General features: G+C 37.9%; 2 protein-coding genes and 1 pseudogene across 25 annotated transcripts; 2 read left to right on the top strand and 1 right to left on the bottom strand.

The window, feature by feature from the left end:
* Window positions 1–35,516: 35,516 nt before the first annotated feature.
* Window positions 35,517–53,674, bottom strand: RMI1 (RecQ mediated genome instability 1). 3 transcript variants are annotated; one of them, XM_080819707.1, is made up of 5 exons: window positions 53,505–53,674; window positions 50,011–50,178; window positions 47,179–47,239; window positions 38,621–38,709; window positions 35,517–37,618 (listed from the first exon to the last, which is right to left on the bottom strand). In XM_080819707.1, the coding sequence occupies exon 5, from the start codon at window positions 37,609–37,611 to the stop codon at window positions 35,701–35,703; it is 1,911 nt and encodes a 636-aa protein (XP_080675833.1). In that variant the 5' UTR covers window positions 37,612–37,618; window positions 38,621–38,709; window positions 47,179–47,239; window positions 50,011–50,178; window positions 53,505–53,674; the 3' UTR covers window positions 35,517–35,700. The 3 variants fall into 3 exon arrangements, with proteins under 3 accessions (XP_080675833.1, XP_080675834.1, XP_080675835.1); XM_080819709.1 differs by lacking the exon at window positions 53,505–53,674 and having other exon boundaries at window positions 35,523–37,317; window positions 50,011–50,147; XM_080819708.1 differs by lacking the exons at window positions 47,179–47,239; window positions 50,011–50,178; window positions 53,505–53,674 and having other exon boundaries at window positions 35,517–36,881; window positions 37,092–37,618; window positions 38,621–38,702.
* LOC308353336 (UDP-N-acetylglucosamine transferase subunit ALG14-like) lies at window positions 42,722–43,821 on the top strand (annotated as a pseudogene). The gene is made up of 2 exons: window positions 42,722–42,753; window positions 43,172–43,821. The product of its transcript is annotated as a UDP-N-acetylglucosamine transferase subunit ALG14-like (transcript).
* Window positions 53,675–53,769: 95 nt separating the features above from the next.
* On the top strand, window positions 53,770–66,178 carry HNRNPK (heterogeneous nuclear ribonucleoprotein K). Of its 21 annotated transcripts, none has more exons than XM_080819715.1 (17): window positions 53,776–53,906; window positions 55,883–55,957; window positions 56,071–56,155; window positions 56,567–56,664; window positions 57,337–57,393; window positions 58,840–58,883; window positions 59,752–59,824; window positions 60,405–60,476; window positions 60,979–61,092; window positions 61,416–61,544; window positions 62,156–62,463; window positions 62,593–62,647; window positions 62,958–63,041; window positions 63,309–63,324; window positions 63,400–63,482; window positions 63,924–64,093; window positions 64,873–66,178. In XM_080819715.1, exons 3-17 carry the CDS (start codon window positions 56,098–56,100, stop codon window positions 64,901–64,903), a joined length of 1,392 nt encoding a protein of 463 aa, XP_080675841.1. In that variant the 5' UTR covers window positions 53,776–53,906; window positions 55,883–55,957; window positions 56,071–56,097; the 3' UTR covers window positions 64,904–66,178. The 21 variants fall into 21 exon arrangements, 8 of the variants coding, with proteins under 8 accessions (XP_080675839.1, XP_080675841.1, XP_080675836.1 ...); XM_080819710.1 differs by having other exon boundaries at window positions 64,813–66,178; XM_080819711.1 differs by lacking the exon at window positions 53,776–53,906 and adding an exon at window positions 54,161–54,264 and having other exon boundaries at window positions 64,813–66,178.
* The last annotated feature ends 5,911 nt before the right edge of the window (window positions 66,179–72,089 follow it).

Genomic DNA, 72,089 nt, shown 5'->3' with positions numbered 1-72,089 from the left:
AACACTTCGCTTACAAAGGAGTAAAAATCAGATTGAAGTAAGACTTCTCATTAGCCATCTGGATGCTAGAAGACAGACTTCTCAAGGAAAATTTTTTTTAAATATTTATTCATTTATTTGACAAAGATCACAAGTAGGCAGAGAGGCAGGCAGAGAGAGAGGAGGAAGCAGGCTCCCCGCAGAGCAGAGGGCCCGATGCGGGGATCGATCCCAGGACCCTGGGATCATGACCTGAGCTGAAGGCAGAGGCTTCAACCCACTGAGCCACCCAGGCACCCCAAGGAAATTTTTAATCTAGAATTATATACCCAACGAAATTAGCATTCAGTATGAGTGTGTGTGTGTGTGGGGGGGGGGGGTGATGAGAACCATTTTCACATATTCAGGAACTTAGAAAAGCTAACAACATCAGATTATTACAGAATGAATTACTTGGAGGCCAAGTCTAACAAAATGAAGAATACAAACATGGATATATGAAACAATGGTGAGCAAAAAACCAGTAAAGTATTAAAAAGTATAAACTTAATGATTTAATAATTGTTTCTTAAATGACAATCTGGAAATAAAAATCTTAAGTGAATTCAATATCAGAGATAGCAGAAAAGGATGGAAAAATTAAGACAGGGCTTGCTAGAACCATTATCTTGTTAAGGGGGAAATGTAGATAATTATTAATCCTGGGTTCCAAGAAAAAAATAAAAATTTAAGTATATATGTTAAAGAATTAAGGGTAACCATTATAAGAATAGAAAAAGAATACTCAATCCCCAAATAACTAAAAAAAAAAATTGAACAAAGAAAACATATTAACTCAGAAGAGACAGAAAAGAGAAACAAAGAAGGAAAGAAACAATAAGATAACATTAAATAAGCAGAAAATATAAACGATGTCAGGGAAAGTACAAATCAATTAGTAACAGCAATGATGTGAATGGGTTGCATTATCATAATAAAATTCAAAGATTTTAGGGTGAGTTAAAAAAATAAATCCAGCTCTACTCTACTCACAGGAGACACATTTAAAACAAAATCATGTAAAAAGACAAAAATTAGGGGTGCCTGGGTGGCTCAGTCTTTAAGCGGCTGCCTTAGACTCAGGATTCCAGGGTCCTGGGATGGAGGCCTGCATCAGGCTCCCTGCTGTGCAGGAAGCCTGCTTCTACCTCTGCCCACTCCCCCTGCTTGTATTCCCTCTCTCACTGACTCTCTCTCTGTCAAATAAATAAATAAAATCTTTTAAAAAAAAGAAAAAAGAAAAAGAAAAAAAGTAATGGAAATGACAGCTAACTACAGCAGGTGAACTTGGACCAGATCCTTTACCAGAGAAAAGGTTATTTTCTTTGCTAAATAATATTAATGAAAACACTGGTGAAACATCAATAAAATCTACAGATTAGAGAATAATTTTTATACCAATATTAATTTCCTAATTTTGATAATTGTACTTTTTGTCCTTGTTTTTTAAGAAATAAATATAGAATTATTTAGGCATAAAATGGCATCATGTCCACAACATACTCTTCCAAATTTCAGGGGGGAAAAGTATTTGTCTTTATCCCACACATGCAAGGATAAAGCAATGGTAAAATGCTAATTAACATTTGGGGATTCTGGGTAAAGAGTATACAGTTGACCTGTGAACAACTCAAGGGCTGGGGCACTGAACCCTTGTGCACTTGAAAATCTGTGTGTAACTTTTGACTCCCCAAAGACTCAACTACTAATAGCCTATGTTGACCAGAAGCCTTACCAGTAACATAAGTAGTTGATTAACGCATTATGTGTTTTGTACATTGCATGTATTATATACTGTATTCTTACAATAGAGGAGGTGACAGAAAAGAAAATATTATAAGAAAATTATAGGAGAAAATACATTTAGTGTACTGTACTATATATATATATGTATACATATAAAATTTTACATATAAGTGGACCCATGCCATTCAAACCCATATTGCTCAAGGGTCAACTGTGTGGAAATTTTTTAAATTCTTTTACAACTTATCTGCAAGTCCAAAAATATTTCAAAGTAAATGTTTTAAAAGGATTAAAGAATAAAATGCTATCAAAGAGAAAGCAGATATAGCACTATTAAAGTCAGACAAAATAAAATTCAAAGCAAAAAACATTAAACTTAATAAAAAAAGAGCTACTACATAATCATTTGAAAATACTAAGAAGAAATTATGTCACCAATCTTTTTATACTTAGTGATAAAGCTTTTAAAAACTAAAAACGTGGGGCACCTGGGTGGCTCAGTCATTAAGCGGCTGCCTTCGGCTCAGGTCATAATCCCAGGGTCCTGGGATTGAGCCCTGCATCGGGCTCCCTGCTCAGTGCGAAGCCTGCTTCTCCCTCTCCCACTCCCCCTGCTGTGTTCCCTCTCTCACTGTATCTCTCTCTGTCAAATAAATAAATAAAATCTTAAAAAAAAAAACCTAATCAACAAAAATATAAGGGAATAGACAAATCCCAATCATAGCTGAGGACTTTTAATTGATCTATCTCAGAAATTATTATTTAAAATATGTAACTTTAGAAGTATGAATATGAATATGGGTGCCTGGGTGGCTCAGTAGGTTAAGTGTCTGACTCTTGATTTCAGCTCAGGTCATGATCTCAGGGTCCTGAGATCAAGCCCCATATCAGGCTCTACACTCGGCATGGAATCTACTTAAGATTCTCTCTCCCTCTCCCTCTGCTCCTCTCCCACTCTTGTTCTTGCTGTCTCTCAAATAAATAAATAAATCTTTTTTTTTTTCAAGTATGAATATGAGGCACCTGGGTTTGGCTCAAGTCATGATCCCAGGGTCCTGGGATCTGGGATCAAGACCTGCATCAGACTCCCTGCTCAGGGGAGAGACTGTTCTCCATCTCACTCTGCCTCTCCCCGCCTACTTGTGCTCTCTCTCTCTCTCTGTGTCAGATAAATAAATAAATCTTTTTAAAAATTAAAAAAATTAAGGGGCTCCTGGGTGGCTCAGTGGGTTAAAGCCTCTGCCTTCAGCTCAGGTCATGGTCCCAGGATCCTGGGATCGAGCCCCGCATCAGGCTCTCTGCTCAGCGAGGAGCCTGCTTCCCCCTCTCTCTCTGCCTGCCTCTCTACTCTCTCTCTGTCCAAAAAATAATAATAATAAAATTTAAAATTATGAATATAAATAATTTGAATAAAAATAATTTTGAAATGAACAACAATGAGAAAACTATACAGAACATAGAATACAACATCTCATATGGAGTACAGCAAAATAGAACACTCAAGGTACAGTTATAAGAAAATAAAAAAGCCTAAAAATAAGTGAATTTGGTGTATAATTTTAAAAGCTAGAAAAAATAAGACAAATCTAAAATATAAAAGATAAAGAACTAAATAAACATAAATGTTGAACTTATGGAAATGGAAAATAAAAATCTATGATAGAGCAGATCAACAAAATAAAAACAAAAGTTTGTCTTTTAAAGAAAATAGTTAAATAGACAACATTTAATAGGTTTGATTAAGAAAAAGAAAAAACACAAAAACATAAGAAAAGCATAGGGAGAAGTGGGATTAATATTATTATTACTATTATGAGAGAATATTAAATATAAGAAATTTGAAAATCTAGATGAAATGGATTTTTCTGTTCAGAAAATATAAATTATCAGAATTAATTCAAAAAGAGGTTGAAAATCTAAACAAACCAAAGCCTTAGAGAAATTGAATAGGTAATTAAAGAGTTACCACTTTTTAAAAGCTCTAGACTTAGATGATTTTATCAGGTTTCATCATTTGGGTTGTTTCCAGTTTTTGTTTATCACACATAAAGGTGTTATGAAGTTATCTACAATTCTTTGTATTCACACAGACTCATTTCTCTTGAAATGGAAGCTTGGGCCATCTTTTTCAATTTGCATCTTGTTTGTCTTAACAGGTAATATTTATATACAAACTCTTATATCTTAGCTTGCCAGGGATAGAAACCACCATTGAAAGACAATTTCAGAACCACTGCAGAACCCATAGGAACTTCCAAAAAACTTAGTATTGTTTTTGTTTTTTCATTTTTTTTTAAAGTAGGCTCCATTCTTAGAGTGAGCTTGAACTCACAACCCTGAGATCAAGACCTGAGCGGAGATCAAGAGTTGGATTCTTAACCAACTGAGATACCCAGACACCACAGAAATTAGTTTTTAAAGGAGAAAATGGATAACCCAAAAAGATGAGTTGGCTAAGAACAGAGTAAAATTCACTATGAACTTAACAGAACGAGTTTTGATGCATACTAATTTTAAATTACATAAGGGGTGCCTGGGTGGCTCAGTGGGTTAAGTCTCTGCCTTCAGCTCAGGTCATGGTCTCAGGGTCCTGGGATGGAGCCCTGCATTGGGCTCTCTGCTCAGCGGGGAGCCTGCTTCCCCCTCTCTCTCTGCCTGGCTCTCTGGCTGCTTGTGATCTCTCTCTTCTCTCTGTCAAATAAATAAAATCTTTTTTAAAAATAAACAAATAAATAAATAAATTACATAATAGACCAAACCACCTAAAATACTCCAAGTCACTATACAAAATGACATTTAGTATTGTTTTATCATTATTAGTCAAATAAAATTCACAAGAGATACTCCTCATTTATGACAAATCATGTTTTTATATAGGAGGCTTATCCTTTAGTAATAATTTTAATTGATTCTCCTTCAATTTTTAATTTCTCTATTTGAAAAAATGATTAAAATCTGTTAACACAAAATTAAAAGTCAGTGATTCTTCTGATTCTGATAATCAGTACTGTCACTTTGTTCTTTCTGAAGTATTCCTTTTTCTGTCTTCACTAATTCTAGTAAAAATCAAAACAAAATATAACAAAAGCAAAATCTAGAGCTGAAAATTATATATTCAGCAAGTACTTTTTTTCTTAAGTGAAAATGTCTTACTCACAGAGACCCAGGGAGAACACCATGTGAAGATGGAGGCAGAGACTGGAATCAAGGAATGTCTGTGTTTCTTCCAGAAGCTGGAAAAGGCAAGCAGCAAAGAAGCATCCTCCCCTGGAGGTTTTAAAAAGAGCATGGCCCAGCAAACAGCTTGATTTCAGACTTCTAGCCTCTAGAACTGTGAGAGAACAAATTTGTATTGTTTTAAACCAAAATAGTGATAATAGTAACTACCATTATTACTATGACTTGCTCAATGCAAAAACAATATTAGCTCAGTATGAAAAATAAAAGAAAAAGAGCACAAAGAGAATTTTAAAATATCTGTAATCAGTGATGTCAACAAAAATGGCAGAGTAAGGACCTTGAAAATTTTCTCCTCCATGAAGGTAATGAAAACACCAGCAAAAATGATCAGAATCAACTTTTCATTACTCTGGAAATCAATCAAATGCTTGCAGCTATTCACAGAGTGTTTATTCCAGAAACATGGCTTGATCTCAGTAAGAATTAACAAGTTTTGTGGCATTTCCACTTGCCTTGTTTCCATTCCCCTCTCACTATCACCACAGTAAACCTGGAAAATCAACGACCCACAATCTGGCAACCACCTGAAGGAAAGAAAGGTTTAGAAGTCCTACGAAACCCTACTCACAGAAACCTGTCTGGTGGTTCCCCGGAAATCCCTACAAAGAAGGTCCTCTATTTGACCTAACTCAGAGCTCATCCAGGTCTAACAACCTTTTCCTATGGGCATTTATCAAAAGAGTCAAAGGCAATTTTTTATTTTTTTTAAAAGATTTTATTTATTTATTTGACACAGAGAGAGAGAGATCACAAGTAGGCAGAGAAGAAGGCAGAGAAAGAAGGGGAAACAGGCTCCCCGCCGAGCAGAGAGCTAGATGCAGGCCCAATCCCAGGACCCTGGGATCATGACCTGAGCCAAAGGCAGAGGCTTTAACCCACTGAGCCACCCAGGCGCCCCTTTAATTTTTTATTTTTTAGCTGCCTGAGGTGGTAGATAACAATTACGTTAACTGAGAGACCAAACACAAAAGGCCACATATCAGATGACTCCATGTATTTCTTTACCATAATAGGTACATCCATAAGGCTAGAAAGTAGAAAACTCGTTGGCAGTGGCTGGGGAGAAGAGAGAATGAAGAGTGACTGCTTAATGGTTAGAGGATTTCTTCTTTGGGATGACAAAAATGTTTTACAATTAGTGAGGTCATGCAATTCCTGAATCGTAAAAACCCCTGAATCGTACACTTTTGTAGGTAAATTTTATGGTATGTGATTTCTATCTCAATTAAAAATAGCAATTTTTAAATTTATATGTACCCATGATTCCAAATTTTTTTAATTTAAATAAAAGGAAATTCACAAAAATAGTACTCATAATTACACAACCCAACTATAAGCACTATTAATGTTTAGGTCTATTTCTAATCTTTCTCTATTATATCACTGCTATTACTCATGGTTAAGAACACTCATTTGGGGGCACCTGGGTGACTCAGTCAGCTTCTGACTCTTGATCTCAGCTCAGGTCTTGATTTCAGGGTTGTGAGTTCAAACCCCGCACTGGGCTCCACAGTAGGCATGGAGCCTACTAAAAAAAAAAAAAAAACAGGGGGCGCCTGGGTGGCTCAGTGGGTTAAAGCCTCTGCCTTCGGCTCGGGTCATGGTCTCAGGGTCCTGGGATCAAGGCCTGCATCAGGCTCTCTGCTCGGCAGGGAGCCTGCTTCCTCCTCTCTCTCTGCCTGCCTCTCTGTCTACTTGTGATCTCTCTCTCTCTGTCAAATAAATAAATAAAAACTTTTTTTAAAAAAGTAAATAAATAAATAAAAATAAAAATAAAACCCCACACACTGACTCTGAATCTCAGCCTGAGTCAGAATCTTGCCACCTACTAACTGCGCAATCAAGGGCAAGTTGCTTAACCTCACTGGATCTGTTTCCTCATCTATAAAATGGGAATATAACAATATCTACTTCAAATGTTTGTTGTGACAACTGAGTTTAAAAATGTAGAGTGCGGGCACCTGGGTGGCTCAGTGGGTTAGGCCTCTGCCTTCAGCTCAGGTCATGATCTCAGGGTCCTGGGATCGAGTCCCACATCGGGCTCTCTGCTCAGCAGAGAGCCTGCTTCTTCCTCTCTCTCTCTCTGCCTGCCTCTCTGCCTACTTGTGATCTCTCTGTCAAATAAATAAATAAATAAAATCTTTAAAAATGTAGAGTGCAAAAAAAATAAAAATAAAAAATAAAAATGTAGAGCGCATAAACATATGCGCTCTAGAGCTCATGAACATATGCCTGGCACATAAAAAGTGTTCAATATATGCTGGCTATCATTATTACTAAAAATAAAACTGTGTGAATATCCTTAAATATACATATTTTGTCATTTGTCCAATTATATTATTTTATTAATTACACAAAGTAGAAATCAATATACTATCAAGTATTCACAAGTTTAGAAATGTGAGGAAAAAATCAAAATAAAGATGAAAAATTGGCCCTGGGAAACATAAAGACAAGTGATTTCTTTTTCAATCACTTTTTCCTCCTTTTTTCAAGGAGGAAAAAAGCTTTTAGAGTTTTAATCATATTCTTAGGGAGATTTCAGAAAATATTGGGTCCATAAAATAAAAGGATGCTAAGAAAAGAAAAGGAAAAAAGAAAAGGAGGGGCGCCTGGCTGGCTCAGTGGGTTGAGGCCTCTGCCTTCGGCTCAGGTCATGATCCCAGGGTCCTAGGATCGAGTCCCGCATCGGGCTCTCTGCTTGGTGGGGAGCCTGCTTCCTCCTCTCTCTCTGCCTGCTTCTCTGCCTACTTGTGATCTCTGTCTGTCAAATAAATAAATTAAAAAACAAAAAGGAAAGGAAGAAAAGAAAAGGAGTGCTCGCTTCGGCAGCACACATACTAAAAAAAAAAAAAAAAGAAAAGAAAAAGATGCTGTGAGAAGAAAACAATTTGTGAATAAGAAATCACTTTGGAAATTAAACTACACTGAAATTTAATAGCAAGTTAGAAGGTACGTTGAGGAAAATCTCCCAGGATCAAGAACAAAAGACAATATAGAAAAAAATATGAGATGTATAAAAGAGAGAGAGAGAGTCAGTCCGAGAAGCCTCACATTTGATTGATTGATTGATAAGGCTCTGGGAAAAAAAGAGAAAAAACGGAGGAGAGAAGATAATCAACGATCCTATATAAAAAGAGGGACATTGAGGGGCGCCTGGGTGGCTCAGTGGGTTAAAGCCTCTGCCTTCGGCTCAGGTCATGATCCCAGGGTCCTGGGATTGAGCCCCGCATCGGGTTCTCTGCTCAGCAGGGAGCCTGCTTCCTCCTCTCTCTCTGTCTGCCTCTCTGCCTACTTGTGATCTCTGTCTGTCAAATAAACAAATAAAATCTTTAAAAAAAAAAAAAAAAAAAAAAGAGGGACATTGATCTTCACTTTGAAAAGTCCCACCAAGTATCTTACAAAATGAATGAAAAAAGACATAGGCCTACACACATCTCTATGAAATTTCAGAACACCAAGATGAAGAAAAGATCCTAAAATCTTCCAGAGTGCGAGAAAGTATGCACCCACTGCTTAACAGCAGCCCAAGCTTCTAAAAGTCAACAGGGCAAGCCCTTCAAATTTTTGAGGGAAAATTATTTTCAACTGAAACTTTCAATTAAATATAAGAGGAGAAAATAGGGGCGCCTGGGTGGCTCAGTGGGTTAAAGCCTCTGCCTTCGGCTCGGGTCATGGTCCCAGGATCCTGGGATCGAGCCCCACATCAGTCTCTCTGCTCAGCAGTGAGCCTGCTTCCTCCTCTCTCTGTGCCTGCCTCTCTGCCTACTTGTGATGTCTGTCTGTCAAATAAATAAATAACTAAATAATTATATATATATATATATATATATATATATAAAAGGGAAGAAAATAAGGATGTCAGCAAGCATGCAAGGACTCAGAAAATTTACCCACTTTATATATAAAGGTAACTTCTTTGCAAGTTACTTGCAGGTGTTCTCCAGCAAGATGAAGAAGTAATAAAGCAAAGAGGAAAATAAGAGGAATATTAAAAAGGGAAATCCTGAAATGATAACCCTGCAGTAATCCTAGAAATCAACCAGTCCAGACTGGAGCAAGAACATGGAGGCCTCTGGGAAGAGTCAGTGGTTTGTTATGGCCAACTCCTACCAGCTCACAAGAGCTCACTGTAACTTTCAGGAATATTATAAGCCAGTTATTTAACATAACATTATTAAAAATTAATTTATATAGGGGCACCTGGGTGGCTCAGTTTTTTAAGGGACAAACTCTTGGTTTCAACCAAGGTCATGATCTCAGAGTCATGAGATCGATCCCCATGTCAGGCTCCAAGCTCAGCAAGGAGTCTGCTTGAGGTTCTCTCTCCTTCCCTCTGCCCCATTTCCTGCTCATGTGCTCTTTCCCCCTTCTCCCTCTCTCTCTAAAATAAATAATATCTTTTAAAAAGTTAATTTATATAAGTTTACAGTTAAATTATATTTAAAAATAAAGATAATAAAGATCCAAAACTCTTAATTCCTAATTATTTTTACTATTATCTATGCTTTTGGACGTGATTTATATCTATTTTATCTGTTTGATAAAAACAATATGTAATAGCGCACTCTCTTATATCCCTTCCCAATTCCATATTCAGTGCCATCATGTCAGTAGCTTAAATGAACCACAATGGAAATATTTACACCATGGAAACTGGCAAATCAGGTCTGTCTTTATTGTTTTTGTTGTCTGTCTAGAATTTAGAAGTGTTGCATAAAATGTTAACAACACAGACTAAACTTAAAAGTGTGTCATATCTATCTGTAGGTGTTACATTACAAATAGCACAAAAATTGTCAAATCATGGTTGAGTTGCAACCATAGGTTGCTTATGGATGGATGCATGCATTTGACAAAAATTAGCATCTTGTGAGAATCAGTTGGTTATATGGAATTTACAATAAAGAGTATTTTCTGGGGCACCTGGGTGACTCAGTCAGTTAAGCATCTGCCTTTGGCTCAGGTTATGTTCCCAGGGTCCTGGGATGGAGCCTGGTATCAGGATCCCTGCTCAGTGGAGAGTCTGCTCTCCCTCTCCCTCTCCACCGCCCCCAACCTCTCTCTCTCTCTCCAATAAATAAATAAAATCTTTTTTTAATCCTCCCTCTCTTCAATAAATAAAATCTTTTTTAAAGGGTATTTTTATTTTATTAAAATTTATAAACTGTGTGCTATGCACCTCTTTCTTAAGTAAAATTCATAAATAAACACATATATATATGTAATATATATGGGAAAACTGGGGATCAAAGAAATTAGAGAATTGCCAAGGACATATGCTCTAATACTACCACTTCAAAGCCCAAAGTTCTCTCTCCCCTGTGACACTGAATCAGACTTTTCCTCTATCAAAAGAATATTTGCTCCATTATCAGTACTGAGTCACCAGTCAGTAAACAACTTTATTAAAGAGTTGAAAATTGAATGCCTTATTACTGTCATTCACATTAAGATGTAAAGGCATTTTAATAGAACAACTTCTTAAGTCTGCAGAATGGTGGAGGAGAGAGAAGGATTGCTTTTTGGTTTTGTTTTGCTTTGTTTTGTTTTGTTTTGTTTTGCTTTTGTCACATACATGATGGTGGGGGAGGATGAAGATAGCCAGGAGGTTCCTTCTTGGTGCTCCAAGATGGAAATGGTACCCATTTCTATTCCATCACAGGAAGAGAGGAGTCAGGAACTTCTTCTCCCTTCAGAAAGTTTTTGAACTCCAAGAATAAAGCCAAAACAGAAACACTCAATACACTTCTTTCCCATTTTCTTTCCACCTTCTACTCCTACTTCCCCTACCTCCATTCATAGTTAAGTGTTAAAATGTTTAAAAGCTCTTGAGTAAATAGCTTGATTACATTTAGTGATGTTGATAATGTAAAATTACCAGGAGCCATCTGACAATGTGTATTTCCTGGAAATATAACCTAATGAAAACATCTTAGCCCTGTGCGCACGTGTGCGCACACACACACACATACACACACAGATTAAATAAATCTGGCTTCTGCAACTCAGCTTCACTTCATTAGCATCCAGGTTCCATAAAGAGCCAAGCCATTATGGAAAAGTAATAATGGCAAAATACATCTTTAAACTTGATTTGTGTTGAATATTTTAAATACACTGAATCTGATGCCCTGAATTTCAGTTACAATGAATACCAACAGCATGAATTCTCAGACACATAAAGAACGATATACCAAATTTATTGAATTTACTTGTCATAATCACCTGTCTTTCACTCCTAATTGTTAGAGTATGCTCTAAAAACTTGGTGTTCTATCATTAATGCCAGTGTTTGAAAACTATTTAAGACCATAATCATGAAAGACAGTTCAGGAAAAATGTATTTTTTCTTTTGATCAGATTGATCAGCAAAGACTTTCATTAATGGTAATAACTTATGTAAGCATATGAGAGGTTGAGAAGCCACAAACTCTTAAACACTCCAGCTAGGAACATGAACTGGAAAAACTTTTTTTTTTTCAGTAACAATAGCTGTTTTAAAATAATATATTTCACATTATCTCCATCTAATGGATGATGAAACTGATGTTCAAAAAGTTTAAGTAACATGCCCAAGAAACAAAGTTGGTAAAACAAACAAACAAACAAAAAAGAGCTAGAAGGTGATTTGGCAACAAGTATCAAAAGTCTTTAAAACTTACTTTTTTTTAAGAGCCAGCAATTTTCCTTGGAGTTTATCATAAAGAAATAACTAGAGAAATGTATAATTATACTTGGACAATGATGTCCACTGTACTATTAATCATAAAAAGCAAAAGTGGAAATCACCTAAAGCTAAATGGCCAGTTTCAGTGTATTCTGCATTGATGCAACAGAATACTATACAGCTGTCTAAAATGATGATGTAACTCTAAGCTTATTAAAATGAAAAGTCCCATGTTAAGTGGGAAAAGCAAAATATACTACATATAGTATAACTTTTATTAAAAACAGTATAGGTATAAAAAAGGCAAGAAGAATATTCTCCAAAACATTCACAACAAAAATTAATGAAATCTTGATATATGTCTGGATAAAGAACATGGATAAACCTCCAAATCATTATGCTGAGTAAAAGAAGCCAGACACAAAAAAGAGTACACATTACATGATGCCATTTACATAAAATGCAAGAGAATGCACACTACTATATAGTGACGTAAAACAGACCAGTGATTACCTGAAGCCAGGAGCAGGAGGGATAGACCGCACAGAGGCATGAGGAAGTTTAGGGGAAAGGGTGATGATGGAAATGTTCAGTATCTTGATTATGTGGTATTTTCACAGGTATATATAACTATCTAAACTCAACAAATTGTCCTTTAAAAGAATGCAACTTACTGTACATACATTATTCTTCAATAAAATTAAGTTTTTTAAAAGTTTACAAGAGCTTAAGTCATATATTTTATTTATTTGTTTGTTTCAGTAATTTTTCCCTCAAGTTCTGTATATAGGAATTCCAGGTCACCAGATTGGTTTTAAACTTAATAATAGTAACAATGACAGTAATAATTGCAGTTAGCATTTATAATATTCCAGGAACTATTCTATTAAAATCCCAATGGTGTTTTTGTGGAAAGAGAAAAATCCATCCTAAAATTCATTTGGAAATTCAAAAGACCCCAAATAGCCAAAACAATCTTGAAAAAGAATAACAAAATCAGAGGTTTCACACTTCCTGATTTCAAAACTTATTACCAAGCTGCAGTAACCAAAACAGAGTGGTACGGTCATAAAGATAAAACACGTAGAACAATGGCACAGAATAAACAACTCAGAAATAAGCCCTTGCATACATAGTCAAATGATTTTTGACAAGAGTGCCAAAGACCACTCAGCACTGTTCCAACAAATGGTGTTGAGAAAACCAGGTGGGGTGCTGGGTGGCTCAGTTGGTGAAGAGTCCATCTCTTGGCTTCTGCTCAGGTCCTGATCTCAGGGTCCTGGGAGTGAGCCCCGCCTGGTGCTCTGGGCTCAGCACAGAGTTTGTTTGTCTCTCTCCCTCCCCCTACACCTCTCCCTCCCACTCGTGCTCTCTCTCTCTCTAAAATAAATAAATAAAATCTTAAAAGAAAGAAAACCAGATATTCACATGCAAAAGAATAAAGTTGGACCCTCATATACCATACATACCATATGGAAAAATTTAGATCAAAGACCTAAATGTAATATCTTAAAAGAAAACATTATTGGATATGGAGTTCAAGAATGATTTCTTAGATATGACACCAGAAACACAGGCAACAGAAGAAAAAATAAATGGGACTACATCAAAATTAAAAACTTCAGGGCATCAAAGGACACAACCAATAAAGTGAAAAGGCAACCCACAAAATGGGAAGAAAATACTTAGAAATCACATATCTAATAAGAGATTAATATCCAGGCTATATAAAGAACTCCAGCAATTCAACAACAACAACAAAACCCAAATTAAAATCAACAAAGGACTTGAATAGACATTTCTTTGAAGAAGATACACAAATGGCCAACAGGCACAAGAAAAGATGCTCAACATAACTAATCATCACAGGTTAAAAGAAATACCCAACAATTACTGTTTATTATTGTTAGGCTCAGAACTTAATATCATAGTTTGTGTGGAGTCCCCACAGATAAATTGTGTCTATCTTGAAAATGTAAAATATTCTCAACATTAGTTCAACGGAATGCCTGGCATATTTCAGCAAACAATTTGGGAACCATGGATATAGCTAATCATTAAGAATAGGGAAGAAATGTAAAGTGAGGATGAATGTAACAACTCACACTAAATTATATCAAGGTTTCAGACTTATCTAAAAACTGTGAGGCTTTTAGAAGCTATAGTCACAGTTTTAATGTTGCCTCTATAATATGGGATATCTTCTGACTATAATGTTAAATTGTGCTGCTCAGTCTTTGGCTTAGCCTTCCAACTCATGAACTGAAGTATTCTATTTTCTTCTTAGAAATTCAGCAAAACTAAACTTTGTTCACTATTCTACAAGACAGCTTCAGTAAGGAACTATTGGTTGAGCTAGTATTAAATGTACTCATGATTTTAGTTTATAATTTAAATTTAAATTTAGTTGATAATTTAAATTCAAAAGTCCATGGGGTCTAATTGCAGTTGTAAGCAGAAATGATTTGTGTCACTTCTAGGCAAAGGTAGTTAAGAAAGAGGAATGCTTTCACCACTCTTTCTTGCTGTGGTGGCTAGATGCAGAGAACTCTGGTGTCTTAAAGGCTAGCAGAGCCACAATGTGGAAAAAGCCTGGGTCTCTGAATGAGCTCTAGAACAGCCCCCTGCTAATAAGGAATATCCACATTGTACTGTTCTATTAGCAAGAAATAAACTTCTATTTTGTTAAGCCACTGAAATTTTGAGGTTGGTTTCTTATAGCCATGAATGTAATTCAAACTAAGGCCCACCCCTGACATCAATGAGAATGTTTTTCAAGTTTTTACTAGTCAGTGTGATACTTACCAAAGTCCTCTGGTACATCCTTTTCATCACTTTGGGTAAATTCCTTCCATTCCTAGATTGCTAAGAGATTTTATAAACAATCACAGATGCTTCTTGAGTGTCATTTTTGTCAAGATCTGTGAAGGGTCTACTTGCAGCAGAATACTGCTCAGCAATAAAAAGGAATGCTGCTCCAATATCCACTGGAATAGTATCCACTGTTGACACACACATGGATACATCTCAAAATCATTACATTGGTAAAAAGCAGTCATATACCAAAGTGTGTGTGAGTACTTCTTTCCTTTTTATGGACAAAGAGTATTCCATTTTATAGATCTACTATATGTCATCTATCTGTTCATCAGTTAATGGACATTTAAGTTTCTTCTACTTTTTAACTATTATGAATAATGCTGCTATGAACATTCATGTACTTTGATGTGTAAGTCATATATATTGTTTGACTCCATTTCTATTAAGTTCAAGAACAGCCAAAACTAATCTATGGCAGTAGAAGTCAGAAGCATGGTTACCTAGGGACAGACAACTGATGTTTACTGAAAAAAGGTGCAAAAACACTTTCAAGGACAATGAAAATGTCAGATATCTTTATCTGGGTGGAGGTCACAAAGGTATAGATGTGTAAAAAATCACTGAACAACAGCAGGGTGGCACAGTTGGTTGAGTGTCTCACTCTTGGCTTCAGCTCAGGTCATGATCTCAGGGGCGTGAGGCTGAGCCCCGTGTTGAGCTCCCTGCTAGATGCAGAGTCTGCTTGGGATCCTCTCTCCCTTTTCTTTTGCCCCTCCAGCTTGTGCGTGCTCTCTCGCTCTCTCTCAAATACATAAAGAAATCTTTTTAAAAATCATCAAACAATGAGATGCCACTTTACATATAATGGGATAGCTATAACCAAAATACAAAAAAAATGTTAGCAAAGATGTAGAGAAATGGAAACCTTCATACGTTGCTGGTGGAAATGTAAAATGTTAAAACCACTTTGGAAAATAGTTTGGCAATGCCTCAAAATGTTAACCAAATCTACCATATGACCCTGCAATCTTAGGTATCTAATCAAGAAAAATATATGTCCACATAAATGTTCATGGCAGCATGATTCATAACTTAAAAGTGGAATCAGCCTAAATGCCCATCATCTAATGAATGGGTAAAGTAAAAAAGTAATATACACATAAAATGGAACACTATTTGGCAACAAAAAGGAACAATGTAACAGTACTTTCTTTTTTTTTTTTTTTAAGATTTATTTATTTATTTGAGAGAGAAAGAGAACATACACATGGAAGTGGGGACAGAAGCAGATGGAGAGAACCTTCAAGCAGACTCCCAGAACCCAACTCAGCTCAGAACCCAACTCAGAACTCAGTCCCACAGAACCCAACTCAGCACTCAGAACTCAGAACCCAACTCAGAACTCAGTCCCACAACCATGAGATCATGACCTGGGCCAAAACCAAGAGTCGGATACTTAACTGAATGAGCCACCCAGGCACCCTTGGGTACTTTCTATAACATGTCTGTACCTTAAAAACATTATACTAAATGAAAAAAGCCAGTCACCCAAGATCAAGAGTCACATGCACCATAGCAGTGGTAGTCACAAAAGACAACATATTGTGAGATTCCATTTATATAAAAGATCCAGAATAAACAAATACATGAAGATAGAAAATAGATTAGAGGTTGTCAAGGACTGAGAGGGAAGGAGGGAGGAAGAGAACCGGGAGTGGCTGCTAATGGGTACAAGTTTTCTTTTTTGTGGGGATGGAGACCTTCTAAATTTGATTATGGTAAAAGTTACAAACAGAATAGAAACCATTGAACTGTACACATTAACAGGTGAATTTCATCATATGTTAGTTATATCTCAAGAAAGCTGGGTTGTCATCAAGCAATATATTTAAAATTTGTGTATTTAACCATATGTAAATCATATACCTATAAAATCATGATCAAAAGACATATTAAGAACTACTGAAAATAAAATAGGAAGGGCTGGATGATAGAACCAAAACTTGTTGGAAGGATAAGGTCTTAAAGATGATCTGGTCCAGCCTCTTCACTGTAGAAATGAGGAAACTGAGGTTCTAAGGAATATGACTTGTTCATTCTCAATGGCAAAACTGGAGAGAAAATCAAGGACTTTACTCAATGGTCAGTTGACAGGATATATGCTGAATATTCAAAGTCAGGTTTCTGGTTTTCAATATATAGATTACAATACTCAAACATACAGGTCTCAGCTAAGAGTTTACAAAGAAGTATTTGCTGGAAAGTGTTAACCAGCTACCAGCATGGCCATCTGATTCATTCCATTTTATAGAAGTCCCTTAAGAATAATTCTTCAGGGGGATGTCTGGGTGGCTCAGTAGGTTAATGGGCTGCCTTTGGTTCAGGCCATCATCCCAAGGTCCTGGGACTGAGCCCCACCTAGGGCTCCCAGCTCAGCAGGGAGCCTGCTTCTCCTTCTCCCTCTGCCACCCCCGACACCTGCTTCTGCTCTCTCTCTCTGTCAAATTAAAAAAAAAAAAAAAAAAACCCTTTGAGGGAAAAGGATGAAAGAACAAACATTTTACAATGCCATATTAAATCATCTCACTTTCCTATTACTGTTTATTTCTCCAAATGATATTGTTCTTTTTCATTGCACTTCTCTGAAAAAACATTTTTAGGGGCACCGGGGTGGCTCAGTTGATTAAGCCTCCAGTTCTTAGTTTCAGCTCAGGGCATGATCTCAGGGTCTTGAGATCAAGCCCAGTGTTGGTCTTGCGCTCAGTGCAGAGTCTGCTTGAGATTCTTTCCCCCTCCCTGTCTTTCCCCTCTGCTCCTTCCCCCACTCAAGCTCTCTCTCTCACTCTCTCTAAAATAAATAAATAAAGTCTTTTTTTTTTAAGATTTTATTTATTTGACAGAGATCACAAGTAGGCAGAGAGGCAGGCAGAGAGAGAGAGGAAGGGAAGCAGGCTCCCCGCTGAGTGGAGAGCCCAACGCGGGGCACAATCCCAGGACCCTGAGATCATGACCTGAGCTGAAGGCAGAGGCTTTAACCCACTGAGCCACCCAGGCGTCCCATAAAGTCTTTAAAAAAAAAAAAACAAAAAAACAAAAAAAACAAATCCCAAAACAGATAAAAACAGATCCTAAATAAGTCAAATAATATATAGTAATTAATGATTGAATAAGAGAACGCAAAGTGGAATAATCGAGACCAGAGATAACCTGATTCATTTCAGAATCATCTGCCAAACTAGTTAATTAGGAGCCAAATACTTAACCAGATATCTTCTGGGTCTTTTAAATGAAATAGTCCAAAATACAATAGTTCTGTTATGTCCTAGGATGTTCCTAAATGCCTTAGGATTTCATTGTAGTGAATTTAAAGAGAAAACAAGAGCAGGAAGCTTTGGAGTGGATTTCCTGGGATTTAATCCCCACTCCATCATTAAATAGGTTATTTGCTTGTGCCAATGTTTCTAAAACTGTAAAATAGAGGTATAGGGTCATTCTAAGATTTAAATGAGATTATTTGTTCTTCTCCAAGATGATGAGCTGTACGCTTTTTATTAGTCCCTCCTAAGACCTTATTTAAATAACAGTGAGATTTATGTTTGGGGTAAAAATCCACAACATTGAAGAGAAAGGAAGGAAACCCATCAGCAAACAAGTGATTTTAACCAATTTCTAGGAAAGGGAAAGAGGATAGAGGATTAATAACTGATGAAGAGAGCAGGAGGAACCACTACTTAGAATATATTTTGACCAGAAAAAATGACCATGAAGGAGAGCATCAACTTTCTCTAGAGAAACCCAAAATGTTTAGAACTAGGAAATTCTAGTCAGGAAGGACACAGGAGAGAGTGGAGTCTGAAAGCAGGGGTATTACGTAAAGCCCACATATAGAAAGCACCTACTCTCCTCTCAAAATCCAGAGAGCAAAATATTTATCAGGCAGGTCATTATCTTCTAGGCAAAAAAAAAAAAAAAAAAGATAATAAATTAAAAAGCTGTTTTCTATGAAGAAATTTATCAGACCATCTAAGAAGAACTAGGGCAGCTGAACTGGGCACTGTTGTCCTAGAAGTCCATCCAGGTATACAAAGTTCAAAGTCAATCTTTCTACTGCCTCATTCTTTAAAAAGTAAGTGGATGCAAGGATTGCTAGACTTTTGAGGGAAATCTGTAATGTAAAGGAAACAATCAACAAAACTAAAAGGCAGACTACAGAATGGCAGAAGATCTTTGCTAATTACTTACCTGGTAAAGGGTTAGTATCTAAAATCTATAAAGAACCTATCAAACTCAACACCCAAAATACATATACTCCAGTTAAGAAATGGGCAGAAGCTTGCTCAGCAGGGAAGCTGCTTCTCCCTCTGCCTGCCACTCCCCCTGCTTGTGCTCTCTGTCTCTCTCTGACAACTAAATAAGTAAAATCTTGGAAGGAAGGAAGACAGGCAGGAAGAAAGGGGAAGATATGAACAGACACTTTTCCAAAGAAGACATACAGATGGCTAACAGACATGAAAAGATGTTTGGCATCACTCATCATCCAGGAAATACAAATCAAAACCACAATAAGCTACAACCTCACGCTAGTCAGAATGGCTAAAATTAACAAACCCAGGAAACAAGAGGTGTTGGTGAGGATGCAGAGAAAGGGGAACTCTCTTACACCGTTGGTGGGAATGCAAACTGAGGCAGCCACTCTAGAAAATGGTATAGTGGTCCCTCAAAAAGTTAAAAATAAAACTACCTTACAATCCAGCAGTTGCACTACTAGGTATTTTCCCAAAGGATAAAAAATATAGAGTCAAAGAGTATAAGCACCCCAATGTTTATAGTGGCATTATTGACAAGAGCCAAATTATGGAAATAGCCAAACTATGGAAAGAGTCCACTGACTAATAAATGGATAAAGAAGATGTGTATGTATGTGTGTGTGTGTGTATGTGTATACATATATATATGTGTGTATATATAGAGAGAGTGGACTACCATTCAGCCATCAAAAAGAATGAAATCTTGCCATTTGCAGTGACGTGAAGGGAGCTAGAGTATATATCATGCTAAGTGAAATAAGTCAGTCAGAGAAAGACAAATACCGTATGATTTCACTCATATGTGGAATTTAGGAAACAAAACAGATGAACATGTGGGAAGAGGAAAAAAAGAGGAAAGAGGAAGAGGAAACCATAAGAGACCCTTAACGACAGAGAACTGAGGGTTGATGAAGGGAGTTGGGTGGGGATGAGTTAAACGGGCAATGGGTATTAAGGAGGGCACTTGTGATCATGAGCGCTGGGTGTTATATGTAAGTGAACACTCACTAAATTCTATTCCTGAAACCAGTATTTCACTATATGTTAACTAACTAGAATTTAAATAAAAATTTGGAAGAAGAAAAAAGAATAAGTGTAGATAGAATATGAAGTTTTAGAATATGCCAGACTTAGAAAATTTACCTCAAATACCTCATTTTTAGAAAGCTACTTGAGGATGTACTCCCACGAAAATTAGAGATATAAAATCAGATCTCAGAAAGAATAGATCCAAGTCAGGAGATAAATGGGAGAAAATCTAGGATGAAAGCTGAAAGGTAGGCTTAGAAAATACTTAATAGATTCAAGCAATGACTCTGAAAAGAGGTACCTAATACCCAGTGTCTCAATCTTTGTTTCTAATACCACTCTCTAATAAAAGGAAACAGAGCTTTTTGAGAAATGGCTGATCCTAGGTCTAGAGCAGGAACTATGAGTTTGGAGCAGCTCATAGTATCAGAAAGTATAGAAATATTTTTTTAAAAAGTTGGGATTTGTCAAAGGGACACAGGAGCCAAGAGGAAGAGCTCCCAATAACCAAAGCTGGAATGATTTGAACAATAAAATAAAGTAATACTGAATTATAACCCACGGTATAAAATGGATGTCCATAAGTTTGTACTGATATGGTTGAATAAATTAATGAGGGAGAAGAGATAAATCTCCATGCAGAAGAATTTTGAAAATTTATACAGATACTCTGCTCTCAAGGAAGAGATCATAAATCCCCACTTCTTACATGCAGGTTACACATAGTGGACTTCTTTCCAAAGCATACAGTATGGGACGTTGTGGGGAGAGACAAAGAATACCTCTATGGTGGAGAAATTGACAAACACTATCTCAGCCAGATGATCAAGGTGAATGTGAGCAGGGATGAATCATGTTGGTAGTGGGTATCCTTAATATGGTGTGATGAAAATGACACTTTGTCTCTGTGGTCTTTTTTCCCCAACTCCTATAGGCTCAGTATAATCAGGAAAAAAATATTACAAAAACTCCACTGGAAGAGTATCTGTCAAAACACTTGACCAGCACTCTTCAGAACTGTCGATGTTATCAAAAACAAGGAAAGTGGTAGAAACTGTTACAACCAAGAAAAGCCTAAGGAAACATGACAACTAAACATAAAGTGGCATCCTGGAGGAGAAAAAGACATTCAGTAAAGCTAAAAAATCCGAATAAAATATGGACTCATAGTTAGTAAAAATGTAGCAGTGTTGGTTCATTAATTGTAACAAATGTACCATCCTAATAATGTAAGAGGTTAATAGGGAAAACTAAGCGTAGGATGTTTAACACTGTGCTATCTTCTCGATTTTTCTGTCAATGAAAATGTCTAATATTGGGACGCCTGGGTGGCTCAGTTGGTTAAGCAGCTGCCTTCAGCTCAGGTCATGACCCCAGGGTCCTGGGATTGAGCTCCTCATCTGCTCCCTTCTCAGCAGGGAGCCTGCTTCTTTCTCTCCCTCTGCCCCTCCCCCTGCTTGTGCACACTCTCTCTCCCTCTCTCTCTCTCTGACAACTAAATAAAATCTTTAACTTAATAAATGCCTATTTAAAAAAAAAAAAGAAGTATTTAGGAAAAGGGAAGATTCAAAAGATTTGATACTGTCCCTAATAAGTTGGAAGAATGTAATAATGAGTTACAGGTGAAAAACTTCCCTAAAAATGGAAAGATAATTAAACTCTCCAACTCTATAAAAAAAGAGTGGCAATTCCAATACAGTACATATACCCATGCTATGATATACCATACTTACATAGCTATAATGATGTGATTCCTGCTTAATGATTTTTTTTAAGATTTTTTTTTTTTATTTGACAGAGAGAGAGAGATCACAAGCAGGCAGAGAGACAGGCAGAGATGGGGTGGGGAGGGGGGCAGCAGGCTCCCTGCTGAGCAGAGAGCCCAATGGAAGGCTTGATCCCAGGACCCTGGGATCATGACCTGAGCCAAAGGCAGAGGCTTAACCCACTGACCCACTCAGGTGCCCCTGCTTAATGATTTTTAAGTTTTATAGTAAGTTTCTAGACAAAAACAGATATCATAAATCTGATTAATCAACAGAATACAAATGCTATCAGTCTCATAATGGTAAGTAGAGGTATAACTGCCCAAAGCTGAAAGGTAGGATGGGGAAATATGAAATGGAAAGGAAAGTTATAAGTATGAATGAACCTACTGTGTAATGAGGAGTTAGAAGAAATGGTCTACAGTTGAAAGAAGAAATCAAGGAGTAAGTCCATCATTTCATGTTTTAAAAGATAATGAAGGAATTCAGAACATGCTACCCCAAAATATGCCACTGTGGCATATTGATTATTTTGACCTGAAGGTATGTGAGAAACCGCAGATACAGGAAAGACTCCCTAACTCCCCTTTTCTACCTAAAAGCAGGTCTTGAAATTCCCCACAAGAGAGGTGCCCTCCCTGTCCCAGGAAGAGAAGTTTGCTGTCACCATGAGAGTCGACACCAAAATGGACCTGTACAAACAAACCTACTAAAATGACCCTTATCTCCCATTAGTTTCCCAGATATATTTCCTAGTCACTGTTCCACAATTTTCTAGCTCCTAGCCTAAGCCCCTATCTTGTCCCCAACCCACAAATTATTGTTTTTTGTTTTAAAAGGTGTATAAGCTTTGGGGCCTAACAGCTTCTTCAGGTCTTCATTTTCCTTTAGAAGACTTCTGTGTGCACATAAAAAATATTAAACAAAATTTGTATGGTTTTCTCCTGTTAATCTGTCTAATATCAGTTTAATTCTGAGCCCCAGCCACATGACCTGGGAGGGGAGAAGTTTTTCCTCCCTGACTATAACCAACCGAGAAACTAAGAAGAGTGATAGATACAGTTATACAGAGGGAGGGAGGGGGGAGATTGGGAACTCAAATAAGCTAAAACTTTATCAGAGCTGGAATATCCTAGATAGATGTCTAAATGGTGGAAAATCTCATATTATTTAGAGAGTAGGGAAAAATCAACAGATATACTAAAAACAGAGTTTAGGAGTGAGGAAACTGAAAGGAGTGGGGGTGGAAAAGAATGAAAATAGAATTGTTACTTTTCATGATGGGTCTTTCTATACTATGTAATTTTGTTAAATATATTTATGTACTACCTTGATAAAAGGATTGGTAATGTTCTGAAAAGCTTTTAATGTAATAATCTTTGTAAAGCATTCAGCACAGTGCTTGGCATTCAGCAAGGAGCTTACAGCCTGGGCAAATTTTCTTGTATGTATTCTTCATACACACAGTGTGGCACAAAATCTTGAAATCCTACCTACCTCTAGGTTGGGACAATAGAGTATATTCTGTTAACCAGCTCTTCCAAATATTCTGCTCAAAGTAAGACCTTCAGGATCTTTCACTGGGGCTCAGTAAGAAATGAAAATGCAGGAGAAAAAGTGCTGTTCATACTTTTAAATACTGTCAAAGGTACTAAAATACAAAACTGTTTCCTTTCTCTCAACTTCTCTTGCATTTTTTTAATAAAGATTTTATTTATTTGAGAGAGAGAGAGCACAAGCAGGGTGGAGAGGGGAATGACAGGAGCAGGGGGAAGGGGCAGAGGGAAAGGGAGAATTGACTTCTCACTGGGCAAGGAGCCCCATGTGGGGCTCCATCCCAGGACCCCAGGATCATGACCTGAGCCGACGGCAGACGCTTAACCAGCTGAGCAACACAGGTGCCCTCAAGGACAGTTTTAAATGAAAACATGAGAACTCATAGGTAACTCATCTATGGAATCACCAAAATTACAGAGTCCTTATTTTGTAGCTCATTGATGTATATGTACTTTATTCTTACCAGAACAGTAGAAACACTGCAAATGGTTTTTATTCCGTTCAATATGCACACATTCTATCAATACTTTGCCCTCAGTTTACTGCTGAATAAGGAAGAACTGATAGAAAAAAGAACTATGGTTGCCCTATCTTTCCCTCTCCTTCTGTACCATCTTTCTCAGGGTAAGTGGTTGACTAAAACAGGGAAGTGACACAAGTAAGAAAGGATGATAGCATTCCTAGGTTGTTTGGGTTTACTATGTCTTCTTTCTGCCAAGGAAGTACTGTTCAAAAAGAAAGCATGGGCTCTAGAACTGTCAGCCACCCCACCTCACCTCTGGCTCAGCAAGACCAAACACTCTTTGTACTCCTTTGAGACTTGCTGACTCATGCATTGTGTGTCCACTGGAATTCACGGGCACCTCAAATGCTATGTGCCAACAGGGCAGCAAGGAACAGCATCAGATACGTGTATTGTGCCTGTACCCTCTGTTCCAGCACCTGCTCTGCAGTCCTGTTGGATTCAGTTACAAAGCACAAGTCCAAAGATAAAATTATCATGAATTTCAAGACAGCAACAGCAGAGCACTGAACCAAGTGTGGAGGGAGTCGGGCTGGGTAGTCACACACTCATGTAGTTGACTTTGCTAGGTTCACAGTCAAAATTTAATTTGATTTCAACAACACACAAAAAGGTGACATCTCACACACTCACGTTTGTGGAGTAAGATTCATACCAGCAACAAGTGAGAGTTTTGTCCAAAATTATATTAATACAAAACTAGAACTTGGGTTTTCTCTTAAAAAATGACAAATTGGTCTTAGGAATTAGGTTTGAACTTATTTATAACCTACCCAGATAGCAGAGATTCTGTGATATAAACTGACTTTGTCAAGTTTGTAAGTATACTTTTAACTCTTAAACAGCTAAATTTCCTTACAATGATCTTACTGTGTGTTTATTTTAAAATATTGCATTGTCACTTTGATTACTCCTTTGACTATCTCCCAGACTATAAGATCCCTAGATGAAGAATTCATTATAATTCCAGCAGCTAATAAAGGAAATGTTCAATAAATGCTAAATGTTTGAGTGAATAAATGAGGATATATGGTAAAAAGATACTCTTGATAAAGAATTAAAAAAATGAAATAATTTTATTTTGTTCTCTGGATTTTTCCCCTTTTAGATCCCCTAAGTAACCAGGAAAGCTTTCCCTTGCTTCAGCTTCCCTTCCTAGTTTTTGTTAAGTGTGTGCCTGGAATCATTCGGAGAATTAGGTTAGAGGGAGGTAGAGGAGAACAATGAGAAATTGGAAAGGGGAGGAGGAGAATTCCCTGAGACTGGAAAGCCGATGGTGGGCTACGGAACCCCAAATAATGAGACACTGTGCCCCTTCCTGCCCTAATAGGTGATAGGACTCAAGAAGAATGACTGCTTGGACTACCTAGGAAAGTTGGACTTGACAGTGGGCTCAAACACCTGAAGAAACCAGAGTACAGGATCAAACAGCCTAACTGGCCAATCTGTGGGGAAGCTGAAAAAAAGCAAGACTTTTAAAACTCTGGTGAAAACAAAAACCACTACATTCTCCTTCATCTTCCTGCACCATTGATACGTCCTAAGCTATTGCTGGAGCTTCCATCCTTGGCAAACCCAGATGTAACTCACAGAGCACAAAAGGAATCATTTGGATTTACCATAAATATATGAGCAGTAAACAGTATAAGGGACCAGGAGGGTCTCACCAAGCGTTCAGCTCTTTCTAAAGCCATCTGGAAATGTCACATGAATTAAAGGAATGGAAATCCAACTATTATCTGTGTTTGAGTCTTCAACCAGCTCAAGGACAGGGACTTAAAGTCAAATTAAAGATAGAGGAGAAAATGTGTGCTGCAAAAGAAAATTGACTTGTTTGGAGAACACCCCTCCTTGTTATGATAATGATCATTGGGTAGAAGCTATTTTACAAGTCTGTAAGTTGTAGATAACTGATAGCAATGCAAAATAATTCTTGTCTACAGACCTGCCAAATTCTGTCCTACCTGACAGAAGTTCAGATGCATTCCCCCTCCTCCTGTACTGTGGGAAGATCAGTGTTGCCTCCATTTGTACATTAATTCCACCATTCTTTAACTACATATAAATCTGTGCTTTTTTTCCAACTTTTCCTCTCAACCAGTTATACCATCTGCCTGGTTCCTTCATTGCTTGAGTTAAATAATCTATAAAGTGTCCAATTTTGTATCTGTATGGGAGCCTGAATTTACTTTTTAAAAAATTATCTTTTCACAGAAAGTAGTAAGTATAAGATTTCTTGTATCTCTGAGTTTATAAAGATTTATGTCAGCAACAAATATGTAAAAAATAAGCCCTAGAAAAAGCCAATTGAAAATGATTTAAGGTAATCAACACTGGAGAATAGAATCACAGGTTATTCTTACTAGTTCTGTTATCCCTTTAGGATACAGTTCAGTCTGTATTCTACTTTAATTTCTACTCTGAGCTCCAACTGATCTTGGAAATAAATTGATATTATAGTTCATACTCATTAAATAATTAAAATGCACCATTCGTCAACATAGTCAAAAAGAATTTTAATCTATTATATAAAGACAGGCCTATACCAGTAACTGAATTAAATGAAGCATATCCAGCACAGAATATTTAAAATTCTGTATCTCTCTCCAAACCCTTCCATGCTACTTGGCACCATTGTACTGGCTGATAAAGAACAGACTAGCAAGGGACAAAGGGAAGAGAACATCTGTTAGAAGACCATTACCTGAGCATCCCTGATCAAGAGATAATGATGGCTTAGGGTTAGAATGATTCAAACGTGGAGAAGAATAAATATATTAGAGCTGTGTCCTGGAGGTAAAACTTAAAAGAATATTGCCTATTATCAAACCACTACTATAGATATGCAGATAATAGCTATTCTTCCCTCCCTTCCCCACTTTTAAACTTTTAATTGTGGTAAGAGAATAGCAATTCTTTTCTTTTCTTTTTTTTTTTTTTTTTTTTTTTTTTTCAGAGAGAGAGTGGGAGCGCAAACGGGGGTGGGGGTAGAGTTAGAGTTAGGGGTGGCAGAGGGAGAGAGAGAAAATCTTAAGCAAGCTCCACACCCAGCACAGAGCCCAAAACAGGGCTTGATCTCACAACTCTGAGATCATGACCTAAGCCAAAAATCAAGAGTCGGGTGCTCAACTGACTGACCACCCAGGCACCCCAAGAGAATAGCAATTCTAACCACATGTATTGGTCAAAACTGATCAAGAAAACAAAACTCAAGGCAGGTAATTCAACAGAAAAACTTAATACGGAAAATTAGTTACAAAGGAGTTAAAAATGCTGACAAGCCTGAGGGAATCGTGAGGCAACCCAGAGATGAGCAAAGAAAGCAGGAAGCTTTAACCCTGGGGCTAGAGGGATCAAGACAGGAAGTAATGACCCAATTAAAATCTGGGTGCCTGGCTGGCTAAATTGGAAGAGCACGTGACTCTTGATCTTGGGGTTATAAATTCGACCATGTTGGGTGTAGAGATTACTAAAATAAATAAACTTTAAAAACGGAAAGAGATGAGTATTAATTTTCTATTGTGTAACAAATTAACACTTAAACTTAGTGACTTAAAAAAACACATTTATTATCCCACCATCTCTATGGGTGAAGAGTAAAGCACAGATTAGCTGTGTTCTATGCTTAGGGTCATAAGACTGCAATCAAGGTGCTGGCCAGGGCTTGTTGCATTTGAGGCTTAACTAGGGAAGGATCTGTATGCTACAAAAAAAAAAAAAAAAAAAACCAAAAAAACAAAAAACCCCATTATTGAAACATCTAGCAAAACTGGAATGATGTCTGGAGCACCTGGGTGACTCAGTCGGTTAAGTGTCTGCCTTCCACTAGGGTCATGATCCCAGAGTCCTGGGATTGAGCCCTGCAACAGTCCCAGTTGAGCAAAGAGCCTGCTTCTTCCTCTCGCTCTGCCTCTCCCCAGCCTCCCACCCTGCTCATGTTCTTGCTCACTTTGCTCTAATAAATGGAAAAAAAAAAAAATCTAAAAAAAAAAAAAACTGGAAAGAAGTCTGAGAATTAAATGGTAATAACACAGTATTTTCCTGATTTTGATGGTGCTATTCTGATTATGTACATTTATTAAAACTGAAGTGCTTGCTAAACTATTTGAAGGTAATATGACTTGAGTTTACATTTCCATATAAATTTTAGAATCAGTTTGATATACAGTAAAACCTCCTGCTGAGAATTTGATATTGCTTTGAATCCATACATCAATTTGGGAAGAACTGACATCTTTAAAATATTAAGTATTCCAATTGAGTATTCAGTGCGTAACTGAATTTACTCAGATCACTAGTGCTTTTCAGTGTTTGGTAGTTTTTAGTGTACAAGCCTTGAATATCTTTCAATATATCTATTCCAAAGCTTGATTTTTTTTTTATGATGCTATAAATAGTAGTTTCTCTTTTCATTTTTGTTGTTGGTATATAAAAACACAACTTTCCTAAAAAAATTTTTTAAAGATTTATTTATGATAGAGCAAGTAAGCATGAGCAGGGGGAGGGGTAGAGGAAGAACCAGACTCCCTGCTAAGCAGGGAGCCTTACTCAGTTGGGGCTTGATCCCAGGACCCTGTGATCATGACCTGAGCCAAAGGCAGACACTTAAGGACTGAGACACCCAGATGCACCACTTTTTTAAACACAATTCTTTCTATATTATTCTATATATAGGAACCTTGCCAAGTACACTTCATACTTCTAATAGTTTATAGATTTTAATTTTCTACATACACACTCTGTCATTTACAAATAAGGAGGTTTATTTCCTCCTCAACAATACTTGTTTGTTTTTTGTTTTTTCTTGCTGTTCCCTATGGCTAGGACCTTCAGAAGAGTATTGAATAGAAATAGTAATAGCACACATCCTGATCTTATTCCCAATCTCAAGTCTGATGTCTGCTGTAGGTTTTATGTAGACACTCTTAATTAGAATAAATTCTCCTTTATTAGTTTGGTGAGTTTTTATTACAAATACATAAATTTTACGAAATGCTTTTTCCGTACCTATTAATATGACCATACAGCTTTTTTCTTATGATGTGAATTACATTGATTGGTTAAACTATCCTTGCCTTCCTGAAAATAACCCCACTCTGTCATGTATTCACATTTTTGTATTTTTGTATTTAATTTACTAATGTATTTAGGTTAAACTTGTATTTTGAAATTATGTTCATGAAAGGGTTGGTCTGTAATTCTTTTAATTTTTTTTTAAGATTTTATTTATTCATTTTACAGACAGAGATCACAAGTAGGCAGAGAGGCAGGCAGAGAGAGAGGAATGGAAGCAGGCTCCTCGCTGAGCAGAGAGCCCGATGTGGGACTCAATCCCAGGACCCTGAGATCATGACCTGAGCCAAAGGCAGAGGCTTAACCCACTGAACCACCCAGGCGCCCCTGTAATTCTTTCTTTTAATCTCCATTGTATGTTCGAAGTTATGTCAGCCTGGTAAAGTTAGGAAATGTTCTCTCACTATCTAATCTCCAGAAGAATTTATGTAGACTTCGTAATTTTTGGAAGAATTCAGTGGGGATGCCATCAAGGCCTGGAATTAGTGGGAAGATTTTAAATAACAGATTTGATTACTTTTTTAGATATATTTCACATACTATAAAATTCACCCTTTTATAATGTAAAATTGTGTGGCACTTGGTATATTTATTAAATTATACAATCACCACTAAGTCTAGAACAGTTAAATCATCCCAAAAAGAAACTCTATATCCACTAGCAGTTACTCACCAATCATCTTCCTTCCTACCCCTGGTAACTACCAGTTACTTTCGGTCTCTATGGATTTAACTATTACAGATTATTTCATGTAAGTGTAAACTATGTGGTCTTTTGTGTTGCTTCTTTCACTCAGAATAAGGTTTTTCAAGATTCATCCACATTGTTGCATGTATCAGAACTTTATTCCTTGTTATGGATGAACAACATTCCATTATGTGTTTTACATACATGTTATACATATGTATATAATACACACACACACAGACACACAGACACATACACACATTTATCCATTCATCAGTTGATAGACATTTGGGATGTTTCGATTTGGGGGTTATTATGACTAATGTTGTTATGTTCATGTACAAACGTGTGTGTGAACACATATGCTTTCAATTTTCTTGATGAACGGAATTGCTAAGTCATATGGTAACTATGTTTAACTTTTTGAGGAACTGCCAGACTGTTTGCCAAAGTGGCTGTACCATTTTACAGTCCCATCAGTAACATGAGAGTTCCAATTTCCCTACACCCTTGCCAACAACTGCCATTGTCTGTCTTTTCAATTACAGTCATCCTAGTGGGTATGAAATAGTATCATATTGTGGCTTCACTTGTATTTCCCTAATGACTAATGATGTTGAGCATCATCTCATGTATTTATTGGCAATTTGTATATCTCCTTTAGAAAGATAGCTTTATCTACTCAGATATTTTGCCTGTTTTTACATTGCCTTTTTACTGTTGAGTTGAAGACTTGTTTATATATTCCAGATACTAGTTTCTTACATATATGTGACTTGCTCCCATTGCTCCATTCTTTCAGTCTCCCATTCTGAAGGCTTTCTTTTCACTTTCTTGTCTTTTGAAGCACACCTTTTTTAAATTTTTATAAAATCCAATTTATCTATTTTTTATTTGGTTGCTTGTACTTCACATGACATATCTAGGAAATTACTGCCTCACCCAAGGTCACAGAGACTACTGACAACTATGTTTTCTTCCAGAGTTTTATGGTTATAGCTCTTACACTTAGGTATTTGATCCATTTTGAGTTAATTTTTGGATAAAGTGTGAGGTAGGAGTTCAAGTTCATTCTTTGGCATGTGGCTATGCAGTTGTCCCAACCCCATTTATTAAAAAGACTATTATTTCTGCTCATCAAATAGATGCAACTACTTTAACAACTATTCAAATTTCTTTTCCCTTCCCCTTCTTCATCTTCTCCTTTTTTTTTTTTTTTCCTTAAGTAATCCCTACACCCAACATGGAGGCTCAAACTCACAACTCTAGATCAAGAGTCATATGCTCTTCTGACTGAGCCAGACAGGCACCCCAAGATTTTTTTCTTCTTATATCCACATTTCTTCAGGTATTTGACCACTTCACCTAAAAAAAATTTTTAAGATTTTGTTTATTTGACAGACAGCACAAGCAAGGGGAGCAGAAGGCAGAGGGAGAGGGAAAAGCAGGCTCCCCACTAAGCAGGGAGTCCCATGCAGGGCTCAATCCCACATCTCCAGATCATGACCTGAGCCAAAGACAGATGATTAACCAAATAAGCCACCTAGGCACCCCACTTCTAAAACTTTAAACACATTAGCATGAAGTTATTCATAATACCTTCTTGGAAGATTTTTAATGAATGCAGAAGCAGTGAGGTCTCCATTTCATTTCTGGCATTTGTTCCTGCACACTTTCTTCTTCATTTGTCTTACTGGAGATTTGTTTTCTCAAAGAAGCAATTCTTTTTTTTTTTTTTTTAAGATTCTATTTATTTATTTGACAGAGAGAGACACAGCCAGAGAGGGAACACAGCAGGGGGAGCTGGAGAGGGAGAAGCAGGCTCCCCGCTGAGCAGGGAGCCCGATGCGGGGCTTGATCCCAGGACCTTGGATCATGACCTGAGCTGAAGGCAGACGCTTAACGACTGAGCCACCCAGGCGCCCCTCAAAGAAGCAATTCTTAACTTTGTTAATCCTATCACGTTTGCGTTCTATCCCAATAAATTAAGCTCTTTTTTTCTTGTCTTACAGTTTTTATAACTTGAGATAAATTCTTCATTTTTAGCCTTATTCCTTTCTAATAAATTAAAATATTAAATCCCCTCTACCACAGCTTCATCTATTCCTCGCAACGCTTGTTTTCGTAATAAAATTTTTTCTAACTTCCATTGTGATTTCTTCCTTAACCCAAGATTACTTTGGAGTATGTTTTGTAGTTTCTAAACATGAAGGTTTTTTTTTTTTATCTTTTTCTTTCCTAGCTTATTTTCCTTTTTTTTTTTTTTTTTCTTAAAGTAAGCTTTATGCCCATGGAACTTAAACTTACAACCCTGAGATCGTGAATCCCATGCTCTACTGATGGATCCAGACAACCCCTCCCCCCCATTTATTTATGGTCACAGAGTATACTCTGTATGGTTAATAATTTTTTGACACTTTAGATTTGCTTTCTATTAAGCATGTGGCCAACTTCTGAAGTATCCAACATGTACATGAGAAAAACATGTATTATGTATTGGTTGAGTACAGTAGCCTCTACATGGTTAGATCTATTGTATTTTCTATAACTCTACCAACTATTTTTTTAACTGTAATTGTCTATGATTGTGCATTTCTCTATTTCTCCTTGTTTTCTTATAAATTTAGAAGCCACTAAATTCTATAAATTTAAAATTGCTAAACTTTACTGGTGAATTAGACCTTTTCTCATTATCAACTGTCTCTCTTTACTACTAGTTTTTTTTCTTAAACTGATGTTAATATAGCCACATTCAGTATCTTTCACTTACTGTTTATATATCTTTCTACATCCTTTCACTTTTCACCTTTCTGTATCCTTACATTTTGTCTCTCTTGTATATAACTGCATTGTATCATTATCTGAAAATGTCTTTTACTGGAGGATCTTACCCTATTTACACTTACTGCAATTTCTGATCCATTTGGATTTAAAATGTACCACCTTGCCAATTGTTTTCCCTGTCACTTTTCCTTTTTTTCTGTCCTTTCTTTTGGGTTGAATACATTTTTTTCCTGTTGTTCCATTTTACACCATTAGTATATAGTAATTCACTTTTACAAATCTTTTAGTGTGGTAACCCCCTAAATATTACAACATACAACTGTGAATATTCAAGTTTAATATAAAGTGGCAGCTTAACCTTTCCTTAGGCATAAAGACCTTAAAACACTTTTCCATTTATCCCCCTCTCAACTTACATGCAATTGTTTTCATGTACTTTAGTCCTCGACTTTTTTAAAATTTTTGTTTCAAAATCACTATTAACTTAAATCCCTGTATTTACCCTGTTGTTCATCATTTCTTCTCACACCTCCAAGCTTCTACGTAGTATCATTTGCCTTCTGCTTAATGACTTCATTTTTGTGTAGTTTTTGGGAAAAAATTATTTTTGTGTGACATTTTCTTAATTTTACCTTTCCAACTCTTATTAAGGACATTTTTGCTTTGTACAAAACTCTAGATTAGCAGTTATTTTATTCCATCACTTTGAAGATGCCATTCCATTGTCTTCTGATTGCCATTGTTTTGAGCTGACTGAGCAGTCAGCTGCCAAATATTTAGTCCTTTGAAACATGCCTTCTTCCTTTCACTGCTCTCAACTTTTTTTTTTCTAGTTTTCAATAATGGTAATATTTGCATAAGTATGATTTTCTGAATATATTTTGTTTGAGGTTTGTGGGACTTCCAAAACCTGTAGCTTGATGATTTTCATAAATTTTAGCTATTTCTTAAGTATTAACTCCACAAATATTCTCTTCTTCTCTTTCTGGGACTACAGTTACATTAAAGTTAGCCCATCTCTCTGTTATATTCTTTCCTGGTTCTTTTCCATCCTTTGGACTCTCTATCATTCTGAATTTTTTTCTTCTGACCAAACTCAATTCACTATTCCTACAGCTATAGTTCACCTGATGTTAAACTCATTCACTAAATTCTTAATTTTAGCATTGTTTTTTTATTTTTAAATTCCCAATTTCCTACTGAATTTTGTTCAAAAATTTAACAGAATGAGAGAAGCAAATAAGTACAGCAAAACATACATAATATTATTCTGTACAATGTCTAGAACAGCATGAAAGTAGACAGGGAAATATCTTAATGGCCAACTAAAGCTTACATTGAGCTGGAAATCCACAGGAATGAATCTGGGAGGGAGGGGGATCACTATGAGCTTCAGTATGAAAACATAAGGTAAATACCCCACATGTTCGGGGAATTACAAATTGATATGACTAAAATTTCAGGACAGACTAGGTAGGTGCAGAGTAACGGAGCAAGATGAAGCTGAAAAAGAAGGCAAGAGCCAGATCACAAAAGACCTTACACACTAGATGAAGAGTTTGTACTTCACCCTGTAAGTAGGGGGAAGGAGGAGGTTAATTTAAAGATTAACAAAGAGAGGGCGCCTGGGTGGCTCAGTGGGTTAAGCCTCTGCCTTCGGCTCAGGTCATGATCTCGGGGTCCTGGAATCAAGGCCCGCCTCGGGCTCTCTGCTCAGTGGGGACCCTGCTTCCCCCTCTCTCTCTGCCTGCCTCTCTGCCTACTTGTAATCTCTCTCTGTCAAATAAATAAACAAAATCTTTAAAAAAAAAAAAAAAGATTAACAAAGAGAAAAAAATAAATTCATTCTAGAAAGACCATTCAGGCAGAATTATGGGAAAAGGTTTCAGGCAAAAATAAGTCACCGATCAATATGTAAACCCACTGGAATAATCAGGGCAGAGAAGACCAGAGCCAGAATCACAGCACCAATATAGAAGGATATACCCAGTATTTAGTGACTGAATATGAAGAGAATATAAGGTCCAATCCCAGCTTTCAAGCACTAGTCACAGAGATAAAGAACATTTAAAAGATCACAAAAGATAATGCCATCTCACCTAGATCTCTTGCAGTAAAAGAATTATGCAAGTATACAGAAGAGGTAAAATCTATGTTGTACCTTGAATTCTGATCATCATCCTTCAAACACAATGGCAAAGATTTTTAAAATATTTTTTACATCTATAATTGTAAATATGTATTTCTCTTCCAGATATTTTCCTATTACGTTATTTTAACTCAAAGTAAATACCATGTTTTCTCTTACTTAAGTATTTGTGTAATGTTTTAAAAACTTAAGATACTTTAGGTCACGTGTCTGGCTCAGTCCATAGAGCATACAACTCCTGATCTCATGGTCAGGAGTTCAAGCCCCACATTGGGTGTAGAAGTTACTTTAAAAAAAAAAAAAAAAATTAAGACACTCTAAATTTCTAAAGGCAAACGATTAATAGAAGTAACTTTACCTTTCAAATGTGACTTTTTAACAGCAAAGTGGAAAAGTGGTAAACAGTCTCCATTTAAAAAAAAAAAAATCAGTACTCCCAACAAAACTAAAGGTAGGTCTACATGTAGAACTAATTCAGAAAGGGGATAGGGTCACCTGGATGTCTTAGTCAAGTAAGTATCTGCCTTCAGCTCAGGTCATGATCCCAGGGTCCTGGGATTGAGTCCCCCATCAGGCTCCCTGCTCAGCGGGGAGCCTGCTCCTCCCTCTCCTTATGCCTGCTGTTCCCCTTGTTTGTGCTGTCATAAATAAATAAAATCTTTTTTAAGAGGGGGAAGAGGGAGATAATACCTAAGATATGAACAAAACACCTTATTTTGATTCAAAAAAAAGTATTTACTGAATCTTATATTCAAGTTTTCAATATGCTATTTGAAATAAATTATCCTTGAAAATAATTCAACCATTCAATATAATCTCTGAAACATATCAGGTTGACATTATATTTGCCTTAAGTATACCAGACAAATATTTACTATCAGTAAAATAAAAACCAACAAAGCCTTTTTGTATCTGAAAGCCTGACATTCTGATCCAGTGGATTTAGATTTTTTCCTAAGTATAATAATATAAAAAAATATCTCTGAGTAACTCAACATATTAGAAGTACAACTACCTATTTATAATTGCTAACTTCCAACAGTATGACTCATCAGTAAACACCAACACAATACTTCAGCAATCGTCTTATGTGGAATGACAAGCAGAAAACAAAATTCTCGATAACAATGGGTCACCAAATTCTTTCGTCTAATAAAAAATTTTATTAAAAAAACCTAAATATACAAACACAGTTAAACAGTTTAAAATAAACCAAAATAAGGTATAAGACTTCCTTTTTCCCTTTTACAAAAAAGTTTCAAACATAAAAGGTCAAATTTAATTCTAAATATTTTCTTGGTTAATTGTTTTCTAATACTATTTTGGTAAATTATTTATTCAGTCGCTTCTTCAGGTTCTCAAGGTGTTCCATTTCAACATCTTGTAATGCCAGTACCATTGCTTTAGACAAGGAGGGATTAAATGAAATAGTCATTAGACAACACAAATCTATTAAATCTCTCTGACACTTCTGCAAACCATCCAGGAACTTTTGGTACTGAAGAGGATCCTTTTTTAACTGTTTCATTTCTGGTACAGAAAACCCTATCAAACTAGTAAGTATTTCATCTACAAAGTCTACATCTAGATATGCAGTGCCATCGGAAATCTTTGCTGTTATACTCCAAATGCCACCAGAACTTGAAAGATTTCCAGTTAAAGTTACAATAAATGCTTTGACCTTCACTGTTGTAACTTCCTTTGGTTTGCTGGCCATTAAAACAGACAAATAGATAAAAGGTGGAGAATATAAATCCATGGCAATAGAAAGGTTGATGCTGTTCTCTGATGATCTTAAAGAACAAGTCTGTAAATGGCGATCATTTTCATTAGAAATGTGTGAACTCCTTTTTGGTAAATAATTTACCAGCTCTCCATTTGAAATGGACATTTTATTATTTAAGGAATGTCCATCGGCACTAATGAAGGTTTGTTCTGTTTTATTATCTGTCTCTGAGTCTTTATTTGTAAAGTCATGGGGAAGGGGTACATTATGAACTAAGAAAATACTACTGTCTTGGTCTCCCGCAGATGGACAAGTAAAAGATTTGCCTTCATTAGTCATTTGTTCAGATAAATTTTTCTCATTCCAAATATTGTTTCCATTTTTGCAAATCAAAGAAAAATTATCCTCAGTATTAGGTTTATGTGAAAATCTCTCTATACTTTCATCTGGGGTTCTGTTCAAAGTCAATGGCTGCAATTCTTTAGTCTTCATTTGTTCTTTTTGGACAGTTTCTTCTAAAAGCAAAGCCTCCTCCAGTGAAAAGTCATCTAATTCCCCATCACTAAAATACATAGATTGATTTGGTGCTTCCTCCTTTGGTTTCGCAGAAATAATTTGTTGTGGTTCAAAACTTAACTGCTTTGTGGGAATAGTATTTGAGGAACTACCTGTACTGAAACATCTTCTTTCTAAGGAGGTGTCATTACTTGCTATAAGCTCATCATTTTCATCAAGACTTGCCAAGAGTTCTTCATCAGAAGGTCCTAATGCAGACTCTAGAACATCTGTAATTCCAGGGATGCTTTGATTAGAATTATTTGGTATTACTGAAACTACAGGATCAGGTTCCCCAATTAATCTTGCAAGTACTTTTTCTTGGGCATATTCCTCTAAAAGAGCATCTACTTCCCCTCCCAACACCTTTACATTTTCTGGTTTCAATAAGAGAACACCAAGACGGAAAGAAATGTTTCCATAAATCAAAATTTTTGTACCTGGAGGAAGATCACTATGAAGAGCTGGAATAGACTGATATTCCATTCCTTGCATTTGTACAATTCCATCAGTTAGCTGCAGCATCAACATTCGTGAAGGCTTTGCTTCCCAAGGTTTTGGGGTTACTTGTGTTTCAGCTGTAATTAAGTCATTTGTTGTATTCTTTCCTCTCAACTTCTGTATCTGGGAATACGCAGGCTGACTGACATCAACCAATGAATTAATCTGCAGAGCAAAAAATCCATTCAGTTCTCCTTTTGGAACTTCTAAAATGCCATCAGGTAAAAGAGGATGTTCCAAATCTCTCAGGTCAGTAAGAAGCCATTGCTCAAACACTTGTTTATTCATTTGTGCCTGACTCAAATTAACATTACCATTTTCTTCTTGGATCCAGTTAATACAAGCTTCCAGCCACATGAGAGGTACTTTAACATGCCATGTAGCTAAAAGCCAGGTTTCAACTCTTAATGCAATATTAGTTACACTCATTTCTTTTAAAATAAAAGAAATAATATGCATGTATTACCTGAAAACAAAAAAAAAACAAAAAAAATTATAATAGTTCAGTACATTTAAATATAGTTTCTACAATTTTCTACAACCCACAGGCATAACCACACCCATTAGATTTTTCTCTTTAGCATCTTAAAATTCTTTGACTTTCTACATGGCCAAAATTCAAATACCACAAGTCATCAGATACAATGAGAAAAGCAAAAGGTTTGAGACAGATATATTCGGGTTTGAAAGCTAACTCTGTCAAATTACAAGCTCTGTGAACTAATATAAATTTCTTAACCTCTCTAACCCAGTTTTTTCAACTGTAAAACGTCAATACCACCAATCTATATTCAAGGGTTATTTTCAAGACTATATGATTAATATTTGTAAAGCATAATGTCAAACCTATGAAAGATAGTTGGTAAATGACAGTTATTATTTTATTAATAATCAGATTTAGTCACTTAAAATTTAGTCCAAAAAAAGTAGTCAATAAGATTCTCTTCATATCATAATTCATATTCTATTAAAACTTTTACAACTGTGTTTGTCTGTCTAGCACTTAAATATGTGGCCCTGGGCACCTGGGTGGTTCAGTGGGTTAAGCCTCTGCCTTCAGTTCAGGTCATGATCTCAAGATCCTGGGATCGAATCCTGCATCGGGCTCTCTGCTTGTCAGGGTGCCTGCTTCCTCCTCTCTCTGCCTGCCTCTCTGCCTACTTGTGATCTCTCTCTGTCAAATAAATAAATAAAATAAATAAATAAATAAAATAAATAAATAAATACGTGGCCTATGATAAAAATATAACAAATAACAACAGATTCTGAGCTGATGTACAGTATCTTTTTTGTTTGGCTAAATAAATCTCAACAGTCCTCTACTTCTGATTTCCTCCGTATAAAAGTGGTCTCAAAACACTAAATACTAATTAACCTTGTGTTCATAAGTCTATTTTTTCCTCCCACAGATGAAAATATCTAAAGTTAAAACTCACAAAAGTTTTAATATGACCACAAGAAAACTTACCATTTGGAACAGGAACATAGATTTGATGACAGGATTTGGAACTGGTTGTTCAGTGGAGTAACTGTTACCTCTACTGTTCAGAAATGGCCCTGGGACAAGAAGTGGTAAGGGTTAAAAGGCAAAGCTGCAGAAAGACTCACTGGTCTACTTGCATGAGTGTTAAGAGTTTGGTGGTATGGTTTTGGGAGTTCCTATTATCAATCAGGGCAGAGTGGAGGTAAAATAATAAAAACATAAGGTTTGGCGTGACCTAAACAGAAGCAAGGGACCATGAGAAATTTATACAGTCCCTCTCAAGTGTGTTTCCTTGTCTATATGCTTAACCTCATAGGATTACTGGTCAAAGTTTAAAAAGATAGGAGAGAGGATGGTCCACAAGGCACTAGCACATGCACGTATCTTGGGCAGCTGGGTCAGGTGACCCAAGGGGGTGATCCAGCTAGCCTCAGCAACCCAACCACCATGGCCAGTCAGTCACAGGGTTTACAGCAGCTTCTGTAGACTGAGAAGTGGGTACCCAGAAAGTGTCCAAGGTCCACATGCAAAAAGAAATGGAAGCTGAAGCAGGCCAAAGCAGATCAAGCTGAAATAGAATAGTACAATCTACAAAGAGAGAAAAGTGTCCAAGCCTGATGAAACTGCAGCCCTGAGATTCCATGGCAGGGGCAGTACTGAAGTGGAGGAGACTCAAGAGATAATGACCATCCTTCAGACCTAATTCCAGCAAACAGGGATTAAGTCCTAGATAACCTCTTGGACTTTGAGACATCAACCAGAAATCCATAACAAGTACCACATAAGTGGACATGGGAAGAAGAAAGAAGTGCCTGTTCCAAGGCTTAGAATTTTAGATGCCTTCATGGAATACGAAATTTTAGCAAAGCTTGAATTATATTCTTGTGAAAAGGCAGTAAATTATTTCTGTATTATACAGTAGGTCCTTTCACTTTTTGGAGAATAACAAAATCTAGCCTCTTTGTCTGAACTTAAAACTTATCCTAGGGGCACCTGGGTGGCTCAATGGGTTAAGCCTCTGCCTTCGGCTCAGGTCATTGTCTCAGGGTCCTCAGATCGAGCCCCGCATTGGGCTCTTTGCTTAGCAGGGAGCCTGCTCCCCGCCCCCCGCCTGCCTCTCTGCCTACCTGTGATCTCTCTCTCTGTCAAATAAATAAATAAAATCTTTAAAAAAAAACAAAACTTATCCTAATGTACATGCAATCTATAGCTAATAATACTGTACTTCTTGAAAACTGCTAAAAGAGCAAATCTTAAAAGTTCTTATCACAAGAAAAAAAATTCTGTGACTATATATGGTGATGAATGTTAACTAGACTTCTTTTGGTCATCATTCCACAATGTATACAAATATCAAATCACTATGTTGAACCACTGAAACTAATAGAATGCTATATATCAATTATACCTCCATTTTTTAATAACACCAAAAAAAAAAAAGAACCTACCTAAAGATTTTATTTTTTTACCTTGTATTTCTTAGAAATTTAATGGGTATACACTGTCTGGTTCCCCACCTTTTAACTCAACAACATATATATCAAGAGTGACTTTTTATTTATTAGATGTAAAGTAAATGTTCTGAAAAAAGAAAAGGGATTAAATGGGTTTTTATTCCCCCTAAAGCTTTCTTGAGGGTCTGTGGCTTTATCTATGAGAAAGTAGTAAATAAATATTTGTAAACTGTGTTAAGCAGCAGACAGCCTTAAAATAGTCTTTTCTGGCTGTGGGTTAGAACAATAAGGGCATCTGGGTGGCTCAGTCAGTTGAGGACGTGACTCTTGATTTTGGCTCAGGTGGTGATCTTGTGGTGATGGAATCAAGCCCGCCTTGGGCTCCATGATGTGTGTGGAGCCTGCTTGGGATTCTCTCTCTCCCTCTCCCCTCTGCCCCTTGCACACATGCATGCGCTCTCTCTCTAAAATACACACATACATACATACATACATACTAGTGTAATTGTTTGGGCTGCTTTGAGTTCCTCTTAATAAAAATTACTAGATGACAGAATTCAAGAACTGGTTACATGTTATTACATGTTATTACTGGGTATACTGATAATCATTTAAAAGTAAAGACTATCATGCACAAAAATAAAATAAAACAAACAAAACAAAACAGGAGAGCCAGTATATAATCTAGTGGGGTTCAGAGTATAACTGCCAAACTGTCTCACACTTAATAAACTTTGTGACCCTAAACAAGTGATCACAATATTAATTTAACAAATGGTTACAATTTAAAGGAGTTATAGTTGTGAGTTTTACATGAATAACATTTTATTTTTTTTTTAAAGATTTTATTTATTTATTTGACAGAGAGAGATCACAAGTAGACAGAGAGGCAGGCAGAGAGAGAGAGAGGGAAGCAGGCTCCCTGCCGAGCAGAGAGCCTGACGCGGGACTCGATCCCAGGACCCTGAGATCATGACCTGAGCCGAAGGCAGCGGCTTAACCCACTGAGCCACCCAGGCGCCCCATGAATAACATTTTAAAGGAGGGGCCGAGAAGGTCATTATAATTACAGAACTCCTGAATCTTTAGAGTGAAAAAAATAAGAATACAGATATATGGTTTTTTAACTATATACAAAAAACAACGTAAATTTCAAAGGTAGGAAAGGTCCCTGGCCCATTGTGATGAAAACTGACCACATAGAGATTGATCAAAAGACTCTTTAAGACATTTAAGACTATGGCACCCCTATCCCAACTCAGAGAGACTGCTTCTAGAGAAGGTAAAAAACAAAATCTCTGGACTGGGGGATACCAGAGAACAGCTGAAGTGGAGATAACATACTGAAAATAGGGGGAACATATAAATTCCTAATCCCTAAATGCTGAACAAATACTACTTTCTTCCCCTATAAAGCACCCAGAAATACCACTGACTATGCCTATACTCTCCCAGAATGAAGACTAGAAAATCTTTCTCTGAGCAATCTTACTACCTTAACAGAAAAGACCTAAAGATATTATTAACCCAAGAGGTTCTCCAATTAAACTGTCCATTTGAGACTGCAGACACAGACTCAGAGTTTCAACCAGCTTTCTAGTTCTATTTCCCCTCTCTTTACTATAACAAGATACATGAGAAAAGCTTCTAACAATAAGGCACATCAAGCAAACAAAAAAAAATGCAATGAAGTGACTATGGAGAAAGACAAGAACTTCAAAAAATCTATCATTATTATCATAACAAAGATAATAATATCTGTGTAGTAAGAAAAGGATTCCATAACAAGAAATATTTATAGGATAAAAAACAACTCTTAGAAATTTAAAATATGATAGTGAAAAACGAAAGACAGCAAAGGAAACAAAAGAGTGAAAAAGCAACCTAGAATATGGGAGAAACATTTGCAAACCATTATCTGATAAGGTATTAATATTCAGAATATATGAACTCAACTCAATAATAAAAAAATTTTTAATGGGCAAAAAACACACGTTTTTCTAAAGATATACCAATAGCAAACAAGCATATGAAAAGATGCCCACCACTGGGGCGCCTGGGTGGCTCAGTAGGTTAAAGCCTCTGCGTTCGGCTCAGGTCATGATCCCAGGGTCCTGGGATCGAACCCCACATCAGGCTCTCTGCATGGCAGGGAGCCTGCTTCCGCCCCACCCCCCTGCCTGCCTCTCTGCTTACTTGTGATCTCTGTCAAATAAACAAATAAAATCTTAAAAAAAAAAAAAAGAAAAGAAAAGAAAAAAGAAAAAAAGAAAAGATGCCCACCATCATCATGACAAATGCAAATCAAAACTGTAATGAGGGGGCCCCTGGGTGGCTCAGTGGGTTAAGCCTCTGCCTTCAGCTCAGGTCCTAGGATCAAGCCCCACATCGGGCTCTCTGCTCAGCAGGGAGCCTGCTTCCCCCTCTCTCTCTGCCTGCCTCTCTGCCTACTTGTGATCTCTCTCTCTCTCTGTGTCAAATAAATAAATAAAACCTTTAAAAAAAAAAAAACTGTAATGAGATACCACTTCAGACCCCTTACAATAGCCAAAACCAAAACCAAAGAAAATAACAAGTGTTGGTGAGGCGTCGAGAAATTGGAACACTTACCCACTGTTGGTGGGATTATAAAATGGCGCAGCAGCTATGGAAAACAGTATGGAGGTACCTCAAAAAATGAAAAATAGAACTACTATATGATCCAGCAAACCAAGTTCTAGGTATATACCCCAAAGAATTGAAAACAGAATCTCCAAGAGGTATTTACAAACCCATATTCATTGTGGCATTATTCACAATTGACAAGATAGAGAAGCAACCTAGTTGCTCAACAACGGGTGAAAAGATAAAGAAAATGTGGTACATAGGTAAGAAGGAATATTAATTGGCCTAAAAAAGGGGGGGGGGGAATCACATCATATGCTATAACATGTGTGAACTTTAAGGACATTATGCTCAGTGAAACAAGCTAATCACAAAAGACATACTGCGAGTCTGCACCTCCATCTCCGCAGTGCCTGTACTTCTTGAACTGTGACGGTTTCTGGGGTGGGGATAGTACACATGCTTTGTTTCTTTGCAGAGCTAGCGTCCTCCTCCTAGCAGCGGCAAGAGCTGCGGTGGCCACGCTGCTGGCACTGCAGCTGTGGGTAGTACTCCTGGTGCTTCTTGAGTCCTGGTACCCCATCAGTCTCTCAGTCTCTTGGTGTTGGCTGGGTCCCGTGGGCACACCACTGAGATCCTGAGGCTGCTTGAGAACCTGTCCATTGCTTACTCTCCTAGACATTATCATTGCTGATACTGATGAAATGAGTGCCCATAAAATAAATTCTTTTGAACTAAATCGAGCTGATAGAGACCCCAGTACCATGCTTCCCAAATACTACATTCACTGCATTCCCAGAAGCCGGAAGGTTCAGCAGTCCTTGCTCTCCACAGTGCTTGCCACCCTGTACTCCATGTGGCTCTCCTTTCCGCTGATTCACAGAATGAAGCCAGATTTGGTATTGTGTAATGAACCAGGAACATGTGCTCCTATCTGCATATCTGCCCTTCTCTTTGGGATACTAAGAATAAAGAAAGTAATCACTATCTATGTTGAAAGCATGAAAAGTAGAACATTTATCCCTATCCAGTAAGATTCTGTTTCATGTCTCCGATTACTTCATTTTTCAGTGGCCGGCTCTTAAGGAGAAGCATCCCAAGTTGGTGTACCTTAGGCAAATTGGTTGATGAATTGCAACTTATTCTCTAGAATTTTGCAGTCAAAATCGCTTCTCGGCCTTTTGGCTAAGATCAAGTGTAGAATTTTGCAGTCAACCATATTTAGTAGAAAAAACTACATGTTTATTGTAAAGGCTTCTGCAGGTCCTCAGAATTATTGGTGGTGAAGAGTAAAAAATGTGTAAATAATCCAGTAAGGAAACTAAAGGTGCTCTTGTAAAACAAACATTAAAGGGTGCCTGGGTGGCTCAGTTGGTTAAGTGTCAGACTCAGAAATCAAAGATAACTAAAACAAATGAAGAGGGAAAAAAAAAAATGAAGAGACCTGCTGTGTTGAAGACTCTTAAGATTTCAGTTCTCCCAGCTGACATACAGATTTAATGCAATTCCATTCAAAATCCCAGCAATCTGTTTCTCATAAAAAATGACAAGCTGATTAAAAAAAATTTATAAGGAAAAAATTATAAAGTAACAATAAAATTTATAAGGAAAGGCAAAGGAACTAGAATAGTCACGATAATTTCGAAAGCAAAATACAAAGTTAAAGGACTCACACTATCTGACTTCAAGACTTGGTATAAAATTTCACAGTCAGGGGCACCTGGGTGTCTCAGTGGGTTAAAGCCTCTGCCTTCGGCTTAGGTCATGATCCCAGGGTCCTGGGATGGGGCTCTCTGCTCAGCGGGGAGCCTGCTTCTCTCTCTCTCTCTGCCTGCCTCCCTGCCTACTTGTGATCTCTTTCTCTGTCAAATAAATGAATAAAATCTTTAAAAAAAAATTTTTTTTTTAAATTTCACAATCAGGGCGCCTGGGTAGCTCAGTGGGTTAAGCCTCTGCCTTTGGCTCAGGTCATGATCTCAGGGTCCTGGGATGGGGCTCTCTGCTCAGCGGGGAGCCTGCTTCCCCCATCACTCTGCCTGCCTCTCTACCTACTTGTGATCTCTCCCTCTGTCAAATAAATAAATACATTTTTTAAAAGATTATTTATTTATTTATTTGACAGATGGAGATCACAAGTAGGCAGAGAAGCAGGCAGAGAGAGAAGAGAAAGCAGGCTCTCCACTGAGCAGAGAGCCTGATGTGGGGCTCGATCCCAGGACCCTGGGATCATGACCTGAGCCGAAGGCAGAGGCTTTAACCCACTGAGCCACCCAGGCACCCCTAAATAAAATATTTTTAAAAAATAAAATAAAAATAAAATTTCACAAGCAGGAGAATGAGGTATTGGCAAAAGGATTAACATATAAGGGGTGCCTGGGTGGCTCAGGGGGTTAAAGCCTCTGCCTTCTGCTCGGGTCATGGTCTCAGGGTCCTGGGATCGAGCCCCGCATCAGGCTCTCTGCTCAGTGGGGAACCTGCTTTCCCCTTCCTCTCTCTCTGCCTGCCTCTCTGCCTACTTGTGATCTCTGTCTGTCAAATAAATAATATCTTAAAAAAAAAAGGATTAATATATAAGTCAATGGAAAGAGAAGACAGCCTAGAAATAGACCCACACATAATATAGCCAACTGATTTTCTACAAAGTTGCAGATTCAACTTATACAAAGTTGCAATTTAATGGAAACAGGACAGTCTTGAACAAATGGTGCTGAAACAACTGGACATTCTTTTGCAAAACAAGAAGGTCAACCAATACCTCACACCTTTTATAAAAATTAACTCTAAATGAATCATAGACTAAATGTGAAAACTGCAACTATAGAAAAGCTGTGAGAAAACTTAAGAGAAAAATCTTCGTAACCTTGGTTTCTTAAAAGTTTTCCTAGGAACAACATCAAAACTATAATCAAAAAAACTATCATAAAGAAAGAAAGAAACTGGCCTTTAACAAAATTTTTAAATTCTGCTCTGTGAAAGACACTATAAAGAATATAAAGACATGCGCGTGCAAACACACACACACAGACATACCACAGACTGAGAGAAATTGACAAAAGACTTCTATCCAGAATATACAAAGAATCTATACTTAAAATTCAATAAGAAAACAAACTTATTATAACATGAATAAAACATCTGAATAGGCACTTCACCAAATAAGATATGCAGATGGCAAATAAATACATTAAAAGATGCTCAATATTATCAGACCTTAAGGAAATGCACAATTAAAATCACAGTGTGGTATTACACATCTATTAGCATAGCTAAAATAAAAAATAGCTGAGAACACCAAATATCAGAATTTTCATACATTGCTGGTGGGAATACAAAATGGCACAGCCACTTTGGAAAACAGATACGCAGTTTCTTAGAAAGAAAAACATAAACTTAACTTAACAACCCAACAATTGCATTACTAAGCAATTACTCCAGAGAAATGAAAACCTACACTAATTAAAAACCTTTTTTATGAATGCTTATAGTAGCTTTACTCATAATCGCCAAAAACAAGCCAGATGTCCTTCAACTGGTGAATGGATAAATAAATTATGGTACTTCATTATAATGGAACAGTATTTAGTAATAAAAATGAATGAACTACTAACAGATACAAAAACCTGGGTGAATGCTACTAGAATGTAACTCTCCCAAAATTCATATGTTGAAATCCTAATGCCCAGTGTGATGGTGTTAGGAGTAGGACTTTGGGGATATGCTTAGATGATGAGGGGGGAGCTCTCATGAAAGAGATTATGGCTTTTATAAGAAACCCCACCACCATCATCATCACCACCTCAGAGCTACCTTGCCCCTTTCACCGTGGGAGATTACAGTGAAAAGATGGCCATCCACGAACACAGAAGTGGGTCCTCCTCACCAAACACTGAAACTGCTGACATCCTGATCTTGGACTTACCAGCTTCTATGAAGTAAATTTCTGTTGTTTCTAAGCCACCCAGCTTATGGTATTTTGTTACAGCAGCCTGAACTAGACTAAGACAAATGTCAATTGTAGTATGTGAAGTGAAAGAAGCCAGACAAGACAAAGACTGCATAATTCCATTTACATGACATTCTAGAAAAAGCAAAATTAGCAATGAAAAACAGTTCAATGGTTGCCAATATAAGAGGGACTGACTACAGGGGCATAAGGAAATTGGGGAGGAGGGGATGATGAAACTCTTCTCTATCATGATGGTGGTGGTAATGGTGACACAGCTGTGTTTGCTAAAACACACAGAGCTATACACCAAGAAAAACATAAATGTTACTGTATATAAATCATATCTCAATAAAAAAACTGAAGGTAAACATCAAATGAACAGATGTATCATAATTTCCAAACTAGCTGAGGAAAACAAATAAAGAAATCAACCCAAAAGAAGGCACAAAGGAACAGCCAACTACTATAAATAGAAACAATAAAATGGTAGAAACATGTCTAAATAGATCAGCAATCATAATGAATATAGATTAACTCACCTGTTAAGAGATACTCTCAAAATGAATAAACCAAATCCAGTTGTATGGTTAAAAGACAGACCTAAAACAAAAATAACATCAAATATGAAATTAATTAAAAGCATGTTAAAACTTCCAAGCAAGATTCCAAGAAGCCATAGCTTAGTGACATTTTATCCTCAAGACTAAAAGATCTGTACAGTTGACTCCTGAACACAGGTTTGAACTGCACAGGCCCACTTTTATGCAGACTTTTTTCAATAATTATAGTACTGTAAATGTACTTTCTCTTATGATTTTCTTAGTATTTTTACCATCTTCCTTTATTGTAAGAATACAGTATATATGGGCGCCTGGGTGGCTCTGTCAGTTAAGTGTCTGCCTTTGGCTAAGGTCAAGATCTCAGGGTCCTGGGATCTGGCCCCATGACAGGCTCCCTGCTCAGTGAGGAGCCTGCTTCTCTCACTCCCTCTTCTCCACCTCACCTACACCTCTCCTCATGCTCTCTCTCTCCATCTCAGATAAAGAAAATGTTAAAAAAAAAAAAATACAGTATATAGTACATGTAACATAAAATATGTGCTAATTGCCTACTTATGTTATCAGCAAAGCTTCTGATCAATAGTAAGCTATTATTAGTTACAGGAGTCAAAAGTTATAGGGGGATTTTCAACAGCATGGGGTCAGCATCCCTAGCCCCAGCTCTGCTCAAGGGTCAATTGTACTTACATAACCTAAGATTCCAAAGTGCTGTTTTACTGCATCTGTTGTCATTTTTTTAACCTTAAAAATTAAGCCACATCCATGGCTCCTAGGTGTGTTCATTCAATAAGTTACCTATATTCTCCACTAAAATGTAAATCCATTAGCAGATGGACCTAGTATAATTTGCAAAGGTGTGGTAGGAATATAATGACAGTCATTAAGTAAACTGAAATTAGGACAAAGCGTACTTTCAGTTGAGTTATAAACTGTTTAAGTAAATTATCAAGTGTAAATGCCATATTTATAATTAAGTTGTTGCAGAATGTTTTGTACTATAAATCACTCTGATACAGTATATACACCTAAAATTATGACATGCATCCACATAAATACAAACGTTACTTTCTAGCTGAACCTGTTAAATGCTAGGAGACAATACCATGGATACTTCTAGGAGGAGAAAGGAACAAATGAGAAAGGAAGAATGATCGACTGTGAATTGAAAAGGTCAAGGCTAGACAGAAAATGAAATGAACAAGGATGAGTTTCAGAGATACCCATCCTATATCCCAGCAGGTACAGCTGTATAAACAGAGATGGAGATAAGGGTTTGCTGAAAATAAAAACAAAACTTTTCATCTGTAAAATTTTTAGCTTTTTTCAAAATACTTGTACATCTGCAATATTACACCTAAACCTCAAAATAATAACATGAAAGAATAAGTATTGTCACCTATTTAAGATAATAAAACTAAGGCTTGAAGATTAAAACATAAAGATTATATGTAGTAACAGACCCAGGACTGGAACATAAGTTCTTCTAATATCCATTCCTAGGCCTTCGGCTAGACCCTGCTCTGCTGACTTCTGTGAAAAGAGGAAGTATAGCCAGTCCCTCATTTACATACAAAACCCACTTACATACAAAAGGCAATCATAAAAAGTCATTCTACAAGAGCACTACACTGCTATTATAATGAACAGACTTTTCTCAGATCTCATTTAAATAAGCTCATCTAGTGCATTCTAAATTATTTCATTTGCAATGTCAAGTGAAAGAAAAACTTAACATCACCCACTGCATCTATCTGTAACAGCTTCAAAACAACAGTGCCATGATTAATTACTACTTTTCCTCTGCTATAACTCTCCAAAAATACCACATAAAACAATTTAAAAATTTTTAACAATTACAAACTAATATTTTAAAACATTTATCTATTTATTTATTTTTCCTTTACTTCAAACATGCACTTCCTTGTTATTGTTGTTAACATGCCAAGTAACAACTCCTTTCAAATGACAGTTGGGACAAATTCTGAGAAACACTGCTCAGTGAAGCACAACTAAATTGTTCTATTAATGTTTGGCAGTCCTAATTAGTAATTCTCTCCAAGTACTATCTTCTTGGATTTAAATCTCCACTTCTCAAGCTAACTGACATAGTATAATTTTATGATGTTACCATAAGTAGGCAAAGAAAAAAACTCTAATGACTAAAACCCCAAAAGATAACCAAGACATATTTAAAACACAAGTAAATGTGATAAGAGATACTTAACATTGGGCCAAGCACTCAAATATAGCTAATTTCAAATATTTTACCAAAACAGTCAAGAACTTTGGGGGAAAAAACTGACTACTAAATGAACATTGTTACACAAAATTCTTCACTTAAAAGCAAATTAAATGTAGGGTTATACTGATCAGAGTATACTGCAGAGTATACCCCCCACAACTGCATGTTATAACAAATATAATAAAAAGACGATTCTATATACAATGGGATTTTTTTCTACAGGTTAGAAAGAAAATTTTATTTTAAAATTTAACCAAATGGAGGGACACCTGGTTGGCTCAGTCAGTTAAGCATCTGTCTTCAGTTCTGGTCATAATCCCAGGGTCCTGAGATCTAGTTCCACATCAGGCTCCTTGCTTAGCAGGGAACCTGCTTCGCCCTCTGCCATTCCCCCTGCTTGTGCACTCTCTCTTTCTGTCTCTGACAAATAAATAAATAAATATTTTTTAAAAATAAATAAACATTTAATTAAATGGAAAAGGTATTATCACGTGAGATCGATATTTATTATGAAGTTCAGACTGAGTTTCAATAACCAAGTCTCTTAATAATTTAATAAACTGTATTACCTGCATCTACTCCTGAGAATTCGTAAGGTTTTCCTTCCTCTCTTTCTGGAGAAATTGAGCAATCACAGTCACTGCAGGCAGAAATAACTTACAGGGGAGGTGTGAGCTGGAGAGCACTATTTCCCAACTGCTCACACACAATGAACAGTCCGATTCTCAAGAACATCACTGCCCCAGAAAAGAAAAAAAAATAGAAATGTTTTTTAAATTGTACATTAAGAAATGTTCATACCATCACTTCTTTTACTCTCCAAAATGAATCTTAAGAAAACAAGGAGGACAAAGATCTATGCACCCAAGTATTTATCACTGCTTGTATAGTATGGAAAAAAAAGAGAAACAAACTAAATGTTCAACAACAGGTGGGGAGGTGGATTACACTACATTGGATCCATGAAATGAAAGGTTATAGTCTTTAAAAAAAATTCCTAAAACCCTATTTAATAACATGAAAATATGTTCGCATTTTACTTTGTTAGGAAAAAGGCCAGATACAAAATTACACAAATCTTAATCCCCATTAATTTCATGATCATGAAAAAAATGTTTTCTAAAAAACTGATTTTATACACACAAAAGTTAACAAGATAATCTACACTTAAGTTCTTGACATTCACCACAAAGACACAGACATGGTAGATTTGTAAGTTAGTTTTCAATAAGCCTTACCTATTCCATTTCTAAAAAACTGAACAAATGGTAAAAGTACCATCCTTTTGGACATTGTATGTGGCATTCAACAAACAGCTGAGATTTAAAAGCACTCACAAATATTGAAATCATAATCATTCCATGTTCACACTAGCTTTATCTAAAAAGTGTGTCGTAACTCATTGAGGATAACTTCAAAATTTTGAAAAGGGAGTCTCTGAAAATTAGGGGGGAAAGTTATATATAGTGACTGAAATTAGAACGAAGTTATCAGTAGGGCTGTTTATGGATCCCCCATAACCTATTTTAAGGAAAAAACAGAAAGAGAATAGGTTTAAGGAGCTTGAATCCCACCTCTGCTATGTGACTTCAGACACATTCTTTAACTTCTCAATCTTAATTTTCTTATCCATAAAACAAAGATAACCATAACTTACTCGCAGAACTGTAGTAAACATTAAACTGCCAGTACAAGGTAGGGCACACAGTTTGGAACTCAGGAAATGGTAGTTATATTTTGAAACATCCAGCTGGCTAGTGTGCAATCTCAATTATGTTAGCTTATCTAAAGTTAAGTAAATACTAGCTCTAAATTCATTGAGAGTTCAAAATGACCATAAAATTAATGATACAAGACAGGAGCCACTAAATGTATCCATCAGGTTGGCAAGTCCTTGAATAAGCAAAAGTGAAACAATAGATGAAAAAAATGGTGAAAAGATTGGGACACCTGGGTGGCTCAGTGGGTTAAGGCCTCTGGCTTCGGCTCAGGTCATGATCCCAGGGTCCTGGGATCGAGCCCCGCATCGGGCTCTCTGCCCAGCGGGGAGCCTGCTTCCTCCTCTCTCTCTGCCTGCCTCTCTGCCTGCTTGTGATCTCTGTCAAATAAATAAATAAAATGTTTAAAAAAAAATGGTGAAAAGATAGACTTTCCTGTTATTTAAAGAGTAACCCTAAAAAAGTAAATTAAAACAGGTTAAGGAAGAAACACATGGAAAAAGAAAAAAACAAAACAAAACAAAACACCCTATCAGGCCCTGGCATCTAAAAAAGGTCAGTAACAGCTTTCACCAGTTAGGATCCAGTCAGAAGAATGCAAAACTGGAAGGAGGAAGTTCTTAGATAGGGCTGTTTACTTTATATTCCTTCTCTTCCCTCTATCAAGGTAGAAAGTGATAGCTACACCAGAAGTACTAGCTTGAAAGAAAGCAGCAGTAGTAGTACAATATCCCATATGTGCCTGTTAGTGTTAGTAAAATGTCTCATGTTTTAAACAGCAATTAAAATGTTCCAAATCCTGACTTGCATATTAAATCTCTATAATCCAATTATTCCCCCCTACCAACAGGCATCAATTCTTGGTTGAATATTTAATAAAGACCTGAACCATGTAACACAGAACCAAAACATAAACTAAACTTTACCTCCTAACAAGACTCTTGATGAGATACACTCTTCATGGAGGGGGACATTCGCCAAAAATTACATTATCATTTAAAGGGACCTACATACTCCACAATCCCAGGTGCTATGCTCTACTAGTATTTAACTCTCCTCCTAGGCAGTAAATGTTCACACTTCCTGAAGTCTTCAGTTCCCTCAAACAAGAGTTTCTTCCTAATTAGACAAGTAAAACATAATGGATGAACGCAATCATACAATAAACGATGCTGGTTACATCCATTTTCTGAATTATTCAAGAGGGAAATCAAGTTACAATAGGATGAATCAGCACAAATTCATCATTACAATATATATTATGTGTGTGTATTGTGCTAATAGTGGACTTCGCTTTATATGTAAATTGTAACATCTTTTTTATATATTTTTTGAAGATTTTATTTATTTGACAGGCAGAGAGGTAGGCAGAGAGAGAGGGAGGAAGCAGGCTCCCCGCTGAGCAGAGCCCGATGCGGGGCTCGATTCCAGGACCCCGAGACCATGACCTGAGCCGAAGGCAGAGGCTTTAACCCACTGAGCCACCCAGGCGCCCCTGTAAATTGTAACATCTTTATGCTTCAACACATATCTGGGGGTGTGATTGCAGGCTAGATGGTCGAAGAGTAAGGACCTGGATACTGGCTACTACCAGGCCAGGCGATTTCCCAGGGTCGTCACCGATTCCAAGCGACCTTAAGGGCCTTAACAAAAGAAATCATCAAAGCTTGGCACAAGGGCCTCTGAAGGAACCGAACGCAAAGTACAAACTTGAACACGCTACAGCAGTAACATATTTGAGGACGAGGTTTTGGGTCTGTTTTCATCACTGCCGAATACCGACTCACTCGGTCGGAGCTTCAAACAGCTGAATGAACGGAACGCGGACGTCTACAACTTGTGCGATTTGCATTCATTTGAGGAGACTGAATGCAACACTTTCAGAAAATTTTTCACAGATAAAATGCAGCGGCAACACTACAAGGCACTCTTCTCCTAGGCCCCATTAACAAAAATGGGGGTGGGGGGGGTCCCAAAAAAAGAGTAGTCTCCTCAGAACGCCGGTGAAGATGCTTGGGAAGCGCCGGCTAAGGGTCGGAAACAAGGGGTACAGTTCTCTCGGCTCCAAGGCGGGCCCGCCACAGGCCAGCGGACAGGCCCGCGTTTCCCGGGATCCCGCCCGAGCCGACGGAGGATGGCGGGCTGCAAATTGCCAGCTGCGCACCGAACCCGGGCCGCGCCTGATGGGCGCCGCCACCCGTTACAAACAGCGGGTTTCCCCGCCGGGCTGCACTCACCGACGCGCAGCTCGCCCCGCAGGCCCGGCGGGAAGCGAGGTAAGGGGCGAGAGGGAGACGCGAGTGTGGACTGAGGAAACGGGGCATTCCTCTGGACCTAGCACCAACCTGGGCGGCCCGCTTTCCCTCGCGCAACAGCGGTTCCTGGGCCGCGCGACTGTGAGAACAGGAACGGCCCGGGTGCGCGCCCTAATCCTTTTTTTTTTTTTTTTCTTTTTGCCTCTTCCCGCCCGATTTCCCGCGCGCTGACGCCCCTCCTCCAAACCTAAAAGACTCTCTCGGCCCTGAAAACGCCCCTTCCCCGCCCCCTCCCCGTGCGCGTGAACGGGTAGCCTTCAGTTCTCGCGAGAGGTTTTTCCCCTCCCTCCCCTCCGCCGCTAGTGAGTGCGCGAACGAGAAAGGAGGAGGAGGGCGCTCCAGGCGAAAGCGCTGCAGACGCCATTATCCTCTGTTTCTCTGCTGCTGCAACCTCGACGTCTTACCTACGTCCCGCTTTCTTGCGGCCTATAGGTAATTGGGGTTTTCGGCGCTAGGGTATTATAGATTCAGGCATGGGTTTGGCCTTCCTAAAGGCTGCGTTGACTTCTATCAAGCCCGGCTTTTCTCGGGCCCTTAGCGGCCTCACAATCTGAAGGGAGGCGCCGGCGCGAGGCGTGGCGTCGCCTCCTTCGGCGCTTTGATTGACGCAGCCTTGGGCCAATCGCTTTGCCCTCGCGCCACCGCTAAACCCCGGGCAACCAATTGGGCTCGGCGGCGGGGTAGGAGAGTGCGGGGAGGCGGGGGAAGGCGGCGGGGGCCTGCGCTCGTTCTCTGTCTAGCTGTGACCGGCTGAGGCGGCGCGGTGGCACAGGGACGGCGGCCTCGCGCGGTGAGGAGCGGGGCTGGACGAATGGCGTGTGGGGGCGAGGGTCAGAGACGAAGTTTGCCGCTTGAGGGAGGCGTTTGGGGGCTGCTTGGTGGTTGGCCGATTCTCAGGGAACGTTGCCCGGTTTCCCCTCCCCCCACCTCCGCCATTTCCCTGAGCGTATATCCGCAGTCCGCGTTGTGGTGCTAGAGGCTTCGGGTAATTGCGAGGTGTGTGCCTGTAGGATGATCAGTAGTTCTGTAGTCTTCAGAACTAGACACCTGGTGTACGAAGGAGAAGCGGCCGGCGGGCGGGACCCGAGGGCAGCGGAGAACGCCGCCGCTCTCTTTGTTTGGGTCCCGCTGCACTTGGGGCCTCCCGGCCCGGGAGCGGAGCTGGAGCGGGGCAGATGGAATGGTCGAGGCTGCCTCCGTTGCTTTGTCTCTCCCGCGGTGGGGGGAGGGTGCGGGGGATGAGATCTCGGGACCGCGTGGTGGGTGGGGGAGGGGGGGTCCGCGCTCGGCTCCGCCTAGTAGCACGTAGTCGCCATTACGCGGGCCGCCATTTCCTGTCGGGTACGGGTGAGGAGCGGCGCGGCGCTTCTGCTCTCTCCTTCGGCTTTTCCACTCCTGTTATTCGGCTGTTGCTGTTCCCTGGTACCGTGTGGGGCCGGGGTTGGGGGAGGGGGCATGTGTGCGTTCCGTTGCTCTCCCATATTTAGCAATTTGGACCTGAACTAAAGGACCTGAACGGGGAACCGCGGCAACGTTTTCCTTACAATTCGAGCCCGCTGTCTTCAACTTATTTACCTGAATCTGTGATACCTCTACATTTAGCTGAGTGATGGGCGGTGAGGTAGCGTTTCAGTTAGTCGTTAAAAGGTTTATCGACAGACGTTACGGAAGACGGGAGCCATAAAGGTAGCTCTGGGCTGTATAGCTGTCTTCTGCTTACCAGAGGCCACTTGTCGGCTCTTTCTGCTAGACCTTTGAGGGCTGGTGAACGGCTGTTTGCAGTCCCATTACTCTGGCATTAAAGGTATAATTGTTATAGATTTCTAACTTAAAATACTAGTGTGGCGGTAGTATTAGCATTCTAGGGCTTCATTAGCTCTGTTGGAATAATCGAGTATGATTGGCAGTTGGGGTCTGCTCCTGTATGAGGTTTTAAGATTTAATCTTAAGGACATTGACCTTATTGTTGTATATAGCTCGAATTTGCCTTCATGTTTTTGTAAACTTTTTAGAGATTTCAGAGAATGGCATTTCAAGTCACCAACGGGAGGAAACCCACACGCAATTTAAAAATCAGTATAGTTTTATACATCTATAAATGTGTACCTTTAAGGACAAAATTGAAGGCTTTGGGGCTTTATATGTTTTACAGACCTTTGGTCTGTATTGTATTGTAGAAAACAATTAGTTACCATGGTGGAGACTCCGTCCAGTGGCTAAAAACTGCATGGTTTTCTTTTTGCAAAAAATCAGATAGGTCCTTTCGTTTTTGGTTTTTCCTAAGGCAGTAGTTTGATAGTGTAAGACCCAGTTTCAGAGCTGTTTAGTTTGTATTTACATGACTGTTAAATTAGTATTCAGTAATAAGCAACCAAAAAGCAAAACTCAATTTATGTTGGTTTTTATAGGCTACTGCAGCACTAGGGTGTCAGTTGGTCCCGCCCAGAACTTCAGTTCTGCTCTGCAAGGATATATAATACCTGGTACGTTCTAGAAGCAGAGTCATTTTCCTTGATTTTTTTTTTATTATTATTAGCAAGACACAAAGCTTACTTTCCAGTAAACCAAATGTACTAGTCTCTTTATCTTTCAACAGATTGGTGTGTCCATATAATACAAGAAAATGGAAACTGAACAGCCGGAGGAAACCTTCCCCAACACTGAAACCAATGGTGAATTTGGTGAGAAGGCATTTTAATTTTAACAATTTCTGGATTTTCCGTTTTGTTACTTTCGTTATTTGGAACTGTTTAGTCTGACATCCCTGTCAGCTTTCTCTTCACTTTTCATTTATGAACTAGAGGTAACTAATTTGCATTGGTGACTCTAAACTTAAGATATCTTGACAATAAAAATACTGGTTTTTTGCATTTTGTAAGTTTAATCTTTGCAAGCATCTTGTCGCATTGTTTTGTGTTTAGAAAGTATTATTGGAAGAGAATATGCTCTAATTGACTTAGGAACAAATCTCCAAACAGAACAGAGTTACTTCCTCTGATCTATGGGTTGAAACTAAAATGTAATTGAATTAAAGGCATTTTTTCTTGTTGATAACCTGTGCTTGCTCTGAAATCTGAACTGTTAATTTCTAGGTAAACGCCCTGCAGAAGATATGGAAGAGGAACAAGCTTTTAAAAGATCTAGAAACACTGATGAGATGGTTGAATTACGCATTTTGCTTCAGAGCAAGGTATAAATTTTATTCTTGAAAATTTAAAAGTGGTTCTTAACTAAAGTAGAAATTAGAGTTCTGATTTGGCCCTCTGGGAAGCATTCTAAGTCTTACAGATTAAAGAGTATAAAAGGTTTGCGTGGCTCTTTCAAAACAGATTTGTAGGCCAGGTTATTGTGATCAAATGAAAGTACTTAATTCAGTGAGTCATTGCAGGTCAAAGTAGCAGAGAGGGTGTAGGTAATGCTTAAAGCATTGATGGATAAAAGTTTATACCTTGATTGCATTGTGGGGAAAACATCTAGTTGGCTGCTTACTTGATTGATGCCATCACATGTCACCTTGTTAAGGTACCTGATATGTTTAAATTGTTTCTCAGAAGGAAACTAAATTTAATCAGTGCTTAACTTTCATGCTCCATGTACTTCTTCCCATGCTGAATATCCCAAAGCTCTCTTAAATGTTTAATCTCCAAAGCACAAATTCCCTGATTTTTATTTTATTTATTTATTTTTTTGACCTGATGATTTTTTGTTTGTTATCTCTGATTTTTAGCTTTATGACCCAAAAAAGAGAGGTTAGGGGTTTTGGTTTTTAGTTTGGGGTTTTTTGCTACGGTTTAAGAGCATAGGAAGACATTTAACATAGGGAAAGGGGAAGGTAAGCTTATTGTCTTTTTGTCTCCTCCAGAATGCTGGGGCAGTGATTGGAAAAGGAGGCAAGAATATTAAGGCTCTCCGTACAGACGTAAGTATTAAAGAGTTTAAACTACTACACAAGCAGCTTCAGTTTATGTGTGTGTAGAAATTTAAAGATTTTGTGTCATAGAAATCATTTAATAGCCTAGATACAAGCCATTTGTAATAATCAATTACATAGATGATTTCAGGGTTTGCCATTCCTGATTTAACAAAGCCCAGATTGAGTTTGGGGAGGGAAGGGTCTGTATTAAACCTCTTCACTTTCTGGTAACTGTCCACCAAATTATTCACTTCAAGATAACATTTTAATTAGAAAATAACAGTGTAAAAACCCTTAATGGCACCATTTACTATGTGTGAGTCAATTACAGTATATCAAAAACATTGCAGGTGGCTGATTAAACTCAGATTTTTATTTCCTTTTTTTTAATCCGTCCATCTGTTTAACAGCTTGCACATGGAGCACAGATTAATGTTGAGGTTGCATGATTTAAATATGGGTAAAGAATAGAGTAGACACGGGAAACCATTTGTCAATGCCAATGATTTGTTTGAGTCTTCATATTTTATAGTGGGTTGACTCTTGTGATTAGACACACTAAATGTTGGTATCACCAGAAGTGAGCATATTTCTAGGACTTGGCTACACCAAAATTCCTAAATTTTTTTTCTCATAGTGTACACTCTTTTAATGTTTCCTTGCTGAAGTTGAGGCAAATAATAACTTTGTGTTGAATACTTATTTGATAGTATTTCATTTCTCTCTTGGTCGCAGATCTTTGTATGTTCCTCTTGTAAACTGAACTTGAAATTTTGTTTAAAATTTTACTTGCCTTGCTAGGATCTAGGAATGCGTTTTAAACCTCCAGGAAACCAAACTGGTCTTTTTTAAGAGTTAGGGTTTTTGGTGGTGTGGGAATTTTTGTTTTGTCTTTTATAAACCTCTCTCCTCTTAATCCAGATGTTCTATATAATTATCTGGGTTGTTAATTTCCCCATTTCCTCAAGAATTTCAGTAAACTGAGTCATGACAGGTTTTGTGTCTACCCTCATGAGCCAGCCTGCTACTGAAACATCGTTTGTTTAAAAAAAAAAAAAAAAAGCTAGTACCATCATTTAAGGTCCTTAAATGTTAAGCCACAGTCAGATATAGAGAAGTCCATTATTGTGTTAGTCTTCAGAACAACTTAAGCTTGTTTCATTAATTGAGAGTATGAGTATAGTTTGTATTAAATTAAAATTTATTGCTTTTCCCCCTTTTCCCTCTCCTTGTTTTTTTGGCCATATATCTCCGTTGCCCATGTACTGGATCGACTTACCCCTGCGTTGCCCACCATGACGTTGGCCCATCCGCCCCTGAACGCCCATGTGAAAACCCTGGTTGGCTATGCCCAAAAATGTGCTCGTTGCCAAACGGGTACCATACTTGACAACTTCTGATTGAATGCCCATGCCCAATGCCAACATCCACGAACGCCAATGACCAATGCAGTACAATGCCAGTGTTTCAGTCCCAGACAGCAGTGGCCCCGAGCGGTATGTCCCAACAGTTTATGCCTCACTGCCTGATTAGAAAGAGAGAAATGTATTTTATTACCTGCCTTTTATATAATTAAATAGTATCCCCTTTAGACGGTGTATTGTTTTTCAAGTTTCTGTCTTATTTTCCCCATTAAGTCTTTTTGTCACTGAACTTTTACCGTGAGTTGCCCACCCAAACGATCCACTAATTTTATTTCGATGGAAGGAGCACAGCTTCAAGTGTTGCATATTTGCTGCATTGTAAATCAGATTGTTACCAAAATAGTCTCTCGCTCTGTCTTTGTGGCCCACCTTGCTTCCCAACATTGCCTGTTCATAATTTTTTCTGATGAAATGCTAACTCTGGTTCACTTTCTTTCACTTCTCATTTGTGTTGTCTTTGTTTTGTCTCGCATTTGTATTTGTTTTCTTGCAGAGCCCATTAGTGATCTAATTTCTAACTGGTATCCATAACCTTATTCCAGATATAATGTTCACCACTTGCATATTCCCCCACTTTTGCCTAAGAGAAGGTGTGCCAGTTTTACCAATGTAACAGCGAGGGTATCCGTAATTAACTTAGTGGTGGCGGGGAACATAAATATTCAACTCTGCTTCAGTTCTGGTCAATTTATTGCCCACTTAATCTGAGCCCTTCCAAGAGCCCATTCTCTCTGTCTCTCTGCAAGTCTCCTAATATTGTTATCATGTCTGTATTGGGCATAAAACAAAATGCATGTGAAAAATCTATAAATAGGCTACTTTAAATGGGGAGATTAAATAATTGTATGTTACTTCTCTGTAGAAGTTTTGATGATGAACACAAAACTCATTTTTCTTTTCCACCTTTTTTGTACTATCTGGTATTTGTGATGTTTGACAGCATATTGAGTATCAGTGCTGATATTGAAACAATTGGAGAAATTCTGAAGAAAATCATCCCTACCTTGGAAGAGGTAGGCTCTCTTTTTGTTCTTAACGTATTTGGCAATTGAGGGGGGATTGTTGGAAGTGTTTTATTGGGACTTATTATGGGGGTGGTGGAGAGACAGTGACCAACAATTTATAGCAGCAACATCTTGCACTATATAATGTGCATGGTTACAATTCCACATCGTTTGTTTTAAAACATAATATTTTTTAAAAAAATTTTTAATGTAGTCTGGCCACTCCAGAGTAAATATGAATTATCTGTGGTCATGCACATGGGTTTACCAGGTATTTTATGGGCTATGGTTACAGGGGAGGGTTTGTTTTTTTGTTGCTGTTGTTTTGTTTTTTTAATTAGAATATTGGTTGTAGGGCTGTGTTGGAGAGGACTATGATCTAGTTCAAGGATTGTTTTTAATTCTGTGTAATCCTGTATTTACTGAGTATATGGGAAAAGGTTACATGTTGATAATCTTAAGAGTAGATAAAAGTTTTTCATTTTATGGTATAGATAATGAAATTGTTGTAGTAGCTTTACCAATATATGCGACAATAGCCTGATCACACTAGACACTTAACCTATTACTCTTATTTTTCTACTTTCAGGGCCTGCAGTTGCCATCACCCACTGCAACCAGCCAGCTCCCGCTCGAATCTGATGCTGTGGAATGCTTAAATGTATGTCATAGTGCCATTGAACCCCACTGAAGTATGGAGCCTGGCCCATAGGATCAATTTTATTTTTAACATAGTGTACTTTTCCCGTCTCTATAGAAAAAGGCTTAAAAACATGATAAGTGAATGGTCTTACAACTCACTGTTGACCCTGCTCCATGCTGCAGTGGGAATTAACTACATTTGCAAAGTGCTTTGCAGTCATTTTTATTATGGTGTTATTTGAATGTTATTAATAATTTTGTGGTAACAGCGACATGCTAAATGGCTGCAGTGTGGGTATGGTGTTGCAGGACCTGAAAATAAAATAGTTTTTTAAGGTGGTGCAGAATGTCCTTTTTGGGCCTGGCTATTGAGGATAATAAGCACATAACTGGTAAAGTTATTGAAATATAAATTCAGGTTGCTCACTGCAACAGTATATTGTCATGCTTATAGCAGATAAGTGTGTATTATTGGGGATTCCTTGATACGGAACTAAAATTTTATAATTCTCCCTCTGCAGTACCAACACTATAAAGGAAGTGACTTTGACTGCGAGTTGAGACTGCTGATTCATCAGAGTCTGGCAGGAGGAATTATTGGGGTCAAAGGTGCTAAAATCAAAGAACTTCGAGAGGTAAAGGCAGTTGATTTTTTGCTATATTACTAGACAGTAGTGTTTCCTATAGAGCTGGGTCAGTGGGGTTCTCATTCCCCCTTTTTGAGTTCTTTCCCTAAAATCTTTATCACTTATATTTATCTAGTTCACTTTTAAAATATAACAGAAAGGCCTGGGCCTGTTAGGACAAGTTCGTTCTTTTTGCCAATACCATGGCAAAGTCCTAGAGTTACTAATAGGGTTTTTATGTTGGGGGTAGGGGCAGGTTTCTGAATGTGAACCCAGGAAACTTTGTTTTTTCCCTTCTGATTAATGCTTCCCTTTTTCGTAACTTATCACAGAACACACAGACAACAATCAAGCTTTTCCAGGAATGCTGTCCTCATTCCACTGACAGAGTCGTGCTTATTGGAGGAAAACCTGATAGGGTTGTAGAGTGCATCAAGATCATCCTTGATCTTATATCAGAGGTACCTTTGGAATATTATACTTACTATTTAATTCCATGAAACAAACAAATGTTTTGTTCTGACTTAGTTTCACGATGTTGAGACAAATGGTTTTTATTTGTCCTTGGCTTGTTATCACTGTAATTTAAAAATTCTTTGGGAGAGTGGTCATTTGATCTTTTGGTGAGGATTTTTAATAGCCTTTGATCCTTCCAATGAAGTTTTGTGTAGTTTTGTAGTTTTTCTATAGTACCACATTGCACAGCTTCCCAACCGATAATGCTTCAGTATGAGTTACATGCTTTCATAAGATAGTGATTGCCCCAGTCCTTGAGATGGGGACAAGTTCTTCTTTACAGACCCCATTGTGAAATGTGTGAATGGGGTTTCTAGTCTCTTCTTGAGATGGAACAGTAAAAGCAGGCTGCTAAAACTTTGTTTGGGACTCACCAAAAATAATGCATTTTAAAAAATTCTTTTCTTCCTACTATTAACCTTTGCCTGCATTCCTTTTCCTGTCATAAGTACCTCCCAGGAGAAATAAAGGACTTGAAATGTTCAGCTTGTTATCATTTGGTATGAAACAAGGCTCTTTTCCTTCAGTCTGTAACATTGATATATTTTTGTTTTAGTCTCCCATTAAAGGACGTGCACAGCCTTATGATCCCAATTTTTACGATGAAACCTACGATTATGGTGGTTTTACAATGATGTTTGATGACCGCCGTGGGCGCCCTGTGGGATTTCCCATGCGGGGAAGAGGTGGTTTTGACAGAATGCCTCCTGGCCGGGGTGGGCGTCCTATGCCTCCATCTAGAAGAGATTATGACGATATGAGCCCTCGTCGGGGACCTCCACCTCCTCCTCCTGGACGAGGTGGCCGGGGTGGTAGCAGAGCTCGGAATCTTCCTCTTCCTCCACCACCACCACCTAGAGGAGGGTAAGTTTCTTCCATTGACACATTGATGATCTGTAAGAGGCTTCGCTTTATGGGTAGATAGGGTAGGTTTTTATTTGGTGTACATGACATGTAAGCAAACTGAGATTACAACAAGTACTATGCTTACAGAGATCTAATGGCCTATGACAGAAGAGGAAGACCTGGAGACCGCTATGACGGCATGGTAAGAACTCTTCATTTATCAGTGTGTGCATGAAAGCTTCTAGGAGTCTAATGTCACATAGTTGACATTTTGTTGAAGATGATTATTAATTGGAAAGTTTGCTTTACAAATGAATTTCATAGACAACTAGTTAAATCATTTCAGTTGTTAGCTGGAATATTAAGACTTCATTTAGCCTCTTTTGTTTCTGGAGAATATGTGATTTCTGCCAATATTTTAGTGATGGAAAATAGAAATCAGACATATAAAAATGGGTAGCTCAATGGCCAAAACAATGCCGGTTATGTTAATAGTTCTATCTTTGACACAGGTTGGTTTCAGTGCCGACGAAACTTGGGACTCTGCAATAGATACATGGAGCCCATCAGAATGGCAGATGGCTTATGAACCACAGGTTGAGTATCATGGGTGTTTTTGTATTCATATCAGTAACAAATGCTTCCCTACTTGCCAGTAAGTGTTGACTTCCCTTCATGTAATCTTCTTGCTTCTGTGCTATGTACCTGAAGGGTTTTCTTCCCCTAAGGATTGTCTTCCAAAACGTACTAGGGAGAATGTGGGAGGACTTTAGTTTCCTAAACTAAGACTTTAGGGATATTAAAATACCTAGAGAATAGTTCTGAAGGCAAAGTAATTTTTTATTTTTTCTTTCCGTTTTTAGGGTGGCTCCGGATATGGTAAGTTTCCCCTTTGTAAAATCAAACATTATTTCATGCTTTCTAAATGAACTTAATGCTCATTATTTAAATCAGATTATTCCTATGCAGGGGGTCGTGGCTCATATGGTGATCTTGGTGGACCTATTATTACTACACAAGTAACTATTCCCAAAGATGTAAGTATTCTTTAAATTTTTACGTTCTTGTAATGTTACAAGAATGTTTAATGAAATGTTTAAATGTTCATTTAATGAAATGTTTAAATGAAAATGTTTAATGAAACATTTTCTTTAAATTCCCTGACATTTACTAAAAGGTCTTAAAAATTTAGGATTAAAATTGTGTTTTACAGACTTCAGTGAGGTGTCTTTCTCTGGTTTGACTCTTGTACTGTTTTTAAAGCAGAAAGTTCTGAGCCCCTGATTTGTTTATTAAAGGAAATGTTGATGTGCAGCATAAATACATTTTAATTCAAACTTTGATGGGTTGGAGGTCTTTAATCCTAGAATGGACTGTATAATATTAATACTTTATATTCACTGAAAATACCAGTAATACAGTTAATATGGTTATTTTTAAAGTATATCATAAACACTTGTTTTTAAAAATCCTTTCAGTTGGCTGGATCTATTATTGGCAAAGGTGGTCAGCGGATTAAACAAATCCGTCATGAGTCAGGAGCTTCGATCAAAATTGACGAACCTCTAGAAGGGTCTGAAGATCGGATCATTACCATTACAGGAACACAGGACCAGATACAGAATGCACAGTATTTGCTGCAGAACAGGTCAGTTTGAGTTTAGCTTTATGTTAGCATACCCATACTAAAACTTTAAAAAGCTTTTCTTCTCAATTGATTTTTCTTTTAGAAGCCATGGTGTCTCAACCTTTTGGGGACCTAACTTCTAAACATCCTAATAGCTTTGCTTTAATTTTCTTCTGCTTTCTTACTAAAAATGAAGACATTCAATACTAATCTTGCTGGAAGAAGCCTTAACCAAGCAAACTTCTCATTTCTCTGGTGAAAACTGCTGCCAAAACCACTTGTTATAAATTATACAGAGCCTGTAGAAAATATAGAAGATTCAGTGGATGTTGGTCTAGTTCTGTGTGGAAGACTAGTGATTTTGTTGTTTTTAGATAACTAAATCGACAACAAATCACAGTCTGCCATATGGCACAGGCCATGCCTCTACAGGACAAATGATTGGTGCTGTAAAATGCAGCATTTCACACCTTACTGGCATTTCTTTGTCTTTTTTCTACCAAGTATTAACTTTTAATTTCATTTTCTTAATTCTGCTCTACTAATGTCTGATTTACTATTAATCATTTTTCTGGAATTTTACATTGCTCTAATTTTTTAATTGCTAATGTTTTAATTCTTATTTCTAATTGTAATGGACATGTTTATCATTTGAATTTAGCATTGAAATTGTCTTAATGTTGATTAAGATGTTACGAACAAAAATTCTAATTCGTACTTTTTTTTCTTTTCTTTTATAGTGTGAAGCAGTATGCAGATGTTGAAGGATTCTAATGCAAGATATTTTTTCTTTTTTATAGTGTGAAGCAGTATTCTGGAAAGTTTTTCTAAGACTAGTGAAGAACTGAAGGAGTCCTGCATCTTTTTTTTTTTATCTGCTTCTGTTTAAAAAGCCAACATTCCTCTGCTTCATAGGTGTTCTGCATTTGAGGTGTAGTGAAATCTTTGCTGTTCACCAGATGTAATGTTTTAGTTCCTTAAAAACAGGGTGGGGGGGGGAAGGGCGTGCAAAAACTAACATTGAAATTTTGAAACAGCAGCAGAGTGAGTGAATTTTAATTTTTGTTCATTGTTGGTGGTTTAAAAGAAAAAATTCCCCCCATGTAATTATTGTGAACACTTTGCTTTGTGGTCACTGTAACATTTTGGGGGGGTGGGACAGGGAGGAAAAGTAACAATAGTCCATTTGTCCCTGGCATCTATTCAGAGCAGTGTGCAGAATGTAATGCTCTTTTGTAAGAAACGTTTTATGATTTTTAAAATAAATTTAGTGAACCTATTTTTGGTGGTCATTTTTTTTTTAAAGACAGTCATTTTTCAAATGGCTGGATCCTCAACCCACCCCAAACTAAACACTAAGTTTGATTTTCAGCTCCTCTGTTGGATATAAATAAATGCATCTCTTCTTGGACATAGGCATAATATCTTGGCTAATTCCATTCTGGTGATTTCTTGATTTGAAAGTCCATTGCTTGGGAAGAAATTCCGTCATACACATTTATGCTTATAATAAGCTGGGGATTTTTTTTGTTTGTTTGCAAATGCTTGCCCCTACTCTGCAGCAGTTTTCTATGTTAGTAATTGTAAAGGAGAACCAAGGTGGGGAGCAATACTACAAATTGAGTAATGGTATAAGTATATGCCAGAAGCCTAATGGCAGCAAGTTTTATTAATCAGAATAATACTTGGTTATGGAAGTGACTGATGCTAAATAAATTCTTATTATTTTTTATTAGATGATTTCTCACCTATAGACAAACTGTCAGCCTGCTAGTGTCTATTAGTTAAACTTTGTAAAATATATATATATTCTTGTTTTTTTTCCATTGTATGCAAATTGAAGGAAAAAGATGTACCATTTCTCTGTTGTATGTTGGATTATGTAGGAAATGTTTGTGAACAATTCAAAAAACGATGAAAAAAGTTCCTGTGGATGTTTTGTGTAGTATTTTGGCATTTGTATTGATAGTTAAAAGTTCACTTCCAAATAAATAAAACTCCCATAATGCTAGATTTGATGTGTGCCCAATTTGAACAAGAGTTAACTACCTGTAAAATTCGTTCAAACGTTCCTCTTAACAAGGAAATAGAGTAATCGTAAATTTTTTTTTTTTTCCGTGTGAAGTGTGTTTCTAGTATTTATAAATCTGGTAGGGGTGGTAAATATAAAATCCCAATCATTAAGCTCTTTATTTGTTAAAGGGGGAGTCTAGAATGATGAGAGCTGGAGTCATTATCCAAATCTTTAATAACATAATTACAGATTACCTAAGAGAAATTTTGGGTTTCTTAGGTTTTTATCTTTAGGATAGCCCTAGTTTGATGTAATGACTGATAAATAAAACAACTGCAGAGTAGGTTCCTGGCTCATAAGTTCCTAAAACTTCTACCTGTTAATCTCCAGCTGTCTAGAAAGCATGAGAACAGTTCATTTGTATGGAAAACACTTAATGCAGTTTTGCTTTTTTACGTTTAGGAAAAAAACGTGGATGTGGTAGAAGATGAAGTAGGTGGTTTTTTTGGAGTATACATAAGTAACACATGCATGGAAACCTCATTTAAAAACAGAATTTTGGTGGAACTCCCCTTTTAGTTTGGGGAGAAAGTTCTGCAAAATGAAAAATTGCCACAATATGATTTAAAACTTTGAATGATACCTGTGGTATAGTTTCCCAGAAGGAGGAATTAGGCTGTGTTGCTACATGAGTGTTACTTAAGTATCCCCCTTGGGTATATTAAATATGGCTGAGCTGGAGTGGCTTAGGGCAGTATAACCAACTTCTGTAGGTTATACTGAGCCTTTCTGCTAGAGAAGTGGTGATAATGCTTTAGTTAAACTTACTGGCGGGAAGGCGTTCCTGGAAATAACACTGGCTTTCAAAGCAGGCATAGGCCATTAAAAAACTAGTTATGTTAAGTACATAGATTATTAGCTGGAAGGGTTTTCATTTTTGCTTTTTAACAAATTCAGACCTTGAATGTAACCTACTAGAAATTAGACTCGAGAATATCTGGCACTGAAAAATTGGGTGTACCACTTGTGAAGGGAGAGGCCTTTTGTGTTGCCACTATTTGTGAAGTGTTAAGAATATGGGCTGGAAATTTAGTTAAGTTGGGAAATTCTCAGTAAAACATGTTCAAAATTCACTATATGGAACGTTGAACCAATTTTATAAGAAGCAACTGGTACATGTCCTCATCTATGGAAGCCTCAAATTTAAACAAATGTGCAGTTCCTAAAAGGTTTTAAGCTTAACTTTGAAATGCCAACAGATGTGCTAAAAACCAGGTTGCACCAGGTTTTTTTAGGAATGAAGATTTTAAAACCTGTGCTATTCAAATTTTTTAAATTTGGCTTTAAAAAGAGACTACAGGGGTCCCTGAGTGGCCTCAGTTGGTTAAGCATCCAAACTTTTGGCTCAGTTCATGATCTCAGGGTCTGGACTTTGAGTTCTGTGTCAGGCTCTGTGCCTCAGCACAGAAGCTGCTTCAGATTCTCCTTTCCTCTCCCACTTCTGCTCACTCACTCTAAAGTAATCTCTAAAAAATGAATCTACAAAATATTTTTATTGAACAATGCAGTAGTTTACTCCTAGATCTAATCACTGATTCTACTGGAATGCATGGAGATTGAAGAGGAAAATGAATATAGTTAATTTTTCTCTTAAAAATCATTTTAATGGTTTATTTATAATGTCTTCCGTTAGTACTCAGTGGAATTACTGTTCTTCAAACATGAAAGGTAATTTGCTTAAGATTGCTGCTGGCTAAAGAGATATTTTACATTTACTCTTGGCCAGTGAAAATGTTTTTGTTTGCAAAGTTGGGTTGGCTTGTGTTTTTTCAAGTGTTTAATGCCATCAGTTTTTTGGAAAGGGATTCAGTCTTGATTGTGGCTAAATGTAAATTAAAAAATACACTATGCATCTCCCTTTTATTACCAAGCATTGCTCGTTGCTGACAAGTTCCAGGTGAAATGGACTCAGTTTATGGAGCACTGAACTTAATGGAGAACTTAAAACTGTTTCCTCAAACTATTCTAGGACCACATTTAAAACAGTGTCGCTGGTTAAACACGAAAATACCTGGACCATACCTGTTTGAACCACAATCTCTAGGAGGTACCAGGAATCTGCATATTTTACAAACTTGAGTTAATAGTGGTTTTTGTTTAAGATTTTATTTGAGAGAAGGCACATGAGCAGGGGGAGGAGCAGTTGTAGAGGGACAAACAGACTCAGTTGAGCGCAGAGCCCCACCACAGGGCTTGATCTCATGACCCCCATATCACGACCCAAGCTGAAATCAAGGGGTGGGTGGTCAACCGACTGAGTTACCCAGGTACCCCAAATTCAATAGTCTAAACACTAATTCAGTACAGCAATATGTAGTAAAAAAAAAAAAAAAAACATGTATGGGGACGCCTTGGTGGCTCAGCCAGTTGAGAGTCCGCCGCCTTTGGCTCAGGTCATGATGCCAGTGTCCTGGAATCGAGCCTGGTGTTGGGCTCTCTGCTGAGAGGGAAGTCTGCTTCTCACTCTCCCTCTGACACTTACCCCCTACTCACGTGTTCATTTGCTCTTGAATAAATAACCCTAAAATAAGTGTTACCATACCTTTTCATTAATTCACCCATACTTTGTTGCCCAGGTGTACAGGTGCAGTGGTAGGCCCTAAGGTTGCAGTGGTTAGGAATCTTTCATTTGGAGAGACAATCCAGTAACAATAAAAGCAGCCAGTGTTGGGAGATGTGTTTAGGAAAGCAGAAACCAATCTGGTTGTACCTACAGGTATACACATTCACAAGCATGTTTGAAGCATTATAGAATTAAAACTAGGAAAATATCTGTGTTTTGACCCAAAAGTCTGTCCCCTGCTCCTCTTAGCAGATGAAAAAAATAAAAGCTTGTGTACACAGGTAGCCATCATTTGCCCCAACCAGGGAAGAAATCTGACCTGAGGGAAAAAAGTAATACCTAGGAAATAAAGCACTTTACATTCGTCTGTATTTAAAATGGAGAGTTAATCTGAGTCGAGAACATCGGAAAATCTAAAAGGCAAATATTTTATAGGCTTGGGTTCCTGTTTGCCAAGTGAGCAGCAGGGCACTGGCAACAGGGTTGTGGTTAATGGACACACCAGCTATCCTGTGACCTCAAACCTCAGCCTTCCTAGCCACCTCATTTTCTGCCCAGAATGTGTCCTCCACTCAATACCTCTACACCCATTCCACCTACTCCCCCAAACTTAGACATGTAATCCCCAGCTCTGTAATTGTGAGAGAAGTATGTCAGCAGAACTTCAAACCTTAGAATCCTTTCAGAAGTACTTTACCCTTTGGTCATCCTATCCCCTTTGCCCCTTTTATCCCTGAATTCTTACTATCTTTAAGGATAGGCTTCATGGAAGGGAAGAGTCAGTTCACCTAAAACAAACAGTCTGGGGGCGTAGGGGGGCACATACGACTGCTGCTTATTGGAGCAAAGGGGAAGAAGTCATTTTGATAGCAAGAAATTAGGCAGGAACAGAGTAGAATAGAATGTACCAGCTAGGTCCCTCAGAGACCTCCCTAGGGTTCAACCTGAGGCTGGACAAGTAGAGGATGATTAGAGAGACCAGGAACTCCAAGTTAAAAGCAGAGAAGGCTTAAGTCTCATTTCGATTTGGAACCCTGCAAAGCATTCCTATGACCGCATGGGCTAGTAAAGCATAGCAGAAATTGAGGTATATCATGTTTTGACACAGACCCTGAGATTTTATGCACACACACACACTCCACAGGATTTCCTTGATTCCTATATGGCATAAGAGGGACACCAATTGAGTGCTAATGGGCTTGCCATGGCAAAGGGGAAGGTTACTGCATAGCAGAGGTTGTAAGGTAGATAGCCCAGCAATGCAGTAACCTTGCTGGTCTCGGAAAGGTGGAAGTGAAAGGCCTTTTTGAAAAAACAGCCCTAATAAGGGGTCTGACCTTTTTTTTTTTTTTTTTAAAGAGACTTGAGAGACAGAGCATGAGAGGGAAGAAGGTCAGAGGGAGAAACAGACTCCCCGCTGAGCTTGGAGCCTAATGCGGGACTCGATCCAAGGACTCCAGGATCATGACCTGAGCCAAAGGCAATGGCTTAACCAACTGAGCCACCCAGGTGCCCAAGGGGGCTGACCTTTAACTGAATAATTATTTCCCTTAAATTAGACCATTTAAAAATGGAAAAGACCAACTTGTGTTTAACTTGGCAAGTGTATGTGTTTTTTTCTACCACCACTGGATTGGGAACTTAAGGAGAAAGAGGGCATATATGGGTATCTGAGAGCTCTGGAAGTCCCCATAAAAGCAAGAAAGTTGAGGCAAATACAACCAGATCATAAGTTCTGGTGGAGGTGGCCCCAGTTGGCTTGGGGTCTTCATTTGGTAGATCAGGTAGCTTTTTTTTTTTTTTAAGATTTTTTATTTATTTAACAGAGAGATTGAGATCACAAGCAGGCAGAAAGACAGGCAGAGGGGGGGGGGAATCAGACTCCTCCCCGAGCAGAGAGCCCGATGCGGGGCTCGATCCCAGGACCCTGAGATCATGACCTGAGCTGAAGGCAGAGGCTTAACCCACTGAGCCACCCAGGTGCCCCAGGTAGCTTTTTTATCTAGATCGTTTATTCATATCTGTGTTTCAGGTTGGCACCAATTCTTTGTACAGTCCAGACTCCAGAACTCCGCGCTATCAGGCTGACGCTAATCTCCAGTTGTGACCAAATCATGGCTTCACTCACTGCCTGCCTATCCTGCTTCCTTGGCTTCCTTTCACTTGAGACCATCCCTCTAGTGAATCACTTGCACAAGAATCCCTGGCTGGGGCTCTGCTTTTAGGGACACGATCTAAGACAGTTGAGCTGCAGCTAGAACAGAGATTTATATCACCCAGACATCCTTGACTTAGATTTTGATGAAGTAACAAGACATAGAGTTATCTCCTTCTGAGGAAGGGGTGAGAGTTTTTCATTTTATGGAGAATAGCTGCATTCTGTTAGGCAGTATTTTTTATTTATTTATTTATTTATTTTTATTTAATTTTTTTTTTTTTAGGGCAGTATTTTTTAAAGTATATGTATGTCAGGGCGTTTGGGTGGCTTAGTGGTTAAGTATCTGCCTTCAGCTCAGGTCATGATGCCACGGTCCTGGGATCGAGCCCCACGTCCAGCTCCCTGCTCAGTGGGAAGCCTGCTTCTCCCTCTCCCACTCCCCCTGCTTCTGTTCCCTCTCTCACTGTGTGTCTGTCAAATAAATAAATAAAATCTTAAAAAAAAATAAAGTATATGTATGTGAATAAAATAGCCAGGGGGTGGGTTATAATGGGCCCTTTTGTTAAACAACACAGCTTCGCTTTGCCCTTTCTAATAGTACCCAGCTTGGCTTCTGCAGTTTTTCTTTCTCAGCTGTATGTAGACTTGCCAAGATAGAAATCCTGGTCCTGGGAGAGTCCTTCTCACACCAAGAGAGTAGGCATTTGCCCCAGGCTTGCCTTACCTACAAATTTGTCCCAGGAATTTGAATCTTGAGCAGAATGATTGCAGGCAAATTACAATGATCACAGTTAAGTTTTTGTTTTTGTTTTTGTTTTAGCAGCACTAGTAGAAGAAACCTTTGGGCAGTTTCTAGAACTGCCCAATTGCTGTTTAGAAGTCTTGTTCCCAGCCTTTCCTTTTATCCAGAGAGCTTTCTCATAACTTTTCAAAAAGTTCTTTCTGCTTAAACTAATTAGCCAGTCACTTGCTGTTCTCTGCAGCCCTTCAATCCGAGCCCTCTCTGGGCCAAGTAGCATTTCTGATTTCAGGGAGGATGACAGTCTGGATGGCAGCTGCTCACTCCACGTCAGCTGCCATTGCTGCCAACCAGTGTCACTTGGACCTTCACAGTTAGGCCATCTGGGGCATAAATCATTTTCTGGGGGACTGCCAGGCCCTATCTCAAGGCTGCCACTGAGCATCAAAGGCAACCAGCAACATGCCTCAAGTTTCTGGCTTT

This window comes from Martes martes (assembly GCF_963455335.1).
Source record: "Martes martes genome assembly, chromosome: 12".
Classification (NCBI taxonomy): Eukaryota; Metazoa; Chordata; class Mammalia; order Carnivora; family Mustelidae; genus Martes; species Martes martes.
The sequence above is the reverse complement of the archived record's forward strand: the minus strand, read 5'-3'. Positions and strand labels throughout refer to the sequence as shown.

Bases quoted from the DNA above. Each gene is read 5' to 3' on its own strand.
- HNRNPK (XM_080819713.1), top strand. From the start codon at position 56,098: ATGGAAACTGAACAGCCGGAGGAAACCTTCCCCAACACTGAAACCAAT. The intron at 59,825-60,404 runs GTAGGCTCTCTT...TTCTACTTTCAG, and splicing joins TCATCCCTACCTTGGAAGAG to GGCCTGCAGTTGCCATCACC. The intron at 61,093-61,415 runs GTAAAGGCAGTT...AACTTATCACAG, and splicing joins AAATCAAAGAACTTCGAGAG to AACACACAGACAACAATCAA.
- RMI1 (XM_080819707.1), bottom strand. From the start codon at position 37,611: ATGCATATTATTTCTTTTATTTTAAAAGAAATGAGTGTAACTAATATT.